Source organism: Pseudomyrmex gracilis, unplaced genomic scaffold, assembly GCF_002006095.1.
Source record: "Pseudomyrmex gracilis isolate BER0280 unplaced genomic scaffold, ASM200609v1 scaffold_56, whole genome shotgun sequence".
Taxonomy (NCBI): Eukaryota; Metazoa; Arthropoda; class Insecta; order Hymenoptera; family Formicidae; genus Pseudomyrmex; species Pseudomyrmex gracilis.
The window spans coordinates 528,853-600,941 of NW_018020640.1; the positions used below are offsets into that span (position 1 = coordinate 528,853).

At 35.3% G+C, this 72,089-nt stretch overlaps 4 protein-coding genes across 7 annotated transcripts in view; 2 read left to right on the top strand and 2 right to left on the bottom strand.

Moving 5' to 3' along the window:
- The first annotated feature begins 24,382 nt into the window (after positions 1-24,382).
- On the top strand, positions 24,383-51,872 carry LOC109853924 (poly(rC)-binding protein 3). Of its 4 annotated transcripts, none has more exons than XM_020426496.1 (8): positions 24,383-24,612; positions 29,846-30,098; positions 35,524-35,580; positions 35,814-36,212; positions 36,791-37,195; positions 44,109-44,205; positions 44,416-44,695; positions 48,074-50,029. In XM_020426496.1, exons 2-8 carry the CDS (start codon positions 30,018-30,020, stop codon positions 48,453-48,455), a joined length of 1,701 nt encoding a protein of 566 aa, XP_020282085.1. In that variant the 5' UTR covers positions 24,383-24,612; positions 29,846-30,017; the 3' UTR covers positions 48,456-50,029. The 4 variants fall into 4 exon arrangements, with proteins under 4 accessions (XP_020282085.1, XP_020282084.1, XP_020282086.1 ...); XM_020426495.1 differs by lacking the exon at positions 24,383-24,612 and adding an exon at positions 25,323-25,532; XM_020426497.1 differs by lacking the exon at positions 24,383-24,612 and adding an exon at positions 25,331-25,532 and having other exon boundaries at positions 36,791-36,913.
- A 16,595-nt stretch (positions 51,873-68,467) lies between these two features.
- On the bottom strand, positions 68,468-69,339 carry LOC109853921 (gem-associated protein 6-like; the record flags this gene model as incomplete). The annotated part of the gene is made up of 2 exons (XM_020426491.1): positions 68,993-69,339; positions 68,468-68,795 (listed from the first exon to the last, which is right to left on the bottom strand). Coding segments are annotated over exons 1-2 (495 nt in total), but the record flags the coding sequence as incomplete, so codon positions are not given.
- A 144-nt stretch (positions 69,340-69,483) lies between these two features.
- On the top strand, positions 69,484-70,383 carry LOC109853920 (trafficking protein particle complex subunit 4). Its single transcript, XM_020426490.1, has 2 exons — positions 69,484-69,724; positions 69,838-70,383. Exons 1-2 carry the CDS (start codon positions 69,550-69,552, stop codon positions 70,314-70,316), a joined length of 654 nt encoding a protein of 217 aa, XP_020282079.1. The 5' UTR covers positions 69,484-69,549; the 3' UTR covers positions 70,317-70,383.
- Positions 70,384-70,554: 171 nt separating this feature from the next.
- The window catches only part of LOC109853916 (xanthine dehydrogenase), an 8,355-nt gene continuing 6,820 nt past the window's right edge, over positions 70,555-72,089 (bottom strand). Inside the window, exons 21-25 of the mRNA XM_020426487.1 lie at positions 71,827-71,955; positions 71,483-71,725; positions 71,125-71,379; positions 70,884-71,051; positions 70,555-70,733 (exon numbers count right to left, since the gene is read on the bottom strand). Of these exons, the coding sequence (XP_020282076.1) occupies positions 70,689-70,733; positions 70,884-71,051; positions 71,125-71,379; positions 71,483-71,725; positions 71,827-71,955 (840 nt within the window). The 3' untranslated portion in view covers positions 70,555-70,688. The remainder of the gene's footprint in view (positions 70,734-70,883; positions 71,052-71,124; positions 71,380-71,482; positions 71,726-71,826; positions 71,956-72,089) is intronic.

Here is a 72,089-nt window from a genome sequence, read left to right on the forward strand (position 1 = left end):
GTCTGTGTGTGTGTGTGTGCGTAACAACCGGACAGTAATAAAAATTAAAATGACACAATCACGTGTAAAATATGTTGGAAAGTATTTCTTAGCTTTTATCTATTATTTTTCGCGATCTTTTCACAAGACTCTCTAAATAAAAGGCCGGTCATCTATTGACGATTTAAAGGTCACGTAAGTACAAAAAATCGCAATCTTTAATTTTTTGCACGAATTAAATATACAAAATGAAATCCATGATCGCAGAAAACTCGGAAGTTCGGTAACACTTGCTTTTTAAAAACAAGACAAATTGTTTGCAACAGTGTTTTTCTCCAAAAAACCATTGCATGTAAATCATGACTTTAATAGTCGAATGTCTATAGCGTACCAAGCGACGTGTAATAACCGACTCGGTTAAATCAAGGTATATTTATAAACCACGTAAACTCTCGACGGAATGCATTTGATAATTTATGCGTTATAACGGATTAAGTTACGCGCGCGCGTGCGCGCGCTGTGCGTGTTAAACAAGCTAAGTTATGACTCTCACACGCACATTTAAAACGACGCGACGACGCGTCGCTGATACATTCGAAATTTCGTTTTCTCACATCATTAATAACACGCATCATTAATAACGCAATTTGATCAATCCCGTCTTTCTCTCTTTCATTTCTGTAAGCGCTGCAAGAAATAATCTACGACGCTAAAGAGATTGTCGCGCCCCGTGTCGGAATTTATTTTTAACTCGATCCTTAAGAAGATTTGCGCCCGCTAAGCCAACTAAGCGTGTTACGCACTCCGTGTAATTACGAAAAGTTGTCTAAGTACAAATGTGCGATAACATTCTCGACGGTGTATTATATTACGTAATTAGCCGTCGTGAGCTAATTTGAAAATTATATCGAGAAGTTTTGAAACATTGAGACTCCCGAATGTGTGCGCACATGTACACTTAATACTCTCGTGTAACTTATCAACACGATCCTTGAATTTCAATTATATACCGCACGCGAGATACGATAATTCATCTCGCCGGTATTTGAAACGAACGAAAAAGCGTCGTTGAATTGTTTTTTTTTTTCGTAATAACGCGGGTTGCCAGATTGCGTTTTAAAATTCATCCCCTCGCAACCGAGCTTCGCAACCGTGCGAATATTCCAGCGTCGTCGCGAGAGAGAAGCGCAGCAGTTCACGCCCCGGTGTATTTATTCCGACAAATAGTATCACCAGCGAGAACTATTATTACATCTAGACAACAAGTGCGACGAAGTACCGTCGCTGCTTGAGGCGCGAATCCGTTAATAACTCACAGTTGACCGAAATAGAAGCGCGTTACACGAGGGGGTAAATATGCGCCGGAGTGCGGTGTACTTGGCCAGTTAGAGATCAGGTCACCGACTGCTCTCTCCCGCCGGACTTTCTCGTAACTGAAATACCTCAGATATCTTGGCGTTTAACGTACCGAGCACATCAACTCTCGGTGTTCACCGAGAGTTTGAGTCGTTGTCACAAAAGAAAAGTTTCCCCGCGCCTCTCATCCTTTCTCTCCAGTCGTACTGTCTCCCAAGTATTTTCTTTCTCGCGCGCGGATGGAAAAATGAGAAAATTTCACGGCGCGCGGAAGAGAAACTGATAGGAATAACGAGACTGCAAGAAATCCGTATGCGAAACGGACGGTAATAAGTTTTATGTATATTTTTCCTCAGAAGAGGCAAAAAGATGCGCGAGATATAAAAAGAATTGCTGATTGCGAGAAGCAAATATAGAAATTGGAAAACAACTTTGACTGCAAATCACCGTCTCTTCCAATGTGTCATTCAGCGTTTTGTCTTATCAAATATCACTGGCTACCGTTCTTCATCTGATCTCTCAAACTATGCGTCTCTTCTCGATTTTTCTTCCCAGTTCGCTCTCACATCGAGTCGCAATTAAGGCCTCGTACCTACCCTTTTGTATTCAAGTTTCCGAACGATAAGTACCGTTTTCTTGCTTTAAAGGAAGATTCGGACTTGTGAGTCTGCAGAGAAACTGGTTATTTTCGTGTTATCTTTGCTGCGGCGGCAGTTGACAGTGTGTGTCGAAACTTTTGTTCTAGTTAACATTAGTCTGGAGAAAGAGAGAAGCAGAGAGACGCGCGTCGGCAGAATGCATAGGCGAGAAACAGAAAGTGTCTGTCAAAAGAGGCGTCGTTACCACCGGGGGCGTATTTCCACTATCTTCGTCTGCTTGTTCGTTAGCGCGAGAGAAGAAAAACAGAGAGAGAAAGAGAGAGAAAGAGAGAGAGAATATACATACAAACGTACATATATGTATAAATATAGATATAGGGTAAAACTCGGGTATTTGCGCCGCGCCAGGTTTTACGTCACATAAATCAAAAACAATAGAATAAATTTACGCGCAATGTAACTTTGTTAGAGATTTGTGTTATAATTGTACCAGGATTGTATTAGAATTTCATCTTTTTATTGTTAATATCAACAAGATCATCGTCAGTTTAGTCAATTTGTCAGCATAATATGTGTAAACAATTTGCTACAGATACATAAAATGATTGCTATAAGGTTTAGTAAAAGATTTAATAGTTATTTGTTGCGATATATAAATGTAAAAAAATAGTAAAGGATAGAATAGAGCACGCTACCATCATTTAGCGTGTTCTTTATTCAGCTAGCTGTCTTATATATTCCGCTACTAGTTTGCGATATACGACAGTTTTAGCGTGTGGTATATGTGTCCCCCGTAACGTAGCATTCTCTCTATCTTAAGTACAAGTTGTGCTTGCGTTTGCGCAGACACATGCGCGGTTTCTACACTTTTGTTGTGTCCGGCGAGCTACAATCTAACTTCATTTTTCTCACAAATTTTTGTTACTCCTGCCTATTGTTTATTAATATTACATAATATTATGGAATATAAAATGCAAGAGTTTTTTAAGTGGTTTTTTTTTAAGGTGTAAAGATAAAGATTTTATTTATATTTTTTAAATAATAAGACAGTATAAAGTTTCTATTGATATGGTTCATTTGTTTTTAACATAGCAATAAATAATTAATTAAGTTTTTGATAGATGCAGCGCGCGCATATATCGAAGTTATTTTATAAGTACATGTACACATATAAAAGGCGACGTCAGAATAAACTCACGTATCTTCGCGCACTTGAAATTTCTGCACTGTCCACAAAATGCGCTGATAAATATCTTATCAAAAATCTCGCGCACGTCAAAGATGAACAAAGAAACGCGGTTGCTTGATCTTCGCGAAAGAAAGCGAGGTGAGCAAAGAGCGTGTCGGGATTACAAATCTTCCCTCCAAAGCAACAAGAAAATTAATTACCTTGGTTGTAACTTTTCCGAAATATGTACATCAATCTTCGAGATATTGAATTTCGATATTCGAATCTTTTCAATGTAAAGATTCAAATATCTACTGATAATTGTCGCGACAATTTGGTTTGTATTTTTGCGCGCTGCAAAAGACGCAAAAAACGAATCAGTTTTTGAAATCGTAGTTTGAAAAATGAAATACGTTTGCGAAGTGCGACGTATAACTCGGTCGGTTGCATATTTCTTCGTAATGGAATAATGGCGTCGAAATCTGTTCGTGACTCACGACCGTATATACGTACCTATACATATCGCTTTTGTCTCTGGTGTAAATTTTATCCCGTGACTCGGCTCAGGATAAAAGTACGAGTACGAAGTGCGAACGAATCAGGCATGAATGATGAGAGCTCTCAGTGACGGTAATCCACATTGACTTCAGATAGCACAATACCAATCAAATTGGAAGCGGATTACCGCTCGCGCATTTCATATCATGTCAAACGTTTCTACGAGCGAAAAAGTATTCGGGATTTTCATAAAGATTGTCTCACATTTGTTTTTTGTTTTTTTTTTTTGAGGGGGAGGAGTTTTTTCACATTTGACACATGTGTGACGAAAAGTCAGTATCAATAGTAAATGATATTTTAATCAATTAATATATTCTGTGATTTTCTGTTTTGAGAGTGAAAAAAAAAAAAGAAAAGAATTCTTAGCAATGAACGACGGGATTGAATTGATGGGAAAAACGTGAAATTTACGCTCCGCTTTGTTGGATCGGCCCGGAATGGGCTGGCAGAAAAATTGAATTGCGGCATGTTAGAGATCAAAGGAGCGCGACGAAGCGAGATACGTAATTTAATTTCTTTATTTCTAGCTGTTTTTTGCGAGTGCACCGCGCCTTAACGATTCACGTTTTGAATTTCAAACCTTCATCCGAAATGTCTTTTGATCGTTCCTTTCGTTCTTTCTCTCTGCGCTATACGTACAAGAATACATATATATATATATATATATATATATATATATATATATATATACATTTCTTACGTAACAATGAATTGAGTGAAATAAAGTGAAAAAAGAATTTTTTTTGAGAAATTCAAATAGCAACTCTTGCAAACTTTTCCACTCCACGATGTGAATCACTCTTGGTTTTCAATAAATCAAAAAAGTTATGTTAAAAGTTTGCTAAACGCGTAGAGTTATTTTACGAACAATCCGTTTTCGGTCTCGTAAAAAAAATATTACATTTTTTAATTGTTTTTATGCCTCAAAACATATAACGTATTTTTTTTTTAAACACCGTGTTCTGTATATCAGTTCAAAGTTGGCAGAACAAAAGAGACAATTAAAAAAAATAAAATTAATTTATAGCGTCACGGCCTTTCAATATAAATGTACCTTTACTTGCTTCCATTACCCTCAATTATATCCCGAAGAGAAAAGAGGTTCTTTCAAAATGTTTTTTTTTTTCGAAATGAACAAAAATTTGATTTAACGTGATTGAATTTTTCAAGACAGAGTTATCGCATAATCGATTTTGCATCTTCGAGGTTAGCAATCTTGCCAGAGAAAGAGAGAGAGAGAGAGAGAGAGAGAGAGACATATCTTCTCGATAAAAGAGTAAAAACAACTTGATTGCTAGCACAAGTGCGACACTATTCTGAAGATTATGTTCGCATTAGAAAGGAGATCGTCACAGACAGGAGAATCTTCCATCACGCTGCTGGATTGTTTTACGACAGGTTGCTCGGTCTGTGTAATTGTATCTTGCAAAAACAATTAATCCTTATTACACGATACATCGAATACGCATAACGCGTATTTCGCGATTCGACGAGATATAATTAAGCGTCCGATCAACATCACTCAATGATTTTGTGCACCAAACGCGAACAATAGGCAGATAATTCGATTAATTTTTCTGTTTATTAGTTTATTACACATTTCGCGACTACAAGATAAAATTGCGCTTTTTGTATTTATTGACAATTATCTTTTTTCTTAAAAAACACATGCGTGTGTATTTGCAGATGTTGTTTTTTATAAAAATAAATAAAAGTTAATTTCACATAAAACGTAGAACGTAATATAAATATTATCGCTGATGTTTCACAGTAAATTATAAATTCACTTTAAATCCATGGTGACTTAGAGACGAAAAATTAATATACTCGCTTTTACTGCCGCATATTTTTGGAGAAACAAAACAGAAATCATGAATATTCGAGCTTTATTAGATGTGAGAAACAATAGAACGAATGAAATGGAGAGAAAAATGAAATTTTCTTCCACATGATTTGTAGGTATTACATATGAAGAGTACATTGGTGCGGTAATGTCGCGAGGATAACCTACTTTCATGTCCATATGCGTTTTTATGTATGTGTGAATAATATGGGAAATAGGTCGAGGGTAGTTTCCGTCCTTTAGGTAGTTTCACTAAGTGAATATTGATGCGCGCGTCTGGTGCGGAATCGCTCCGACCCTTCTCATTTTCGTTTTGAATTTACTAATAATTTAAGAAATTTTTCTCGTAAAACAGCCGTGTGTGCAATTATTTATTCGTTTTTTCTAAAAGATTTTCAAATGAAATACACAGGTATAATCGATAAAATGTGAACTTATAAAAAGAAAAAAGTCGAGTTGCGCGGAGAAGAGCGCAACTACACAGATTCACTTTCTTCTGATCAAATCTTCTCTCATTTATCCGCATTTATTTCTCAGCGGAAAATGAGATCTCAAATCGGATTTCAAGCCTTCTCCGACAAGAGTGAGTACTTTTAATCGATTACACGCGGAATAAAATATTATTCGAGTAAATCCAATATATAACACATTGGATTTCCGCGGAAAAAAATTTTTTCTCGATAGCTTCTCCGCCGTATGAATTTATTTACAATGTGCAAATAAAAATAATGAAACATTTAAACAATAGACAATCGACAAATATATCAACTAGATGAATTATACAATTGTTGTGTACGCTATATGCGCATGAAATTTCATCATCAGAATGACGACTCTTGTTACATCCTTTTTTAATGACCTGTACGTTTTTTTTCTTCTCTTAAATTTCACGGAAGATCATATATAGATTACCGAAGCACTCAGGCAATATTTAATTTTCTCTCATAAATCTCTCCTGAATAGGGTAGCGCGTTTATCCTCGTCGTTATGTGGCCGTCGTCCTTCGAACATCTTCGGATGTGTTTGTTCAAGAAGGATAGCAACCTGTCTTCGGTAAACTGGTGTTGTTTCCAGATGCGTTAATCTTGCCGCTTTTCGTTCATGTCTGCTCGTAACCGTTTAGCAAACCGCAGTATAGGATATTTCGTTCACATAGTCAATTTACTCGGCGAAATGAGCAGCTTACCGCAAATGATGAATCTCGCGACAACGCGTTCTATTGGCTCCCGAAGAATAGATGACTAAAGTCACGTGACAAAGAAGAGAATAAAAAAGAAAATATTATACATATACATATATTATATATAATATACATATATTATAGATAATATTTTATATCTATATATAATACACATACATACACACACACATATACATATACATATATATATATATATATATATACCGTAATCACGTGATCGAGGTCAGTGACCCCGCCCAGGTCGCGCGACCGAGGTCAGTGACCTCGCCAAGGCCGTGCGGCCGAGGTCAGTGACCCTCCCCCACCAAGGCCGCGCGCCCGGGTCAGTGACCCTCCCCCGCCAAGCCGCGCGGCCGGGTCAGTGACCCCCTCAAGGCCGCGCGGCCGGGTCAGTGACCCCGCCAAGGCCGCGCGGCCGAGGTCAGTGACATTACTGTAGTATGTATATAATACATATAATACAATATAAAGTATAATATTATAAATATATAATAAATTATATGTATAATATGTATTATTTAATGTTATATATAATATAAATTACAATCACGTTATTTTCACCTGTTGTTTTTCTACTCTTTTCTGTCACGTAACTTTAGTTACGTTTTTAATTTTCTCTACATATACGACGACCTGTCTCAAAATCGCTTTTCATTATTTACTCTCTCGATCTTACCGATTCGATTCGACTCGATCAACCAATCGGCAACGCGGAATAGAGCCAACAATAGATGCGATACATTCGGCTCCAAAACGCGCACTTCGCGAAACACATGGATTTTTTTATATAGAGAAATGAGTAACATGAACGAAAAATTTAGATTAGCAAACAAAGAAATTATCATTTCAGTTTATCCGTGTCTCTTCAAAGAATTAATTAATCAATTATAACACCGACCAATGAACTTTCTCCAAATAAAGTCCCGCAAAAGTTAAATAACTAATAAATTTTCCGCCTGCCTGAATCTGCGATCTCTTTAAGCACGACGGAATTGCAATCATCTTCACGCAATTAAACTTATTAATTTATTACTGAAATCTAACAATATCCCAATTAAATATAAGCAGAAAAGATGCAGGTTACATTTGATCTTTTTTCAATATTAAAAATTGAACAGTAAAATATATCGGAGTCCGTGTGAAAGAGATCGAACGGTAGAAAATACTTAGAGAAAATTAGTGAAATAGCGAAATCAGGCTAAACACATCTGACCCTTCGTGTTTTTAAAATCAATTATTTTCGCAATTAATGGCCAGTCGCACTCGGAAGTTAGATATGTTATGAACTGGCAGAAAGTTCGACCATCAACGCGTCATAATGCAATTGGCTCACCATATATACATGTATGTACGTCGCTGATTGCGCAGCCTATACAAGTGATCAAACTTTTTGAAACGCTGCAAAGAGAAAGAGAGAAAGAGAGAGAGAGAGAGAACCGTTATTATTTGATTACAGTAAATCTTTTATCGTTAATTAACACAGAAGGAATTTTATAAAAGTAATTTTTTTCTAATTAACAATCTGTTGTTATATAATACAATAACGTTTTCACGAAGTTTCCTCCCTGTTTTTTTTGTTTAATCATCTTTGTCGGCAACTCGATAAAAACGATTTATCAGTACAGTTTTGAGAATTAAATTATTCTCAAGTCACGGAAAAACAATAAAATTGAGCAAATATGTGCAATCTTTACACATGTATTCGAATAAGAGCAAACTGTAATGTTTGCAATAGGAAGAATAATATTAATATAAAAGAAACTGAAATTGTTTGCTCGATGAATCGCAGGCACATTGCGGTATTGAGATTGAATATAATCAGATCAATATAATCAAAATTGAATATTGACGCAAATATTTTGTCAGAAGAGAAGAAAGAGAGAGAGAGAGTAGTCACGTGTCTTTAAAAACGTGACTAAAGTAAGTTCACGTGACAGGAAAGAGTGGAAAAACAACACGTAACTAAAGTCACGTGACTTTACTTTAAAATGGTGACATTAAACGAAGGACTCTGTCAACGATTTCCACCATTGTTCAAGGCTTTAAAGTTTTTTTTTTTTTATGGCCTTCAAATGTCGCGCTAAATTAATACCTAGTAGAGACACACTGGTTTAAAACTTTTGGGTGGATCTCGAAGACCTATATCTGGCACTGAAGGGTTAATCATCTTTTTTTGTTTGTCTCAAAATTGTCATTTATTTTTAAATTGTTTCTGTCCTGCAAAAAGAACGGTTTGCGTTGAAAAAAGAACTGTTTGCTCGACGCTTTGAGAAAGGTATTTGAGATATCTGTATGAATAGGTTTGTATCTTCGACAGCAACGCCATGTTTATAGATCGTACCGCAGAGGCTTCGTTCTTATTAGATGAAGCCGTAACAATGTCGCTACGTAATTATCAAATCCTTTTAATACTCGCTGTTCACCGAACGCGTGCGTTTTTATGCGATGGCCGTAACTCACGTCAGTGCTTTTTAATTTAAACTGATAAAAAACCAGTTTTATTTTTTCGTTTTGTTAAAGTATACTCTTTTTCGATCTCCAGATTTTTTAGAATAGTAGAAGAAAATTTCTCAGAGAAAAGAATCTTTTTATTTTCCGTTTAAAAATGTATGAAATTACAACCGTTTTTGGTTTTTTAAAAATATGATTTTTTTCTTTCTCATTTATATTGTTTTCGCAAAAATAAAGAGTCGTACGTATTTGATATTGACGTAAATTGAACGATCATGTGCGGCTCACGTCTTTCTCTCGCAATGAGCGATAAACGGGAAAATCCATTATATCAGTAGCGCGCGATGAAAGTATATCTCGCCTCGCGATAAATCGAGTATTAATTTCTCGCGAATCGCGCTTGTGAAATTTAATGTGATTATCGTTGACCGATGCATAGCGTTAAAATTCCCTTCATTTAACGGATCCGCGCGCATCCACACACTATACGGATAATGGTTTTTGCTCGCGGCACGAGCGCTGATGTACACGTGAGTCTACCGCAGAACAGGTTTCGCCTGATTATTAATTGCCAATGAATTCATCTACCAGCTAACCGGTCTTTAATTAAAATGTTCAATTTCTGAATTCAAATATTTATCGGGACGGTTAAATCCTCTTCATGCATTCACAGCCAAATTACATATTTTCTTGCCTTCCAAGCATATGGAATATGTACATATACATATATCTCATATCTTTCAAATATATGTCTGCGAATATGCATATTACAATTTCCGCCTCTGTGCCGCATAACAAAATATTCATTCCGGCGCCTTGGGCAAGTCATATAAAATTGGCCCGGCGCGTTAACATTGTAAGTACTATTTGATAAATTAAGTTTTTGATAAGTGGGCTACTGGCTCATATCTGGAGTTACCTTGTGATTCAGAAAAACTGCGCGATTTAATTATTAACACTGACACTTGGTATATATCTATATTAAAAAAAAAAAAAATATGTATTTTTCAATTTAGGCGAGAACGACGAGTGACGGTGTTTTGGTCGAATTTCACACGAGCTAAACTAACAAGCATATACACTGCTGCGCTTTCGTTGTATATTGTTGCGTCGTTTGTAACATTCCGGACTGTCGTGATATTGCTGAAATGAGCAGCCTTGACAACCGCTCTGGAGTTGCTAACGACTCATTCGATAACGAGATTTGTTAAGCCTTAATTAAAGTCAGTATGCATCATGTTGTACTTTATAAAAAAAATCGGAATTCGCAACCAGATGCACTACTAGATTGCATTTCGTTTATCGATTGAAGAAGCAAGAAACTCCACAATCGGCTGTTAAAGTGGCTTTATATTTATAGATGACGTTATTTGAACATTATTTTAACGTTATTTTTGCTTGAATAATTAATTGGTGCAAAATTAAAACGTATACACATATAATTATGCGTTAAAATAAGATTTATAGAATATTGATCAGATTTAATTGAACGCAACAGTCCTTTCTTTTCTGTCTTTTTTTTAAATTATATAACAATAGTACAATGTATATAATCGGATATTTTAATTTTAAAATTACAAGCGGTTGATAAATCGCAGTATGTAATTTCCGAATATAGGGTAACTCAGGGTTTTAGACCGCGCTGGATTTTACGCCGCATAGGTCAAAAAAAAAAAAAAAAAAAAAAAAAAAANANAATTAAAAAAAATAGAAAAAATAGAAATAGGGGTAATTTGCGTGCAACTATTTTAGTACAAACCTTAATTTTTTATGTTATATTAGTTATATACATATCGTAAATAGATTTAAACTTTCGTTAATTATATAATAAAAGCAACGGATTTGTATGCAAGTGAAAATAAATAGTTGCCAGGAGTTGACACGCAATTAGAGTTTCTAATCAACGTATCAATTAAGTAGTATTGCTGATTCTGCTTTTCCGTTATACACAGTTTTCTAATCAGTGTGCACGGTAAACTCATTATAGCGCTCCGCCTAGCGATAATTAATACGTCGTTTCGCAGTGATACTTAGGAAGAAAGCAAATGACTGCTTTATAACGATAACTACTCAAACATGACGACCAGTTGAACAGACTGAGTCTGATCCACACATTTTAAAATCGAATATCTCTGCGAAAAATCAATATTTTTCAATTCTTATTGTTTGGATCGAAAGCTTGAACAATTCTGCGTCGATAAAAAAAAACAAACAATTAAAAACAATCTCTAATAGTTTCGAAAATATAAGCGTTAAAAAAAAAAAATTAATTTTTACTAGAGACGTCAATGCTCAATCGTTGAGCGAATCTGAGAGACCCATGTCTGTCCACGAAGAGATACTTTCTCAGATATTGTCTATTTTTGAAAAAAAAAAAAAAAAAAAAAAAACTATTTGCAGAGATTTTATAAAACTTCTAGAGAGATTTATAGTTTTCTTTTTTTGAAGAAGAAAAACTTTCGTTGAAAATATCGTTTAAAGATTCATCGTGCGTGCAATCGGGAAAAAAATACTCTTTTCAATGATCCATCTTGCGTATGCACATATGGAATCTCGTCGTCAGCAGAGTTTATACAAAGCACGAAATGTTGAAGATCCCCGAATTCCACAAAAACCAAGATTATCCGGCGACGCATGAAGAAGTTCGGTCGCTTTTTGCTAGAAGAATACTCCTTCCGAATATCTTCGAAAACCAAAGAGAGGACGATAGCAGCTAGATTTATATAGCGACATTAATATGCAACGTCGCAACTTCAATAAGAGGGTAAGATCGTATAGAAAGAGGGAAAGAGAAAGAGAGAGAGAGAGAGAGAGAGAGAGAGGGAGAAAGAAAGAAATTGGAAGTATCGGAAAAGAGAAAGAAGAGAGAAAACAATAGAAAACGAGAGGAAAATAGGGGGAGGCATCTCAATGGCTTGAACTTGTCGATGATCAATATTTTTGTCTACATCGCGTGCTTGCTAATAGGACTGAATTGCACCTATAGGATAACTCTGATATATGAGCCGCATTATCATCATTTATTTTATCAAGTAGTAGTACTTATGTATAATGTTACATGAAACTGTATCACTTATAAAACTTTTATACCGTCTTTTACAAATACAAAATCTTTATTGTTTATATTTAAAAAATTTTTTAAAAAATTTGATTTTTAGATATTTCACTTTTTTTCTTTTATAAATTTTTTCACATCTTTTTCGATAAAACAATATTGAAATATCATATTTGAAGAAGTATTCTTCGAATACTCATTAAAGTAAATTTTCATCTACGGCAGATGATTTTAAGAAAATCAATATGAACTTCTTCTCTAATTTGCGTAGCATCTCCCGGTGTGGCTAATAAATCCTCGTACACATTAATCGGCTTTATTTGCTCGGGGTTGCCTGTAGGCTGACAGATAGCGACGGCTAACGTCCACTCGAAACTTCATACCGCTTCCGCATAGATTCTGGCTAATTGTTTATTAATATCGCGACGTGATACCGAGAGAGTATGTTTGCCAGTGACAGAATATGAATGTGGAACGCTGTTTATTATCCTCGACCTCAAATTGCTATTTAAGAGTCTACCATCCGACATTTCCGACCTTGTAATCTTTTCAGCAAATGAAACTGGTCCATCAGATCCTGAAACGTATCTATTCAATAATAAATATTTTAAACATTTTCTGTAAGTCACAAGAGAGAGAGAGAGAAAGAGAGAGAGAGAGAGATGCCGATGTTCGAAATATACATCAATACCATTCTATCTTGGCGTTTAATTTATTTCCGAATCGGTTTGATGGTAACGGTAATTAAAGTTTTGATTAAAAAGCGTTTCACATTGTTGCGCGTCGCTTTTCGTATGCGCGCCATGATCACCGAGGGAGGAGTGAGGAGGGACCACCTATGGTGGGGTTTTTTTTTTATCAGATTTCAATTTTTTTCGCATACACAGTTGCCGACAGAGCGAACCCCGTACATCTGCGGATTAGATAGGGTGAATTGAAGCCGAAGTAGAACGGACTAAAAGGGAGAGAGACGACGGGAACGCCATTATTGGCACATCGAAAATCGAAAACTGAAATGTATCGAACGATTGTACCACGTCGAGACGTACGCTCGCGTCTATCTCCATTAAAATCCTTATCCGTTCTTGTACATACCTCTGCAAATTCTTGAAATTAAATAAACGGAACAATTGAGTCAAATACGTTGAAATTAAATAAAGAATGTGAGATTTGTTATTTATCTCCGTTTGCCACTGCAAAGCTCATTTCACGAGGAATGTTTTTCCGATGTTTTTTAATACAAAAATTCTGTTTTCACTATTTAACACGCTCTCAATTGAGTTGTTCAAATTGTGTTTGAAAATAATCGGCTACACGAAGTGATCAGATAATGTTAATTCAGTGGATCTTGAATTCATGAAGATGAATTTTCGAGTTTACGTGGAAATCGGATAATACAACAAAGCAAAATGCGTTTTTTTTTTCTTTTAAACGCTCGTAGAAAGAATTATAGAAAGATCATGCCTCGAATAACAAACGAGACTGGACAAAAGCTGCGCAAAAGCGCTCGACGATTAAGAAACGAGTTCGGTATTATATCTGTGCGAAGTTAGTAAGGAAGCGAAATAAATCACCGTCTCTAAGACCCGAGCGAAAAGTAAAGCACCTCCAGCAATTTCCCGCTACTCACGTCAATTTCAACCCTCAACTTCTATTCCTCGCCTTCTTATCTATGTCGTTCTTAGCCCGGAGCCAAGTAGCTTCGAGAGATGAAGGAGGCGTGTTTGCGTACAGAACATACGCGCGCACATGCATTACAGTACCTACAACGTATGTATATATTATAGTGTATATAAAAGAAACTCGCCGCGAGTCAATACCACAGTCCGAGATTTTCATTTCTGTCGCGGCTGTACATTTTTTTTCGCTAGTAGAAAATTCCAAAAAGACTAATCCTTTATTGTTCTTCACTGAGTTTCGTGACGTCATTGTGTAAAGAAATAAAAGAAGGAAATAGAAATGATAAAATATCGATCAGTTCAAAAAAAAATTCGCCACGTTACAACATATAAATTTTCTTTCTTTCGAGTATATGTACAAACATTTAACGCAATTATTAATATAAGAGTGTTACGCATGTATTAATTGGAATTAAGCTCGCTCTCTGGTGTTTTCAATGTTATTATATTACAGAGAGAAATATCCGTAATTACGTAAAATATTATCGGCGCAATTTACGCGCAACGGAGGCGCGCGCTCTCTGACTCTCAACACTTGTTAGCGAGATTCAGTTTAGCGCGCGCGGAGGCACTTTGCATACAACACTCTCTAGACTATGTCATCTATAAAGTTTCAAACACATGCTTGTTGCAAGCGAGCGAGGACCGTGGAAAGTCAAGCATTAAGCCAACCACGTGTGTGTCACGCGAATTATGTTCCCTTACCACTCATTCTACGTAGAATGTAATCAATTTAATACCTTTAATTTCTTCTCCTGTGCGGCATCTTGTGTTCCGTGAGTAATTTACTGCTGACTCTCTCTCTCTCTATTCCGTCGGTTTTTTATCGGCTCAAGGTTTTGCAATGAATATATATTCTTAGAATAACAGCGCGGACACACAACGAGCGGATCGTGTTTAATCTTATTATCTTTAGCAAAGTTGTATTTTAATGATTACATATGCGCACACAAATTGGTTGTCACATACTTTAATAGTCTGGTAATTTATAGTCTTCAAGTATCATATATTCGTGTTCTTGATCACAAACTCTGACCAACATGCAGCGAAAAAATCGACCTGTACGGTGTCTGGAAATCGGTGACAAGAAAAATTTTAAACAAGAGCGAGATGGAATTTCAATTCCATTTTTTTTCTTCGTCGATGTTTGTAAAACGTGACGTTTAAATATTTTTAATCTTCGTTAAGTTTCTAAAATTAAGGTTCAAAAATTCATAAATGCACGAAATCAAACCAAACCTTAATGTGTTCTTTTGATATACATGGCGCCTGGTTGTATGCACTGTTTTGTAATTGATTTCGCGCGATAACATTGCTCAAAGAGATTCGATTTCAATGCGCATTCTTTCAATTTTTCACTCACGCTATGTCTTTACGCTCTTCTTTTGTCGCGCTACAACGTTCACAAACTCGTAAACGTGATATAACAAAATCGAAATTGACTCTGACCATTCCGAGTGTTGCTTCTTTTTGTAAAAAAAAAAAAAAAAAACAAAAAAAAAAAGAGAAAACAACTGTAAAGTACAAACAAATTTAAAATCATGAACTTTGCAGATTGTTTTACTTGGAATTGCGTTTGTTGCACAGATTTGAAAACGTCCCACGCTAAATCGAAGCAATGTTTCAACTTCGATCACCGGCGGTTGTCAAAAAGTATTCATCCAAATCCGGTCATTCATCCGGTGCTCTACGATACATACCAGAAATAAAAAAGAACACAAATCAGAAAATCTCCGTCGTTTTAATTCTCTGCGTGCGTGTGTGTGAAATACATATATGTATACATATCAATTGTAGATTTACGAAATAAAAAAAAAAAATTTTTTAATAGCGGAACGCAAAGATTATCTGTTATATACTGATACAGTATTTTTGAAAAGTATTTTGCCAAACGATGCACTGTAAATCGTGAGTGTTTGATTTAGCGAGAACGCTAAAGTTCTCTTCGAGAATGAAACGGTTACAAATCACCAGAAAAAGCCCGAAGCGCTACGAACTCTCTTCTTGATTTGTATTCAATTCCAGGACCTTTGTCAAATCCATCGATTTCTCTATTTTTCGACGTACATATAACACGACGCGTTTTGTTGATGCTAGAAAGATTTCGTCTGAGATTCCGGCGACAAATCTCACGCGCGATGCCCTTCGAGTTTCGCGAAGCGTACGTAAAATGCAAGCGAGATAATCGGCCGTCTGCTCGAATCTGTTTGACATTTTTATCTGATAGCAATGGCAGTGTGTTTCCGGTGAAACATACGAAGAGAACGTTCCAGAATGTTTTACGTGTAAACGCGTTCTAGAGTCGCACAAAAGGGATCCTCAAAATCGATTTTCACTGCACGATTCTCACAATATCGCACGTAACGATTACCTTCTTGCTCGTTCACTGTGACATCTTGTGTTGCGTTTTTCCTTTCGGATTTTTATTAAAAATGCAAAAGTGATTTAAACAGTTTCGTCATTGAAAAATTATTAAAGTCACCGAGAAACTGACAAGATAGAAAATAAAATGAAAAAATAGAGAGAGAGAGAGAGAGAGAGAGAGAGTGAAAGAATATTCCTCATTACACGCCGTAATATCTAAAGTTTGAAAAAAAAAAAACCGACCGCTTCCTGTATCTTTCACAAATAAATGCCGACTGCAAAGCTTTTTCACATTAGACATAGAATAGATCGCGAAGTTTCTTCCTTCTTTCTTTATTCGCTGCTAAGAATCTCACCGGATCCGGAAATGGGATGTCTCTTGTCGCGACGGCGTAAAAGTCGTGTGAAACTTTAAATTTGCAATTTACCTCCGGAAGAGATGTAAGACTTTCTCTCTCTCTCTCTCTCTCTCTTTTCCTCTCTTTTTCTCTCTCTATCTGTCTGTCTGCCCCTCTCCTCCCTCTCTCAGTCTACCTCCCCGGTTGCAAAGCGAATTTGAATTTGTACAAGAAAGATTTACCGAGTAAACAGAATTACCAACTCTGCACGCGCAGAGATTTCGATGACGCGACAAATTTTTCTCGTTCTTTGTCGTGCGTATCTCACATGGAAATTGCGCAGACACATTTGAAATTGTATCAATATTTTTTTTTTTAATACACAGGAGAATATAGAGCAAGACGCATATCACGAATTGTAACGACATTGAGTTTTTTCAAAAACGATGCAATTATAGAGGAAATTCGCAAGTGTTAGTTTGTATGCGCGTATATATTCTTAATAAAAAACGGTGAGTTAATTTAAGTTTATTAGTTACTGTTTTATGTATTTACTATATTTTTTTTTTTTTTTCATATATTTGCTGCTTTCATGTGTTATCGCAGATTAGCGCTTTGGTTTGAAACGGTTCCGCTTAACAACGACGAGACTAAAATTTAATTTCAAGATACGTGACTAAGTGGTACTATACGGTACTATATGTACATACCTACTGAAATGTCAGATGGAGAGAGATCATCGGTGGGAAGATCGGATACCGCAGCATCCGAACTCCCGAGAATTCCATTGCCTGATTGATATGTGTCAGGCCTGTCGCATGCACCATTGCCTCGCGGCCAATACCCGACGGATTGCATACGCCACGTTATAGTCATATCGCCCCCGTATCGTATCGCGAATCACATTAAAGCCTCGGCAATCAGATTCGTACGATGTGCGTGGCCGCGAAACGCAGGTCAAATGTACTAATCGGAATGGCAATCGCCAAAATCTAATGATTCAGCGAGATTTTCGACGTTACTGCTCGAAATTTGGAAATTCACGCGCGGCCCAAACAGTGTTTTTTTTGTGTTCCATATTTTGGATGTGTATGCAAAAGTTTTACTCTTTTACTTTATTTTTATATGTATTTTTATTTATTTTCTGTTTTGTTTTTTGTTTGAGCTTTATATCTATCGCAGTATTTAATTGCGTATTAATACAATGTAAAGGACTAGGTCATTGAAAAAATTTCCTACGGGAGTTTTAATCTCATCTTCTTTATTTTTTTCATTTGTTAGATATATATTCTTTATTTAACTGTTATTTTTTAATAATTTTATTTCATGATTTCATTTTCCAGAATTCATGGATTAAATCTTGAATTAAATCGTTCAGATTGCACTCCTCTTTCCGTGCGGAACCAGTAGTACTATCAATTACGGAAATAACTTTAATTAAGAATATTGTTACCGCTTTGGTTTAACTTCAGTTTAGATTACCAGGTTGTAACCGTTCATTTCCGTACTGTACTTTCGAGAGCGTTTAGAAAGTTTTAATGTGTGTGGCACGCCCTTCAGTTTTCCGCTTTTTTATCGAAACACACGTCACAACGCGCGATATTTTTTTTTGCAATTTTTTTAAATATAACATTTCTTTTCCTCCCCTCCTCTCCGTGAAATCAATAACAACGCGCAACGGTCGCACCCTTGCTCTTCTTCGATTTCCTTTTTTGATTTCCGAAACTTCTACTTTATACTGTTGCCGAAGCATCATAGGCGGCCAGAGGCATTTTCGATCACCGAATTTTCCGTTTCCAGCCGTTGCATCTGCTCGTCCTTCTATCCTTCGTACGGCTGAGACGAGAGATAAGTCCAAAGAGTCCTTGTCTCGATATCTATAAGTCAAAACTAGTCGAGAGTAAGTATATCTTCACGAGCTTTTTGTTTTTCTTCCTATATATTTTCTATTGTCCTTTCTCATCCGCTTCTTCTTCTTCTTCTTCTTCTTCTTCTTCTTCTTCTTCTTCTTCTTCTTCTTCTCTCTCTCTCTCTGTCTTTCTCTCGTCAAAACTGTGAATCCGTACTGAGAATTAAATAATTCTTGACATAGGAATAAGAGTTCGATACGATTCTGTGTGTGGATGTAGATAGATGATGCGTCGAGAACATACGTAAGGATACGAGATGATAATTTATGCAAGAACGAGCATTTTATGCGCGTATTTCTCCCGAATTTATCGGATTGGAATTCATCGGGAAGTGCTGCCGTTTTACAATTTTCTGCAAAAAAAATAGAAGTGAAATACAATCTCGCGTCATGTAGCACGCTGTATCGAAGCCGTGAAAGATGTAAACACATACGAACGTATTGTTCCCGCGTTGCGATTTTTACCACGTAATCTGATAGTTCTCTGTGTCTTGTTAATTAAATATTTTTTAACCGACTGTCGCGACGTTCAGTCCACCATTTTATTTCGTTTGGGCACAGCGAAGGACAAAAATTTAAATCTTCTAGTACTTTTGTACGAAGGTGCAAAACAATTGTGAGATTGCGGTATCTACTTGAAGTACTCGCACTTGACAATGAACTCAAAGACACTGGCGTCTCGCTTATAAATTTTCCATTGACATACATACACACACACACACACATAATTTTCCAAGTGATGTTGCGACAGACTCGATTGTCAACGGTGTTATTCAATCACATCGATTTAGCTCTCAGGCTTTTCGAGATTTGTGGCGGTAATAATGAGACAAGTATCAGTGAATAACGACGATTCTGTTACAATATCGTTCTAGCTATCAAATATCAGATCATTCTAGCTATCAATTAACCCGAGCGCCACATCATCTTCGCGACTTTAACGCGGCAAAATCTGTCTCTACATTTTTCCGAAAATGTTATTATCCATCGTGTAATGTCTCGCACGCATTCATCCAGATTAATATTTGTATTCGAATTTGTCGCGTTAAAAAAAAAGAAATATATCAATACAAAAGAAAGTTTCGCTCGTTATTGTAATTGGAAACTTTTCTTAATTAACCACACTTCGATAATTAAATAATTTTCAATTGGGAACTTCTTCTTTGTCGGGTTGACTTCTATTCTACATCTGTGTATAGCTCGCGAATTGCATTTCTTGATCGAATTTCAGGTTGGAGAAGCAGCAGACAACGCCTCGTATCGGTTAACTAAGAAAATTTGCAAATAAATGCAAGCACGCTTACAACGAGTTATTTCGCAAACTTTGGTCTTTTGAGACAAACTTTTGGCATTGTAAACACAACGATAACAGTCGATGCTAATCATCTTCTTGAGTAAAGCCAACAGAGAGATAGATACCGTTTTAAATTACTTTTGCGTGAAAAAACAAACACAAGTGCAAGCAAAAATCATATATGATCACATTTCGAAAGTGCAATGTAACGCGAACTGGAACGCTGCCAAAATATCTATTATTTATTTGTGTTTTTTAATGATTTTATTTGTAAACACACATCTCTTTCTCTTTAATGAGATTTGGTTACATTAAAATTCCGCTGAACTTGGAACGTATATGCATGCGGCTTAATGAGGAAAATTGAATTTCTAAGATTATTAAATTGTTGACAAACAACGACGGACAATTTTACGTCTCGTTTCTGACGCGAATGATGTTTAATTTCGCCCCAATCTTCTGATTGGCGAATTGCTGGAAACCTGATTAGTTCGGAATTTAGAGAATACATACCGCGAGTCAGTTTTGACTTTGTGAGAATTTTCTGTGTATATGCAATCATTTCATTTGACTAAAATATGCATTTTCTGTTATATATATAGTCGAATCCTCGAATTAACACGTGTGTGAAGTCGATGTAAAATAATTGCACTTAAAAAACAAAAAACAAAAAAAAACGCATCAACTCGTTAATAGCAGACGAAGCGATAAGAACACAACGCGCGATTGTTTTACGGCATTGTCATTGGCTTCCAGTAATGAATCAATTTCGGTGACCGCAATATTAATAATCGTCGGACCAGAACGCAGAATCCATCATATCTAGGGAATAGGTTTCGTCCAATTACGAGATCTACTCGCTCGTGCATGAGAGAATAACGGATCTCCAAAAGCAAAATGTCAGATTACCCGTTTCGAAATAATTCAAAAGGATTCAATGTGATAAGGCGCATATTTAAATATATATATATATCCACGTAACATAATTGCGGTTAACCGTAACTCGGTTATACAAAAGGCAAATCAAAATTGTTCAAAATTCGTGTAGAAGTATTCGCTGCGCGAGGGATGAGATCGCGAGATGGGAGAGCTTTATACCAACACACAAAGCTCGGTTAAAGCATGTAGCTCTGTAACTTTACTTGGTCAAGATACCAAAGGGCGAACTCGAAGTTAGCGCACATGTACATCTTGAACAAGAAAATAAGAGGTCGGGAAGTATCGGCAGAAACGGACAAAGCGGAATACGGAAGAGGGAGGATGGAACAAGAAAGATAAAAGAGCGTGGAACAATAGATCTAGATGAAAGAGAGAGATTTCGTAGCCTGTCTCTCTTGTCATTTCTCTGTACACGCTTTAACTATAATATCCACCGCACCCACAATTAATCGCACGAATACTACGGATAGGAAAAAAAAAAAACCAATGACTATCGTTTTTTGTTTTGTTCCCGTATGTCTTTTTTTTTAGACTTCTCATATGTATCGAGAATTGAGATTTGAAAGTCGGTTGTCGATTAAAGGGATAGATTTGTACGGTTAAAATTGTCTTTACGGTCTGTTCTCCTGGCTGAATTTGCGTCTAAGAAGTGTGCATAAAAAGATTCACGCGATAATCGCACAAGTTCATCACCGCATTCTTCCACTCTCTCTTGTATATATTTTACGAGAAAACACATTAGAGAACACGGAAGAAAAAGAGAATGAGAGAGAGAGACATTACGCGAGAACATTGAATACTTCATTGACGTTCTATTAAAAAATCTCAAGATCAATTGTAATCGCAAGTTCCGAGTAACAGATTGTGACGTGAAAATAGAAGAGACTCTGTTTCGTCCTAGATAACGAAACTTAAACCAATACTTCAAAAAATCAGAACGAGTTTAGAATCCTTCTTTCGAATGCGAACGCGATGCACAGCACTCGATTCGAAAGTTGGCTTATATTTTATGAAAATTCCCATGAGATACCAAATGTTTTAAGCATCCTATTGCCGTTGAGCGAATCTTTGAACAAAAAATTGAAAAAAAAAAAAATAAATAAATAAAAAACGTCGATCGACGATATTTTTATTCTTTGCTTATTTGAAATCTTCATTTAGACGTTTTATCACCCACGGCAACAATTTCTGACAGAAAACAAGCTTGCGCATGAAGTGCTTCAATAATCGAAAGAAGAGCAGAAATACAAACCCTGACGCAACAATAAGTATGCTATCGATTAATGCTCAGATCGCAAAGAGAGATTCGGAATCAAATAAGAACCGTTCTTTATAGCTTCCTTTTATACAGTCGATATTCGATTTGGTCTCCGCTCTTTTACGAATCGACGACAGCAAGACTCAACTTGGAACAGGACAAGCCAATATAGGACACAGTCTAACGACTCGCTTTTCATGATCAATCTCGTCTGTATCAACGCTACTCGAGTTTCTTTTTTTTTTTTCCCTTTTATGAAGCACTTGCATTTCCACTAACATTGTTGATTTGAATTGCTGCTGCTGCTGGTTATAAAATAAATTATTCATATCGCTTATACATTGGCCTCGATTCCTCGCCAATAACGTAAACGTACACAAAGAAAACTTTACCGATTTAAATCCCGTTCTTAGGAGGAAGGAGCTCTTATTATTGCATCGCTATGTTTCCGTCTTATGTTCGGCTTTTACTAATTAACAAAAAGAAATTGCGCACCGCGTCTGTGTACACACAAACAGTCTGCAGAATATATCGCTATATACCTTCGGCATTTATTTTCTCCATTTTTGCCAAAGAGATGGCACTTTGATCTATTAGTCTTTTTTTTTTTTTTGCGCGCGCGCGCGAATCAGTTTCAAAAGAGCGCTTTCAAAGAACTTGAGATTACACCCATAATTGGCCTAGATTGCTAACCATTCGACTTTCCGAGCTATTAAAGGCCGTTCTTTACATATTCATTATAGGCTATATATTGATTTATACATATTTATATATTAATATCTGCGCGCGCTTAAACGCACACACAGAATTAAACAATATTGATCTCTAAAAAAAAAAAAAAAAAAACACATAAATATGTATATTAACTTTTAGAAGACCGACGGATATAAACGAAACTTTTCTTTAGCGTTATATAGAGCTAACGATGTGTATGTGGAAAGTTTTATTTTACACGTATATATAACGTGTCCGAAAACTTGCACATTTGATTTTAAACAAAGCAAATAAACTATACTAAACGCATATAGAAAACGTGGTTTTTAGTTATAAGTAAAATCGTTTTGTTTGCAATATAGAATGAAAGCTTCAAAAAAAAAAAAACGTTTTACTTGCAGTAGTGGTACAAATAACAATTCGTTTGATCAAAATAAAAACAAAATTGCTTTTATCTACAGCAAAATTCTTTTTTTTTTTTTTTTATATGGAACTGTTATTGTCTGTGTGTATTTCGAGCAAAACTTTATAATTTATTTACAATAAAAAAAAATTGTTTCTTCACGTTAGTAGTTGTACTTTTAACGACGTGCAAAGAATGACGAAACAGATATTTTTCTTCTGAAGTTACAAATATAAATTTCCAAATAGGTACATATCATTGAAAACCTTCTGTTGTTTCCTGTTCATTGTACGTTGTTTCGGATGGTGTTGTTCTCTTTAACTTCGTTTCTTTTTTTTATTCTTTATTATTAAGTTAATTCGATAAAACGTTCACTTTTACGCCTTAAGCGAACGACCAGTTTAACTGACTGTCCTTCAAGTCCGGAGGAAAGTTGAATTACCAGAGAGAACGAGTTGGAAAACACGGTAATCGAGTTTTCGTTGGATGTCAGTTAGATTCATTCGCGAGTAATGTAGGGTGAGCATACGAAACAATTAGCGGGGCACACAATGCATCTGACCGAATTGTTAAGAGCACGCGAGATATGCTATTAGCGTAAGATGTAAATCATTCACTCACAAGTGTGATAAATAATGTTTTGATTAAACAGAAAGAGAGAATGGAAGAGAGTCAAATATTAAAATATATTAATGTATGATCTTTAATAATATATATATCTATCATTCTCAAAAGTTTTTCATTTTTACATACAGATAATTCCAATTAAAAAACGTTTTTATTGGAATATTAACATACATCATTCAATCTTATTAACAATCGAAGTTTTTGTTTAGAACACTATATTTTCTTATTTCTCTATATTAAAGACAAACCAATGAAGTTATTATCTTTTATTCTTTGTATTTTTTTCACATGTAAAACATGTAGTAACTACGTAATAAATATACGTATGTATTCTTTTCATTTCTGTAAAAAAAAAAAAAAAAACTCATATTAATCTCCATTCTAACAAAGTAATCTTAAAAACAGTCATTTTTTACAAAGTCTTACTATATACAAATATCGTCTTACTATAATACAAATCTTAAATAAAATAGCGTGCTATTTCTAAACGCGACGAATAGAACATAATTGTTTTTTGGACTGTTCGCAATTCATACGTCCCGCCACGTAGGGTACAAGGTTGGCTGTATGATCGGCGCGCGCAGCACGAAGTGAGTACATATGTTGTATACTTATGCGCGGCGCCACTTGTACGGACAACGTCGAAGCGGACGCGACGGCGCGCATGCAGCGCCGCGTATCGTCGGAAACGAGTGGGGCTGGCCGAGGTAGAAAGAACGAGGAGCGCATTCCGAGGTGGTGCAGTTTCGCAGTGTCGCGTAGAGTGTAGTGTTTTTCTTCCTCTCTTCATCCCTCCTCGTTTCCGCGCGTAAGAGTGCAGTGTGCATCGATGAGGCCGCCTGTAGTACCATCCCCCGATGACCGAGTAGTGCATTAGGTAAATTCGCATTTGCATACGAATAATATACTTGTACACACGTACACGACCGCGCCCCGCGCGCGCTGATCGTAAAGCAACTCTTGAACGAACATAACCACTACGCACTTATTGCGGTCTGCGATACGCGGGGACGCTCTTCGACGAGCCGAAGTCCGTTCCGTGCGCCATCATACCAGACACGCCGGCGTGGCCTCGACGTTGCTCGATGTTGGACGCGCGCGCGCGTGAATCGGATATATCTGTATTTTTGTCTAATTAATTTGGAAGCTGCAACGACTGTGATTATGTGCAAAAGAAAAAGACACGAATATAACGGAGAGGAAAGACAACTGTTCTTTCTCTCTCTCGCTCTCTCTCTCATGTGAACTGCTGCAGCGCTCTCTGTTTCTCTTCCTTTTTTTTCTTTCTTTTTCGTTCGCTGGGTCATTCTCGTATGGCGTCGGATTAAAGCGACAACGGCAACGCTGTACCGGCACGCGCCATGCGAGCGACTGAATAATGATATATCCACCCCTCTCGCCTCGCGCTAATCCGTTAGACTTTGTATTCGGTTGATTATCGAACGCTAAGGTAGTTCCTGTAGGTAATTTGTGCACCGTTTGTGCAATTGATAGGAGGTGGTACCGACTTGCGTCTTGGGAGCGTTCGAAACGCTTGTGGTCGGTCGAAACGAGTCGATACGAGCCGGCGGGAACGACAGAGACGCGCGCTGCCATCGAACGATCGGTTCCCGTTAAAGTTTAGGTGCACTTGGGTTGCACTAACTGTCCGGGTTTTGAATATGCCGTGTCGGTAGTGTTAACACGATATTGTTTTCTCTGTTCGCACGATCTTACTCGGATAAGGAAAATGGAATGGCCTGGCTTTAACTGGGTTTTCAACGTCGCCCCAACTGACATCTGTTCCTTGTCCGTCCGGTTGTTGCATTAACAAATTTCAAATAACTTTTTAGTTCATATATAGCGATTATTGTTTTGAACGCTTGTCTGTGGTATATATAGTGGATAAATTATTAAAGCGAACAACAATGTAACGCGTGTCGATGTAATTAGTACTTGAGCGCTCAATCGGGTTCAATTCAATCATGTCTGTCTCTATTTTCGTTCCTTTGATTTTTCCTTTCGCAAAAACCACACGTGGGGAAATTCTCAAAAGCGCATCGTCATGAGAAATCGAATTAATTTTCTCTCTCTAATAAGCGCGGAATTCCGCGCTTATTAGAGAGGGAAAATGAAAAATGCGGAATTTAGCGAGCGACATTGATGTAACCTGGTCACCGATAGAAACCGGTTATTTGATGAATTATTATCAAGAAGAGAAAGAGAGAGAATATGAGAGAGAAGACAGACATCAGAAATTAACTCTGCTTCAAGTTTTTTGCTGCAACTGTACTCTGCTGCTTTTAGTCCGACGATTCGCATGCATCCGAGTGTCTTTTTCCACGCGTTCAATACGCACTGCGTATTTCCTCTTACAGCGTATTGCGAACAATACGCGTTTTCTTGCTCACATTCTCCCTCGTATTTCAGAAGAAACTCGTCGAGACACTGGTTTTCAGTGTGACGAATTGTTTTTCACGTGACGTATAAATTTATATTTAGAATCCAAACGTTTGCAACAAAAAAAGTCGAGTTAGGAACGGAAGTCGTAAAATACGTTGATATATTTCGCGTTAAGTGTTTTTTTATATTATGGTAATACAACTTTGAGAGAGAGAGAGAGAGAGAAGTCTAAGTGAAGAGATATCTTCTCGGAGGGGAGTCCGACTCTGTACATAGACACTTGTCACGAAAGGAAACTGAACTCTGAACGGTGATAAGCGATGAGAGTATCTATCGAAGTGTTTGTACTTGCGATTATGCGACCATGACAAAATGGGTTCTTTCACGAGTTAAAATAAGAAAGTGTTTGTAACATACGGAAGGATTTTGTATTTAAAAATAGTTTATTAAATTTTCGCGCTATCTCATGCAAATAACTGTAAAGTTGAATTGTGTCATTTGTATTCATTGGTTTCGATCGAAGGTTCACCGAATTACTGGATGTTGATTCACTTTTATTTTATTTTATTAAAAAATCGGATCAGATTACAAATTTCGAGGTTTTCGCATTCGCGGACAATTATGCGCGATAAACTAGTGAACTATGTACAGAGCTCTTCACGATTATATAATCAATTAAACAACTGGCGCTATTATGCAAATTAAAGGCGTCGCTTGCTTTTTTTTTTTTTTTTTTGTTGTTTTTTTTACCATTTTATTTCAACGCAGAAATATCCGAGTGATTAGTATTTCGCGATAGAAATTAGAATCGAAACAGGAAAATCAAACGTTGAAATTTGAACTTCTGAGAATCGAGTAACACAATACGCGTGTCTTTGACAATTGAATGTAGAGATTAACGTATCAAAGAAAAGTGTCATATTGGTTGCACAGTTTTGTTTCTTTCCAACAACTAGTTGACGAGAAAACTAGATCGCGAGCCTTCATAAAGATTCGTTTATCATCTGAAATTACATCGGCGATATCTTGCGCATCCAGAAGTTCATCGATCGATTTCTCGCAACTCATTCCGCAAGTTTTTTTTAGCTATCGACTTTAATTCTATATGGTATATAAAATAAAACAAATTATATAAATTGATCTCTCTGTGCGCGATTCTCTATTCTCGAATTATTCGAAAAATTAAATATTCCATTCTAGAACTATTTTGCAATTGCGCGTGCAACGACTTCGTGCTTTGGACCGAGACCTATGAAGAGGATATTAATACGCAATTAAGAGAAGAGAACTGTCAGTGAGATAACAATAACTACCAGTTTGCGCGACAGATCTCTGAGTAAAACGCTTCGTAAAAAAAAATTCCATTTGTATTAAACGCACACGTGTGAATAAGTAATTCTGGAACACAGATTACGCTAAATTCCGCAGTCCAATTGCGAATTTCCGTAGAGCGGAACGATGGCGCGATATCGTCTGGAGCGATCGTTTAAGGAGAACAACAATATGCTCCGTTTCCTAAATGCGTTCGCGCTCATGCACGCACACACACTTACAACGTTTCCTGTCACTTTCTTTCGCCTGACAAACTCAATTTTTCTTAAACTCAATTGAGTTCTTTTTGCGTTATCTATAGTTCCGAGTTGTAAACATCGTTATACAGTCGCTATGAACAAAAGAAATACAGACGTAACGCGACAGCGTGTGTGTGTGTGCGTGTGTACGTGAAGAAGATAAAATTGCGAGATGGAACTTCTTGCGCGACAGCTGTGCAACAAACAGCTTTTCAAAATATACACGGAAAGCATAATGAGCATAAGTAGGACGAAAAGTAAATTTGTACATTTCTGCGCTCGCGCGAATGCAAAAGTAACGCGGCTACAAGTTTGCGCTGCGACTTTGAAAGTTGATGCACGGAACTAGGAGTGACCAAGTAACTTTTGCACAAAGCTGTCCGTGAAATGCGATAAACGTACGCAGCTTAGAATACACACGTCGTAACGCTCCGCGACGTTAAATCGTTTAGTTTTGTTTTTGCTTTGTACTGCCACGTTACATACTTCCATAATTCGTTTTCTATGAGATAGTCTACAAATAATAAATGGTCTACTAACTTTGATAGACGTGTGTCCACCGATCTTTTCACTGAAAATAAAATCAATAGATCCATAAAATTCCTTTAACTTTTGACATATATCTCGATGTAGATTGCGGAGTATTAAAAAAACACGTGGAAATATATTTTGTTTGAAATAGACATATCGCACACTTTTGATCGGTTTAAAACTCCAAAAATTGTATAAGGTAATTTCGTGATTTGAAGCGCGGATGTGCTAGAAACTTTGTTTCTGCGTTTGTTTTGTTGCAAACGTGTAACTTTTCCTATTAATTTTGTATTGCGAACGAAAAATTGCGACGCTGATAATTTTCATATGACGTACAAAGTTCCGATTCTTGTACACATACACGTATGTATGTCTGTGTGTGTGTGTGTACCAGAACCGCGCTCTGCAGTTCGTAACGGACCGACCGTACAAACCTGTCTCGTAGGAGCCCCTCTCATTGAAGAAAGGAGAGATATAGAGAGGTGCGGTTGCGAGCCTCCTTCCTTCACGGAGGGAACAGGAATATATCTCGGGAGAACTTCTCGCCAAGCTTTGCAGCGGCCTATCGATCGGCTCGACAGTAGCTGTAATTAAACGTTAGACGATAGAAAAATAATATCGCGCCGCGAGTGTGCCGCTTGATCGCCTCTTGCGAATATTCTCGTTTTTTTATTAACCGTGTCTCTCGCTTTTCAAACGATTATGCGATGTGAAGAGAATTGGCTTGAAAGATTCGTATGCGTTCTCGCGCGTGTCTGCATTTTCTTTTTTTCAAAACTTGACGATTTGAAATAAAATACACACACATTGCATATGTTTTGGAAATGTTTTTTTTTCTTTTCTATATTTGTCAAACACGCGAGAAATTGAAAAAAACTGCTGCACATTCCGTTTTTTTTTATTTTTTTTTTATTTTTTCAAAGAATCGCGCGAATGCTTTATTCTTCTTTTCTACCGAGTGAAAGTGTCTCAGCGCTCAAAGTGAGATTCACTATGAACCGGGAAATTGATGTTTATTTCTCTCGTATTCGCAAGAATTATGTGAATGACGTTATATTTTCTATACATTCCGCAATAAGAACGAGAAAATATTATAGTCGTGTACTTTATCTTCATATTTCGCTGAATAATCTCATTTATCAACTGTAAAGCGAAATATTTGCAATAAGCAAAATGAGCTCAAGACTACACGGTAAATTCAGCAGCTAAGCATCCGCTTAAGTAAGATTTAAAGAAAAACGCGACATTTAATGCGTAAAGCAATTCGATTTTTATTCGAGGAGAATCATCAACGTTTGCGAAATTTCGATCTATCAATAGTTTTAGAATTCTCGTCGCACTTTATTTTTTAATGTTGAAATTCGATTCTAAAAAAATGTTCAACTTCTTTCACTAATGAGCAATTTGTCAAAACTTTCATGTTACAACATAAACAAATTATAAATACGCACTCTTAATTAATAAATTTACTTTTAAACATTTATTGTTAAAATATAAACAAGAATGGCATTGTTTTTAATTAGAGTGTAAATTGATCTTGTCTATTTTTACATGTTTTTTTTACATATTCATATGTGTTTCTATTCTACTGTATTTTCATGAACCAATTACTTTTTTTGATTTTAGTACACGACCTGAGCATACCTGGGAACGCTTGAGAAGCACGTCCCCCGATACTCCCCCGATCAAAATCACTCGCCTAACCTTTCCCCTATCCTCCTCGCCCTCCTCCGCACCCCTCCCTTCCGCGAACGTCAAGAAGATCTCTCATCAAAACCACAGGACCCGTAACTACGCGATGGACGGCATGGACAACAAGCCGGTGTTGAATGATGATCCCTCGGTCACCCTGACCATCCGCTTGATCATGCAGGGCAAAGTAAGCCACACGTTCATAACAGCGCAGTAATAATTTCGTCGAGCTTTAACCGATTGCTCGTGTGTACGCTTGTTAGTTTTAATTTTATTCGTTTAACATGTATTGCATTTACGCAATTATTTCACAGTTAAATAACTACAATGCAATAAACAGAATGTGGTTTTGGATTAGCATTAACAAGATGATTACTTGTTATGATTCGCTATGTAATTAGAGAAATAGGACAGATTAAACACGTATACACGTATGTGCGTTGTGTATATGTTTGTTTGCAGGCACGTATGTAGAGATCTTGTTGTATAAACAGTCTTCTGCACGGAGTATCAGCTGTTATTGGTTTCTCAAAACGAGCATTAGCTCGTATTTCAGACACGTGTATTTAATGTTTTGAACATACTCAAAATTTTTGTTATTTATTTAACGTGCGTGAAAAACACATTGCACTGCTTAAAAAATATCTTACTTAGAACTTATTTAACATTAGATAAAGAACATCATTACCGGTTATCGTTTTTGGCTATATGACAATGTTAGAATTCTGAGAAAAGCTCATAATTATTTGGCTGACATTTACGACGACAATAAATCTCAAACGCAACGTTCGTGGATCATCTTCGTTACTTTGTAATGCTTCTTTTCTTTTTGTGAATTATTTACGTACGTACGTTTTCGACACATTGTGTGCTAGTCACAGTGTTCTGACGTGTGTGTGATATATACGTCTTCCGTTGAAATGAGAAAGCCAGGCCTATTTTATACCAGAGACATTCCTTGCGCGCACTCTTCAAATAATGAGAGTAAAAACTATTTAACGTGATTTTATCAAATTATTTATACCGACCGTGAGTCAATATATTTGAGATCACAGAGATGAAACTTAAATTGATATAAAAAAAAAAAAAACAAAGAAAACGAAAAATTGCAACATTGTATTGTCACAGTTGCACATTCTATGTTACATTAGAGAGTTCTTTTTAAAACAATTTTTTACATGTGTGATAGATTACGTCTTAGTAATTTAATAACAATGTCGTCACTTGTGTTAGTGAGATGTCACTATCAAAGCGACTTGCACAGTCACTCTCATCATTTATAAACCACGTATATACAAGTTGTGCGTTTTTCTCGCTGATCTCATATGAATTGTTTATTAATTTTTCGATTGAAGAACTTTGCACGCGCGTAATCGCAAAACATCTTTGACCGCGCATCTTTGACTAACAACGTATGTTCTGAAACGTACGAATGTTTGGTATTCTGCCAAGAATGCGAAATTATTGTTTTTGCGTAAATTACACACAATTTTTTTTTTTTCTTGTAAATTATCGATGAGATATCTGTCTATGAAGAAATCATATAAAATTCTTTGATTATCGATAAGAATATTTGAGAAAATGAAAAATCCATTTATATAAAATTTTAATTGAGGGTTTAAAGAAGGAGAAAAGATAATTATATCGGAAAAGAGTCTCGTGTGAAAGAGGAGAACGAGGTAAAATATCCTTTAGCGCGATTAGACAATCGGTTTAATTTCATGCTGACAAGAAAAAGAGCTATTGGTGATCATTGGCAATAATAATCCGCTAACATTGTTGCTGCGATTATCTGTGACATTTGAGATATCAAAAATTTAATCTTAGCGATTAGCAGCTGTTCCAAGCTTGCTAATCTTCGATTTGTAAAAAGTAATTATCTCTCATTGGTTTAGTATCACAATACGGAGAATCGCAAACGAATAAAACGTAAGGTAGAAAATAGAGATTGGATTTCTCGGTTTTCTCGTTCCGTGAATTCATTGTGCGTAGCACAGTACAACTCATTGTATGTAGTTAGGTATATAGAAACAGAGAGAGAGAGAGAGAGAGTAAAAGCAGCGCACGCATCATAATTCGATGCATTTATACGCGTATTAAGAATTACGTCACGCGCAAGATCATCGCTTGGTGCAAATTTTCAGAAAGGATTAATCCCCGGAAAACTGCAGGTTTTCCAAACGAGATGATACGAGCGTCAAAATATATATATGTATACAGCGCGTAGTAGGTGATACTCGAACTCTATTCTTGTTTCTAAGAACACACATCGCTCGCCACCGGTTTTACTTGTAATTAATTATCATTGCGCGAGGTTCAATATCGCTTCCGTCATAACACGAGTAATTTAATGTCCGTCGTCTCGCGATAATTAATTGCACTAGCTGCGCGCCTATGTTTCTTTCGATGTACTTTTCGCAATTGCGAAGCACCGCCAAGTTTTACAATTTGGTTGCTAATATCTCGCAGCGGTAGTTGATATCCATGCGGTTGCGATTGTGAGCGCACAGACATCGGAAATGGATAAAGATTTGAGAGAATTTTCAAAAGAGAGAGAGACAGGTTTTATTGGATATCAGAACGCGATGCTGCAATCGAAACGCGAATCCTTCACAACGGATCACAGCTCGATCTAAGCGCGTAGGATAAAGCGTGTTGCATGTAAAAGTTAATACGTGTGTTTTTTTTACGTGTGAGTTTGATGTTCGCACAATAAGCCGCGAAATAACGAGCTATCCCTTTTTGCCGCGACTCTCTCTCTCTCTTCTATCGTCGGGTAACACTTTCTTCGAGCGCGGGTTTCCCAGGCGATGTTATTAACTCTTGTTTAGAACCAACTCTCTTGCTCAATAAAAATTTAAATGATCTCTCCGGCGCAAAAAAATATCTTCACGATACTTTTTATTTATTTGTTTCTTGATCGCGACTATGTCTCCGAGGCTTATCTCTAAAGCTTCATTCCGCGATATTATTTTATTAAATAGATCAGATTAAAGATATATCTGTATATATGTATATATAAGTAACTTGTTACTCCGGATAAAAATGCGATAACACTTGGAGCAAATATTATACGAATATTATACACAACGTATCTTTCCGAGCAGAAAAGCGGATTGCAATGTATGTGATTCTGGTTTGTCTCCAAACGTTCTCATTGATGGCGGATATATAGTTCGAAATTATGGCATAAACGTCACGGATTTCACGGTCGTTTCTTAATTATACGTCTGTTCACCACCCGGCTTGCCAATACCGTGATGGCGGTGTTGCAAAATCTTTTTTTGGAAGCTTTGCAAGAAGCAGATAAACGGATAGAACGGGCGCGCAGCCTCTTTCGCGCGAAATAAATACGTCTGGCCGCATTTTTGGTGGCGGAGAAGCATTATGTCTGCTACACACACACACTAGCAGAGTATGCGCCGCGATCTTTTGGGACAGACTGGACATCGGCCAGGGCCAAAAGCCAATCTGCCGGTGCATCTCGCGGAATTATCATCGTGATTTCATTATCTGAAGGCGCATTATCCCTAGTCGTAACATCTTCCTCATAATGCGAATTTATTCCGTGAGTTAATTTGTTCAAAAATACGCGCTAAACCTAAATCTGCTATGATCACGAAGAAGAATGTATTTTTAATTACAACATTGCGAAGATATTTAGAAGAGAACTCAAGAATCGTTTTCTTTCGAAGCAATGTTCTTTTTTTTTTTTTTTTTTTTTTTTTTCTCAAAGACTGTGACCTGGAAATTATCGTGTGTCAATTCCATTTCAGTTAGTTTTCACATTTTTTGTCTTTAACATTGTTGTATTGTTCAACGGTATCACGGCTGTCATTCGTCTCTATCATTTTGTGATAGCGCTATGACGCAAATATTTGGCCCAAGTTCAAACTTCGGCTTATCTCACTCCAGCCGACTTATATATATATATATAGAACTGTTATCCCGATATTTTTTTATCTTGGCTACATCGCGTATCGACTTTTCCTCAGCACCGGTTAAATCCGAACGTTATGAGAAACGACAATAAATTAATTTTGTTTAATCGGGATACTATCTAGCTTTCTTTGTATGTCGCTCTGTCGTTACCTTCTCGAATTTTTCGACAAATCTCCGGACTCCGGGATTTGAACTGGAGCCAGAGTCACCGGACCAGCCAGTTGGTCACGATTTATCCGCGAGGATCTCAGAAATTTGTTTCTGTTCGCACAAATCGCGAGACATTTAGAAAACTCCAAGTTTTTTTACACCATTTTTTATATCTTCTTTCCAAAAGTAAAAACTCGCACACAACAGCTGTTGTATTGCAGTTACACGTGTAGTAATGCAATATTGTTTGCATCTCGCGCCACGTGCCCTCGCTTTGTATCTTTGTGTGACATGTTTCGTTGGCTTTGTTCTCAAATTGAAATTAACGTTTGAAATATCACTTGTGATAAATGCGCATCTACGGCCGGTACGCTATTATTTCAAATGTTTTCTGCATAGCTTTGTCTTTTGCACCGACAACGCCGAGGTATTTACAGAAGTAGGACAATATCGGAAAACTTTTAATCCTGTTTCATAAAAGTAGGCTGTGTGCACTCAAACTATTGACCGGTAACGTCGAGCTATACATAGGCACTTAAAAGCGTCATCTCCGTGAAGGAACCGCCATGATGTTCCTCTGTGTGTGTGATATCTCTCTCCCTTTCTCCTCCTCCTCTCTCTCTCTCTCTCTCTCTCTCTCTCTCTCTCTCTCTCTCTCTCTTTCTCTTCGTTGTCGGGTTGATAACACGGCTCGAAGCGATTTGTTCTCGAAGATTTGCAATTTCGCGAATTTTGTCGATCGTAGCTGACCCTCGTGGCTGGCACGTCGCCAAGTCTTCTCTCATCGTTTCACTGTCTTCTTCTTGTTCCGACTATATTTGCTACTAGCATACATCTAATTTGTTGACGATGATGCTCGATCTGATCGTGCGTTATCTCGTGCGCCTCAATGAGAAATCGTGACGACCGGTGTCGTCGTCGTCACCGACTTCGCTCGCAGAACGGAAGCATATAAACCTAATTAAGGTTGGCACTTGTCGTGATGTACTTAATGTAATTTTTGCGTCGAAACGTATTTCGAACGTTGTTCGACTTGGACGGAAAAATTTGTAAGACGAATTTTGACAAAACTCTGAAAAGCTGAGGACCGATAAATTTACGAGCAACTTATTCATTCCGAACAGCATTTTTTTCACGTGAAATCATCTAAGTTTAGATAAAAAAAAAAAAAAATAAAGGAATTCTTGCATAGAAGCTTAACGATAACGTTATCTTGAAGTAGATAACATTATGGAAGACGTGATGTCTAAATGAAAAAGCTATTTACACGAGCTATTTACAAATTTGACGTTAATTTTGAATTCCAATTTTAAGTTCCGATTTATTTTGCATTGTAATATATTCTTCTACACGCGACCGATATTAATTGATATATTAAATATAATATTAACATATTTTAGCGGAATTGTCGTCGTTAAATCTGCTAACGCAAATATAATAGAAATTGTTTATTATTTATTGATAGCCAATATGTATACATATGTAATCGTCTTCATCGTAACATATTTATTTTATTGCAGGAAGTTGGTAGCATTATTGGGAAAAAAGGAGAGATTGTCAAGAGATTCCGTGAAGAGGTAAGTGTTAATTATTGCGACCTGTGAGTGTCTTGTAACGAAAAATAAAGAGTCACGTAATGATCGCGTTGTGTCACGAAACGGTGAATTTTGCAAAATGGTAAATTTATGTTTTTGTTCGGATTGATCCATTCTATCGTTACATTTTGGCTGTCTTAAAATTTTTTTAACACCTTGTACGCGCGCGCGCACACACATATATAATCAGTGACTTTTCTGTTCGCACGATGCAGTCCGGTGCAAAAATCAATATTTCCGATGGTTCCTGCCCGGAGCGGATAGTGACTGTTACGGGACCGACAAACTCGATCTTCAAGGCGTTTACGCTAATATGCAAGAAATTCGAAGAATGGTGCTCTCAGTTCCACGACATCCAGGGCAGCGGTGCCGGAGGTGGTGGCGGTGTGTCGAGGCCACCTATCACACTTAGACTGATTGTACCCGCTTCGCAATGCGGTTCCTTGATCGGCAAGGGTGGTTCTAAAATCAAGGAGATTCGCGAGGTTACCGGTGCTTCAATCCAGGTCGCTTCCGAAATGTTGCCTAACTCAACGGAACGTGCAGTAACCATATCCGGTACCAGCGAGGCGATCACGCAATGCATATATCATATCTGCTGCGTTATGCTAGAGGTACGTATCCATGGCGTTAGAAATTGACCGTTCTAGAATCGTTATAGTTTATATTTTGGAGCTTTTAAAAAAATTGCATTTGTTGGTCGAAAATAACTTCAATTTTCAAAGAGAATTGTACAATATGGTATTTTATTTAAAAATATATCTAAAACTACATATATAACATTTATTGATTAACTCCTTTTCCATATAATAACAAGTCAAACTCGTGATGGCGATTACAGGTCAAAAAAAAAAAGAAAATAAAAATGGAAAAAAACCATTTTAGTCCGTTTCGCGAAAAACCTTCACCCTCCACCATGGGTTCATCCGCGTTTTGCCAAATGCATATGGAAAAAAGTTAATTGAGTAGCTATTGAAATGTTCCAATAAAAGTAAAACTCGGATACGATAATGTATAATTGATAAAATAATTGCTCAGACATTCACGTATAAAAATAATTTTTCTCTATTTTATAAAAATATAATATTATTGAACTATATAATGAGCTAGATGACACGGAGACGTTGTATTAAAACTGCAATGACTTCGACCAGTGTATTCGTATTTGTGCATGTGTTTCTTTTTGTTTCAGTCCCCTCCCAAAGGTGCCACGATCCCTTATCGCCCCAAACCCCAAGTCGGTGGGCCAGTGATCCTGGCTGGTGGGCAAGCCTACACCATCCAGGGTAATTACGCGGTGCCCGCCCACTCGGACGTAAGTACAGTATTACCATTGCCCGCGCCCGCTGCCGGGCCCACCCCGCCCTCGCTGAATACCCAAACTTTGACGACCTCGCCCTTCGCGGCCCACCCTTCGTCCTCGGCCTTCGCCGCTTCTCACGGGCACCCGCTCCTATCCACGGCCCATCTTACAACCCCACATCATCCTCTCCACCCGAGCCCCTTACACGCCAGCGTGGCAGGCCTCGCCGACCCCCTGCTGAAGAGTGGACACTTGCAGGCAGCCCTCCCGCCCGCACACCTCGTGGCAGACGCCGTAAGTCTTTTGTTTTTCGTGATCCACCCTTTCCCGTACCCTTTTCTCGACTTGCCTCTGATTTACCCATTTATCTCCCTCCATCGTTCTCTTTCCTCTCCCTAGATAATATATACGAATGGTTTTTCGTTTCACTTGTCTGAAAATCGATACACCTCTGTTCGATGTCTCCGTCACTATATACACGTTCCTTGATGTACCTGGCAAAATTTCAGTTCGGCAAAACTTGGCAGATGGTTCGAAATTGGAATGATTGCGAGAAAACAACCGATTTCGTGTGTTGTTAAGAAACTAGTATTATTGCGAAGAAATTGTGGTATATTTGTCATTTACTTGTATTTATTTCAATATTTACATTCAGTATGTTTTTCTTTATTTTTTTTTTTCATGTAATAATCGAGTAAGAGAAATCCACGCAGTAAGGCAGTGCCCATTTGCAATAATAATAGGATCGTTTCGCGGTTAAGTCGGGTTTGGTTGGCGATTTTGAGATAGAAAGTTCTATAGATTAACGAATAATCAAGTGTAATCACTCGTTCGTTGCAACAGCGGTTACAAACAGCAGTTTGAGTTACAAGTAAGTTATATAAAAAGTTCGTGCCGCGGCTTTGTTAATATTTATTCAATTTACGCGTTTGACTTTGGTTGTTTTTCTCTTTAACCGTCATGCGAATAAATAATTTATTAGTGTTAACTTATTGAACCGAATAAGGTGTAGATTATTTTGAGTTATAATAGAAAATTACTATAGAAATATACATAGTTGCAAAATAAAAAAACAAGAAAATAACGTTTATTTCGAAATATAATTTTAACTCCCTGTGTAATTTGTTTTTACCACATTCGCTGCCCATTTGAGAGGAACACACCACTCACCTGGAAGCCAATATACCTTCACAATAACCGCGTGATGGACCAACTGTACGGTTTCACATTCAGAGTCCGACTGGCTAGCTCACTGAACATAGATTCATCGCGCGTTGGTACGTGAACGGCTACTTGCGAAAGAGTCTCATCTCGCTCTGGCGTGTGATGGGCAGCGAACGTGTTAATTGAACATTACATATCAAAGTATAATTTCGATTGATTAGTATTACAGAAGAAAACATGATTGTTCGCGCACTAAGATTGAAACGAGGCAAAATCATTTTATTTTATAACCTCTGGCTAAACAAGATTCTCGAGTTCCGAGCGTTGGAGTAGAGCGATAGAGATGAACTCGGTGACAAAATAGATTGCAGACAGAATCACAGACAATCAAGCGATCACCACTATACGTGGCGCACATATCGGCATCGTTCTAATTTCCACCAAATGCCGTGACAACTGAAAATATATTTATCGATATGTCTCACTATTGTCTAGGCCACCCTTCCTTCCTCCTCTTGAAGCTCTTTGCTCTTGTCCTCTGTATCTTCTTCCCGCATATATACACCTTGGCATAATATCTTGGCTTTTTGCTCGATGTCCCCGTGCGGTTTTTTTATCCAGGAAACATTTTTCACGCTGCATCTCATCTCGCGAGTTATTTTTAACTCGCGATCAAATGCGCGCGAAAGTCTCTCTCCTATTGTATGTGCTTAAATCTAACCATACATATCGTTTTGTTTTCTTATTGCATGACTTTGATTAAACAAATCTAATGTGATCTGATAAACTTGTAGAATATCACTTCGAAGAGTAAGAAATCACTATTTGATCGTGATTTTTTTTTTTTTTTTGAAACTTTATTAAAAGTACAAAAATTATTCAAAATTTGATTTTTCAGTTATTTAAGAAAAAGATGTTCTTATAGATTAAACTCTTGCAATTGTAACTCAGCGCGAGCTGAATTCTAATTTACAAAAAAAAAGAAACTTTCCTAAAGTTACAGTTAAGTTCAAGTTCGAATTTTAAAGTCTTTGGCAAAGTCATGCGAAACTCATTAGCTTTGCTTTTTGTGCGATTCGCACATGTTCGTGCACGCTTTTCTTTCTGGATTATTTTTCTAAATTCTAAACGTTCACCGCGCGATGCTTCTACAAATTTTGACCTGAGCCTGTATACACGTCGTGTCTTCCTTCGTACGCTTGCGACTGGTAGTGGGTTGATTACTTTAAGAATTGCTTGATCCTTCACAGTGCATAGAAAAATTCGATTATGCATGTTATCTAAAAAAAAGAGTGCGATTGTACGACATGATGCAAGTTTTGATACCAAGTTGCAGCGATACCAGATAAAAAATGGATCTTCAAAATTTCGTATAATATCTTTTTATTTAATTTTATACTTTTACGGTGGGTGATTATTACCCAATTACGTCCGATTCGACCAACTTGATCTGAATTGGCAGTTGAAATATTCACGCGACATTATTTGTTCTTGTTAAATTATTTAAATTTTGACTTGATTTTTATTAATCGACTTAGCAAACATGTATCTTTTCTATTATTCACGTTTGAAAATTTTAAATATAAATCATTTGATCGCAACCTGGTATTTGACGTTATTATGCAGTCGATTACCGCATCTATTATACATCGTTTCATTGATGATCGTATTGACCATTTGTTTCACCGATTTCTACATAATCTATATTTCTTTACTTATATTTACTTACATTGTGTTTGTAATATAAATGATATTGTATTATAGGATTAAGAAAAATGCGATTTTCTTAATCGGTTTTTTCAACTTTTGTATATTTGATGCGTTTGTGAATTTTGCTGCATCGGAATAAATAATCTTGTCTCGTCGATACGGTCATCGTCCTAGAGCGGCGGTTTCAGTCACTCTTGGAGCGAATTTGGGAGCGTTGGCAATAAAAAAAAAAACAAAAAAAAACAAAAAAAAAAAATAACACGGATTTGTTCCGAATCTCGCGTCTATCGATCAAATCTGCTTAGCATGAATGCTTGCTCACACAATGGATTCGTCATAGCTTGTCGTTGGATTCGGTCAGAGAGAGAGAAAAAGAGAGAGAGAAAAAAGACACACACACATACACACACAGACATATGTATTTAGAAGATCTCAGATATTACCGCCACAAGTTTCCACAAAATGATTTGTGATCCAATTGAGAAAGCCAAAGTATGATACCACTAAGTAGTGAATATATATTATGATTTCGAGCTATACAGCGTAGTAGTGGTGATCTGAAAATCCACTTGTCCGGCCGGTCGATCGGCACATGCCATGAAACGTCATCCTAATAAATGCTCGTATAATCATTTGGATCGAAATATTGTTTTTGAAACAGAATGGGAAATTACGAAATCAATATTGGAACATTACATTCTCGTATCATTGTTCTGTTCTATCATTGTTGATTCGCGACAGCTTTAATTATTTCTAAATATTTTGCCGTGCATAGTATCGCGCATAATAATTATTAGCGTTATGCGATTATGTCGTTGATAATTCAATTTAATAAAAAATTTATTTGATCTTTATCAGACTACTAAACCGTCGTATCATCGGATTCAAATTTCTGCCGCAAGTAAAGAGAATTATAAAAAAGATCAATGCAGCTTAGTGAAAATTAAATTTTTTACATTGAATGAAAAAGTTTACGTTAAATTTCAAATCGAATAAAATAAATGTTGGAGTATTACTTTTTTTTCTCGTTTTCTTAAATTTTGTAATATTTTCCAAAAACAGTTTCTTCAACGGGAAAAATCAAAACTAAGAATTTTTTTCTATGACAGCCGGAGTTTTTCATCGAGGCGAAAAAATTTCGAAATCCATGCTGTACAAATGTTTTAACAAAGCATTATCAGGATAACGTGTCGTGTCTCACCTTCTCTTCTCTTTCCTATCTTCTCTTTCTGTGCGCTTTTCAACGACCGATGACCGACACGGAGCCCGACTTCCTTGAGTCCGATTTGCTACCCGAAAAAAAAAAAAATAAACTCTACGAGATATGTGATAAAATAGAGACTTATTTATATCACATAAAAAATCTTTGGATATATTTCTTACGGCTTGAATTGATCTTTTTTTTTTCTTATTCCTCTTTCCTCTTCGATCGATCTTTCTTTTATTGACCGTCAACTTCGAGAGACGTGGCTGAAGGGGTAGGCTGATCGGCCTGAGAAAAATAATAAACAATATGACAAAATCACAACGAACAGAGACATGCATGCGTGGCACGAAAAGAGGTATATATATATAGATTACCTAGGTATATTATTACTATTGCGCTTTATATCTACTTTCACGATACCCTCATCTTTTAATTTCTCAATTTCTCAATCTGCTTGAAAAAAACTCTACGGCTTATAGTACATAATTACTACTTCGCTTCTGTTCCTAGAACACTGTCTCTGATTTTGTGTTTCTGTTTTTCTCTATACACAGTCTTACAAGAAAAATCGTTCCTTACTTTCCTTCTTTTAAATTATAACTTTTCCTTCCCGACGACAACCGAACTTTCTTTGAAAAAAGAAAAAGATTATCTAAAGTCGAGAAAAAAATGCTATTCACGGTCATGTGTTCATGATTTTACTTAATTTCATTTATAATTTTTTTAATGTAATTTTCTTGAACACACGCATTTGTTTCTCGCTTCTAATAATATTCAAAAATTATAAAATTGTTACTTTTCTGATGATATATAGATAAAAAAATATATTTGCATAGAGTTTTTCTTATATAATTTTGTAAGCCTGTGTGTTTAAAAACCTTTTACTTCGTGAGAACTAAAAGTGAGATTAGATTTCTTTTTTTGTGCATACGTCAACATAAACGTATACATTTAATTTTGCTCTTGTCAGATTGTTATGCTACGTTTTTGTTCGTTTTTCCTTTTTATCCTCAGTTATTCACCATTTTTCCTTGGCATCCTTTAGAACAGCATGGCTTCCGGCACTCTTTTAGCTAAGAGTCAGCGACGAGATCGTGTAAGGGTGGGCTGCCCTGTACATTACGTTTCCACTATTTAAGCCACAGTAGAGATCACATGAAAACAAAAAAGGTTCTCCACGAGAAGAATATTTATAAATTCTTAAATCGCAAATCCTACATACAAATCCTATATACACACACATACATATCACACGCTTCTAACTTTCAGATAATTGATTATAATTTTAGACTGTTTATATTTCTTCTTTTCTAGAAGTTTTAGAGCTCTTGAAAAAAATACATATATGACTGTGTAACTCACGCAAGATATATATATTTAAACTTTTATATATATGTAAATGTATTAATTAATTTCAAGAAAACGAAGAGAGAATGAAAATTTCACAACAAAATTTAAGATTTTTGTATACTTATTATATAACACAAGCATATGTATATAAATTTTATATACATATATATATATATATATATATATCTTGTAATAAAACAAAATATCAAAATGAATATTATACGCATATATGTATACATGTGTGTATATATATGTATATATATTACAGCTGCTTGAAATATGTATATATATATATATATATATGTATATTTATATTATACATTAACATATATGTATATGTATATTAAAATCAAAGCTTAGTTTTCATACAGTGAAATACGCTGTATTAGGAATTTTGCACATAAGTTAGTTTAGATTATAACATTGATATAGAAAATGATGTACATGTACAAGAACACGATATACCTAAATACCTTTTCCTTCTGCTTCTTTTCTTTTTTATATTATTTTTTTTAAATCAAAGATAAAAATATCATCAGTAGTAATTAGCAGATATTGTTTCATTGCGCATTTATTAAGTTTTTCCAAAATATTATTTTTTTTTGTTCATGAAATAATTATTGCAGCAAGATGAAATAAGTTAAGACCATTCTGGTGTTTAAGACGTGTTTCAGAATATTTAATCTCGTCAATTTTTGACGGACAGTACATACAACGAAAATTTTTGCTAGTTTTAACACGATTTAAAGATTATATTTATATAATGAGAGTGCAAGGATATAATTGTCTCAACCTCGTTCGCTCTCTCTTTTTGTAATTTTAAGCGTCTTTTTCCCTTCCTTATTTTCTGTGTAATTTCTGCCACGATTTTCGAAGTAACGTGATTCAGGGAACTCACTAGTTTTTTTTATCAATCGCCGTTTTTTTATGTTATGTAAATTGACATTTTCATGATAAATTATATAAAATTATTGTTTGTTTGAAGCTCTCCTAGAAGAATTCTATTTCATTTATTATGATACGTTGATGTTATGAAAAACGAAAGTTTAATTGAACTATAAAAAAAGTAGCTTAATAACTACTTTTACAGATAATCATTACTTGTTACTGGAATCTTTGATATTTTTTAATTTGGTGTGATTTCATTCCATTTGAAACGATAAATTTCTTGTGGAATAATGGCAGCGGAAAGTTATTGGAAGAAAGACAGAAACTTGTACTCTAACAATCTAACAGATCATTTCAGTAACTACAAATGAAACGATCATCCTTAAAACTTTGTGTACCTGCCACGTTGAAATTTTTTGCTCCAAGCCAAAACAATTGGTAGCGATATTGTTCGAATGGTTATCGTAGAGTCTCTCAGCCGTCTGACCGGTCCTAGGAAGTCGGGAAGATCCCTTTCAATTATGTCCGTCGCAAAGGACACAAGACGACAACATCGAGAAATTTCACGCCGCCAACAAATAAACGACGGAACAAGTCTGGGATTGGTCGACGTATCGTCAACTGCGTGCGGAAGATGTCCTTTTCCCTTTCCTTTTCCACACATAGAACTGAATAAGACTTTCTCGAATGAGCCTGTCTTTGAGCTAAGAAGTTTTGCTCGAAATTGAGCGTGACGCGCAAAAAAGCAGACATGTTCAAAAAAATACACATACGTACACGCACACTTTTCGGTGTCATCGTAAATCCTCTCTTCTCGAGCACACTTCGTGCAATTTTTTACGCGCGATCCGTAGTTTTGAACAATATGTCTTTACATCGTTGTTGCAGATGGGCAAACTGGGTAGTAATCCTTTGGCTGGTCTCGCAGCCTTAGGCCTTGGAGGTCTCGCCACACCAGCGAATACGGGTGGTCTTAATCCAGCAGGTAAGTGAACAATTATATTATATCAATTAATTGTCCTTTTGCCAAACAATCTGTTGTTCTTGTCCTTAATCATAACAAGATTTGAATGAGTTATATTTCAGATTTTAATAATATTCTGTATTTATATTATTATACGACCTATGTGTATATTAAAGCTCGAGAAAGAGATTTGACACTTTTCTAATATTTGCGCAATATCAATGATCATAGCATTAGCCGCATTGGCCGGAAGCCAGCTGCGTACGAGTAACACTAACAGACAACAACCAGCGGCGAACAATCAGACACACGAGATGACTGTGCCAAATGAACTGATCGGTTGCATCATTGGGAAAGGCGGTACCAAGATCGCCGAGATCCGTCAGATCTCCGGCGCCATGATCAGAATCAGCAACTGCGAGGAAAGGGAAGGCGGAGCAACGGACCGCACGATCACTATAACTGGGAATCCAGACGCCGTGGCGTTGGCACAATATCTCATCAATATGAGGTAAGTAAACCACGTGGCCTGCACGTCGTTTCTTCGTACTGGTCAAATAACCAAAGGCCGACCTTCGGATCGACGGAGAAGTTTATTCTGTGAAGTTCGTCCAAGATTCGGTCTTTCGGTGTCACTAGTTTCATTTTCCACTAGAAAGCAGTCAGAAACTCGTCCCGGCTACGTTTTACGGTGAATCGCGATTGGCATTTCCTTTGGTTTCTTTTTTTTTATTTTTTTTTTTTTTTATTTCTTTGTCTCCCACCCTCGCATCTCTGCCGACACCGCTTATCGAATAATGTGTGTCGTCGGCGTAGAAAAAACTTCTTGTCAACTTTTCTTCTCCAACCCCAAATATATACAAAACTCGCCGATTCGCCTGTTTGTGTTATTCGTCTCTCACATAATCTGTGCTGTCACTTTAACTTTGTGTTTTAATGATAAGACTGCAAGGGATAGTCGAATCGGCATCTTCCGCAGAGCATCTCCCATCATCATATCGTTTACCATCCCCGCTCAAGGCAACTCGCGTATAGATGACTTATCCATTTGTTTTGTACAAGTAGGTTTGTGTACTGAATAAACTCGTATATACAATTTGTAAACTTTACAAGATTGTTAACGATAGAGAAGAGATTATTCTGTGTGAATTGGAAAATAATAGCTGATGTTACAAGAAAAGTCGTCTTTACTGCGTGTCGCCGCGAGATATATTATAGAAGAGGTGGTGTGTGTTACGAGAGAAAAATGTCGGATACCGCGCGCGCATAAATCTGTTGTGAGATAAATAGAGAATGATTTATTTACGATTGTTTAAAAATTTCTTGAATGAGAAAAATAGCAGATCGTCACGTAACACCATCTCAGTTTTATAAACGTAACAGGTTGTACGTAGTATTAAGGTAACGACACGAGGAAAAGATGTCACAACGGCCGAGGCACAACCAACGTTTGCATACGCAGATACTGGGAAGAACAGTCGTCATCGTCCGCAACGGACGGAAGAGGATCTTAATCCTTTATTTCCAGGTCCTGTTTTCCAGGTCCAGTAACCCTGAGTATCCTGAAGACACAACTCCGCTCAACATCTGTTTTCCTATTATCGCTGGCTGTCCTTTTAAGCAAAAATGAACTACCGACTGAAAGACATAATAATAAAAAAAACAAAAAAAAAAAAAAAGATGCACGAAGGACTGTCGCTCCGTTTAGTGACAATTAATCCCGAACAGTCCCAGACAAACGTATCACAATTCTTCCTTTCGATTCGGTTTTTAATGAATCGTTTTCTTTCTAATCCGATAGGCTCCCGGTAATGGACGATTAGCTTCTTACATTCACGCTTAATACTTACTCGTTTTATTGTTCATACATATAAATATCCGTAGAGTCACAAGAGAACATCTTTCTAATGTATAACAAATGTACATTACATAAACCGATGTATTTATTTGCGTGGTATAAAGAGTTTTTTCTTCGTCCTTACTAGGAACCTTCCATAGCATCTTTACATTTTAGTTATACGCTTCATCGCTGTTGTTACCATCGCTTTAATGTTCATTGGTCGGTGTTCAAAATCTGTTACTTTTTTTTCTTTTTTTTTTTTTTTNTTTTTTTTTTTTTTTTTTTTTTTTCTTTTTTTTTTTTCTTTTTTTTTGTTTTAATTACGCTATGGGACTAATCTACTTGCATCATAGCAATATTATAATGGTGAACGGTACTAACGGTAGTCGTCGATGAGAGTCGAGGACGACAAAATAAAAGTCAGCACGAGCTCGCGATATGTTGTAAGACTTCTTACCAGCCGAGTACAATTCGAATACGTGGGTCGTCACCTTTATCTCTCTCCACACACTTTTGCATTATAATTATAATCCATTTATATTTTATTCCAGATATCATTCACATTTTACTACTGCATATAAATAGCGAATTGTATTTTATATATTTATATTATCATTCATTATTTCTGTATTTTACCCTTTGCCATTGTTTATTACATGACGTATTATCCCAGCACTGCTGTTGGCCAAAATACATTCTGCCACATTTGTCTAATTCCGATCTCACTCTCTTATTCGGATTACGTGACGTACGAGGCAATTATCGACTGTTTACAACCGCGATTAATAGATATAAAATGTCTCTCTCTGTAAGATATAAATCGTAATCTCATTGTGATAATAACATTATGACGCGCGCGACACCGCGGTTCGCGACGTGGCAGAGTGCATGTGTTGTGCCTGGTTTACTTTGATTTCTGCCTTTTCTATAAGCCACGAAAGCTGTTTACTCGTTTTAACTGACATACCATGGAAATTGTTCTAGTCGTAACATAAGCTATGCATGATAAATTCATTGAAATGAAAAAAATGTCCTCTAATGATGATTTTTTGCCTGTATAACGAGCACGTTACATCTAGAAACAATCGCACCGTTCGCGAGTCTACTTGTTTATACTGGTAAACGTGATCTTTGTTTTGTGCAAAATGTTTATGTATGTATTTCAAAAGTAGACTCAGCGAACGTGTCGTTTTATCTTCATGGTGCATCTTCGCGTTTTTTTTCGCGATAAGACGCATTTTGACCGGTTCCAAATGTTCTCCTATTCCATATATGACTCTCTCTCTCTGATTATTGACCGATGCCCGTTATCACGCGCGCATGTCAGTCAAAACTCTTAACCTGTCCAAATATGAAACACGAACATTCGGTCCAAATGCGGCCTGACGCAAAAAAGATTTCCCCACGTAGCCGGTGTACGTGATAATCACGCTCCACAGAGCACTTCTTTAGCGTAACACTCTTTACCTTATGATATACCTATTTAGTTTATCTTTTTTTTTTTGTTTTATTTTTGTTTATACCATTTTATTTGACAATTCTCCGCGGCAGCTACTACTACCAGCTACTACTATTCTACTACTACCAGCTACTACTATTTTCTACCACTATTACTACTATTCTTCTATTCTATATATTGTTACTCTACTTTCACTATATTCTACTACTATTACTACTACTGTTTCTTACTATATACACTACTACTACTACTACTATTACTACTACTACTACTATTACTACTACTACTACTACTACTACTACTACTACTACTACTACTACTACTACTACTACTACTACTACTACTACTTCNTACTACTACTACTACTACTACTACTACTACTACTACTACTACTACTACTACTACTACTACTACTACTACTACTACTTCTACTTCTACTACAAAAACTACTGCCACTACTATCACTACTATTATAACTATTTTATTTTTCATCATTTTGTTTTTTTCTTTTTTTTTAAATCTCTGACACTGTGTGTTTTACTAGAAACGTTCCCGCCCTCACCTTTTTACATTTTGTGTCTTTTCCCCAGTGTCGAACTGCAGAAAGCTAACCTAGAGGCCCAAAATACCCAAACCCCTGGCAGCGGTACCACTCCCGGAGCATCCGGGGCCAGTGCTTCCCCCTCTACCACCACTACCACTGCCTCTCCCTTGGCCAGCGCCATCCCCTTGGCTCAGCTGCTAAGCAAGCCAGGCGCCCTCAACGCCCTATCTAGCCTCACCGCCCTCGGCGGACTCACGGAATTGCTAGGTGGCGCTGCTGGCGCGGCTGCATCCGCGCTACCGGTCCAGACTACCGGCGTACACCGGTCACACAAGACTTTTACACCGAGATTACGTAGTCCAGGCGCACCAGGTCCGACTGACAGCGGCAAGTTCAAGTCGGAACGTACTAAATACAATCCGTACTGAACGCACGGACGAACGATGGAATGCTATCGGAGAAATGCTACATACACGTACACACATCTTCTAGGAGAGACACTTGTGTAACACTCAAAGTAAAATGCGTACGGACGCCAGGGTAGCGAGTACGGATCAAGACTTGGCGAAGGATTACAAATTTTTATTTTGATTATGTAATTGTACTATTATATATATTTAAGTAGGATAGGGACAGTAAATATATAATTGTTTAAAAATAGATAAGCTGGAAATTTTGAAAAAAAAAAAAAATTCTAGAAAGAAATAGCTTAAAATTAAACTTGACGATTAATTTTTGCAAAACTTTTTTGAAAGTAAAGTACTTTTCGAAGGAAGATTATATCTTGTTTGTATATTTTTATTTATATATTTGTTTTTGAAGACTATTGTGCAAAACTATTTTCTAGAATTTTTTGTCAGTTCTCTATTTTCTTTGATAAGGAAAAATAAAAAGTAAATTTGGTGAAAACGTTTGGAGAGTATTTTGTGTTGCGTTAAATCGATTACTCTGATATGATCCGATGCTAAGTCTTAGAATTCACACATAACAATATCGTGGCACGTCCTCCGAGAGTAGGATAATCGAAGTTATATATATACTCTATATATATATATATACACACAAATATATATATATATTTATATATATATACATAGTATGAAGACTGTGAGAGCAAAGCGGTGAAAAACATTAATTGTTAACAATGTGATTCCTTATTCATCAATTTGATTCGGTATTAACGTTTTGTTCTGTATACAATCATGTTGCAGGCTCGGAGGACGCGATCGCTCATGCACCGTCGCAAGACACAATCTCTTTTTTATAAAAATATATAATTATTATAATTATTGTAAAATCACACATTACATAATATTGATATTATTATTATTATTTTATTATTATTATTCTTACTACTACTACTGTTTTGAAGCAAAAACTTTTAGTGTAACTGTTTCAATGTGATTTTTTCCTTGTGACAGTAGACAATAGAAATATAGGATTCCACTGATAGAGGAAAAAGTTTCGCGCGTGCGTGAATGAGTATGTGAGATAATAAAAACTTAGACAAAATGAAGGGAGCTATGTTAAAGAAATCGTCTCTTGAAAAAAAAAATCATGTTTATTATTCTTTACTGAATCGTGTTGCACTATGTCGTAATCATGTAATGTGCTTTGATGACTTGTATGATCTTTTTTCTTACAAAAAAAAGCAAACCGGTTTGCACAATTGTGTAATCGATCGGAAAGTTTATTTACAACACGAGAGAGAAAGAGAGAGCGAGAGAGAGAGGGAGAGAGAGAGAGAGAGAGAGAGAGAGAGAAAAAGAAGGGCGGAAGAGGAGTTAAACTCTGAAGGTTTAACTTTGCGAAACATTATATAACCAATCATCGCTATACGAAGTAAACAATCAAGCTATACATACATAGTCGTATTATTGTAACGATAATTATATTTAATCTTTATGCATCTCTATACGCGAAACAACCGATCTGCATGAGTTCGCGTGTACAAATTATGTTTTTGTGAAATCAAACTAATAAAAACAATACATACAGAAGACGTAATTAGATTTCTAATTTCACGTTTCTTTTAATACTTTGTTCCGTAGCAGAGAAACAATAGCTTTTTTCTAAGATAATTGGAGAAATGAAATTTCTAGTACGTATGCCAGAAATTTCTAGTGTTGTACGCCATATCTCTTTATATGATATACACATTTGAGTGTTTTATTGTTAAATTATAAACGAACAGGAAAACAAAAAAATAAAATTATTACCTTAAAATTGTTATAACTGAAATGAATTGTTATTCAGAGTTTGATGTACGTTTAAGAATTGCAAGAATGTTTTATTGATCAAGGACTTTCTGCGTACAAAGATATATATTTTAGATATATATTTTGTTTAACAATAACAACAATATGAGCTAGCTTTCTCATATTAACGCGATTCTCTGCTATTAATAATAGTTCCGTAATTTCAACTTGATGTTTATAAAATGTTTTCCTCAATATTTTTTTATTAACGCTAGCACATTTAACATATTATTGTCATGCTGATAGCATCGCGTACATATCACTTTTTATTGTATTCTTAGAACATTCAGCATTATATACATTTTTGTAGTCTCATGTCAATTGACAACAAATACGTTATTATTGTTATTAATGCTTAATGTATACAGAAGAATACAAATTGTTATGTACGTGCGATTCATCGTACACACACACACACATACACACACATAATATGTACGTAAGTGTAAGCGTAACCAAGATAGGAGAGAGAAAAAAAAGATGTAAAAAAGGAAGAGAGAGATAGAGAGAGAGAGAGAGAGAGAAAAGAGCGAAAGAGAAGATATATCCATCCAACCAACTGATCCAGGCTCCTGCCCGTTTTTGGTAAGCACCATCCGTTCCTTTGTAGTCCTGTTAATTGACTTATCCTATTCGACCGTTGGTTGCGAAGTTTTTTCTTTCACTTCGTTTTTTAAGTTTTACTTTTTTTTTTTACATTTAATCGCTGTGCGATCTGTTGTTTTTTTTATACCAGATATACGACTAACCATCCTAAAGAGAAACCTTTGTTTCGAGAGAAATTACGTAAAAAAATTTCTAAAATTGTAATATAATTGCCTTCGAAGTTGTAATTTTCTATCCTTACAGTAATAGCTTTATTTTGCAGGTTTAAAACAGAGTTGAATATCTATATAATGTAGCTCTCCGCTAATGGTTCGTACAAAGTTTATGTAGATCGGGCATGCAATTGAAACGCGAACTTTGTCTATGTACAAATACGTTTCAAGAGAATTCTCACTAGAGACTCGTGTTATAATTTTGTACTTCCGCGTCGCATGTTGCTATGTAATGTTTTATTCTCAGGATGAAAGGATCAGTCGTGATGCGCGTTGATCCTTTCCTCCAACGTTAATAATCGCATATCGCAAGATCTTTTATCAATATTATTTTCCATAAGTACGAGGGAAGTTCGTGAGACATAAAAATTTTATATTTCGGCAATGTATTAAACCGCGGATGTATATTGAAAACGATTTTTGATTGTATGTCTGTTACACGCTGATAGCGCGCTGACACTTTCCCTGTATTTATCGGTAAACATGATATCAACTCTAAATGAACGTTAATCTTTGTTCTAACAGACAAACCGAATGTGTTTCAGGATATCAATGGAGACATCGGGAGTGCCGGGAATTCCCGCGTATCATTTCATCCCACCAGACCACATTGTGAAATCGCCCATCCACTAAACGTGGAGTGTTAACGTGGTCGTTATCGTTGTCGAAAGAACGTGGGGCATCGCAGAGTGCGTGAAGTTATCAGTGGCATCTGGAGCTGGGCCACACTGTGTTCAACCAGCTTGCAAATTGATACACTTGCAAAAAAGAAACAAGATATATGATAGTGAGAAAGAAAAAGAGAGAGAGAAAGAAAGAGCGAGCGAGAGAGAGAGAAAGAGAGAGAGAGAGAGAAGGAGAGTATGTATGTGTGTGTGTATGTGTGAGAGGGAGAGAGAGAGAGAGAGAAAGAAAGAAAGAAAGAAACACATACACACAAGTATGTATTCACGTAGCACATTCGCACGTACTCGGTAAAAAGGAGTCTACTTGTGCGCGCTTTAAATAAGACACATGTGTACATCACAATTGAACACACATACTAAACACACGTTTGCAGACACACGTACAAAAAAAAAAAAAAATGCGATACATACATTGCATATATATACACGACGAACGGGATCACATACATAGAAACAAAAAAAAAACAAAAAAAAACAAAAAAAAAAACAAAAAAAAGATAAAGATACAGACGCGCGTACACAGGCACACTCGAGTGTACAAAACTGTACAAAAGTTATTTAAACAAAAGAAAAAAATAACGATGCACGCCGCAGCAAGCAAGCTGCCGCCGATTGGTAAAGGGAACAAGCCAAAGATATGTTAGTTTTCATTTTTATATTTAAACGAAAAAAACTGACGTGAGAGACGGGAGAGAGAAATACGAGAGAATTTATTATCATTGATTATTACTACGTACGCAATGATGCTAAATAATATTAGATCGGTTGTTAGCGTTTTTCTAATTACGAATACACGTTTGTCGAGTCGACGGTTTTTCGCGACCGTTTTGCGAACTTAGTTTACTTCACCCAAAAAAGAAAACAAAAAGAGAAGAAAATCGTGCAACGGAAGTGCGGTGTTGCGAGATTATCTTCTAGATAGATAGATGAAGAGTTCAAAGCAAATACTATTGTGTGTGTGTGTGTTTATATGTATATATAACGTGTATATATGTACATATTTTCACATATAAATTTCTTGGTTTTGCTTCAGACTCTTTTGCTAATTTATCCTTGAGATCCACATATTTTTATTTCTCTTTGAGACACTAAAATATCTTCTTTAAAACACTGAATCATTTTTACATTATGAACTTTTATAAATAAAATAATCTCTCGTGTTCTATCAGCGCATTCGCGGCCAATTTCGAGCTGTGAGGTTGGGAAAGCGCACCCGCCAGAGAATTAACCAAGATCGCGAGTCGCGACATCCTCGTGATCGCTGTCGCGCACGAAATATCGAGGAAAAAGTAAAAACGATTTAATCACGCGCAGTAATTACGTAGTTGCGTAGCTTTTGCATGCGAATCTTGGATTCCAAAACAAAATAAAAAAAATTGTCGACAAAATTTTTCTTTTTGAAAGAAAAAAACAAGTGACTGCGGACGTTTCGTGCCGTCGTTTGTTCAGCGCTTATCGATCCTTTGGAAATGCAATGAGACGAACCGGCACGCGTTCTAGTGCGTTCCCAACATTTATTTTCCACGTACACGTGGCGTCCTCGACATTGCTGTGTAGTTTAATTAATTATATATATAAACGTAGTTTATTAAATATACAGGTGTCGAGCACGATCAAATGTGTCGCGGAAGCAATTGCTGGACGCACATTTCTGTTAAAGGAACAAATGAAATTATTACGTGGAATATATATAAATAATGATATATATTATATATATATATATATATACAACATAATATATATATATATTTATTATACGATAAAGACAATTAGAAAAGATAAATAGCGATGAAAAAAAAGATGCGAACTCAAGCCCAGACTTGATCAAGAGGTGTCCTTTCCTTTCATCATCCACTTTCTAAATACAGATTTATTTTCTTTTTCTCTGATTTTAACCTTTCGCACTCTCAATTTGAACTCACGAATCACAAGAACCGCTCCCATAACGAGTATATAATTTTATTTGTTTTATCCCGACGACACGCGTCAATATGTTCTTTTTTCGTATCTATGTTTTTCTTCGTTACTATATCGTCTCCTTATTCTCGCGTGTAATTTATATAGTCGTTATATATAAACGCGTTGATATTTAATAAAATTATTAATATATATATGTACGGAAGTAAAAAATGCGCGCGCGCGGCATTGTGCAACGTCTTTCTGAGATTATTTTGTTTTAGCAAACGTTTTGTTAAAATATCGATCTTGTATATATAATTGCAAATAATTATTGTGTTTTTTGCAATTTGTGTTGGATATGTTTTATTACATTGGAAATATCTGTCGTATATTTTCTTAAGTTTTTCGAATCGGTTTATTAGAAGAAAAAGTATAAATTAAAAAACTTACGAAGAATTGCTAGTAATATATCGTAGCTGTGTAATAAGTTTGAATTTGTTGTAAATCTAGTTGATGCCAAGCCAATATAATTGGTTGATAGGTAGCGCGTAACAGTTTACATCTTGCGATATTATCCCAAGTAACTTCCAATTACGTGCCAAACATAAATTAAAAATGAAAAAAAAAAAAAAAAAAGATATTTGTTAGAGAACATTAGTCTGTGTGCTTCCGACATCAGCTCAATTAATTGATTATTATTGATGATATATTCACGCATTATATCATCACTTTTATACATTTTTATAATTAAGGTGTTTAGCTCGCCTACAAAAATTGTTCTTAATTTTAATGCGTCAAAAGAACATTTTAATGTTTTACTTTTTATATTTATATAATATTTATGAAGAGAGAATATCATACAAGTCGCTTTCGTGGTATTGTTTTATTTTTTATTGGAGATATATATATATATTTCGCGATGTACTCGCTTCTTTTCATACTTATATGTTGTAAATACGATTATGTTGTACATATTTATTACGCGTTCGGAGCATATGTTTATATACAATAAACTTTTAGTCAAAAAAAAAAAAAAAGATTTCTTAATACTTCATATGTAACAACATCTGCAATGTCACTTTATTTATTTTCATCTATGTGGCCCTTCATTTTTCAATCACGATGATTTTTTATTATTATTTTTTTTTTCGTTTGAATGAATGAGTTGCGCAAATGAGTTATTTTCTCTCCATGAAAAGCCGTATTATATTCACGCAAAGAAAAGAAGCGATTTTATATAATCTACGGATCCAATGCGTTTCAATTTTTTGGATCGATGTACACGAGCTTTAGAAACGTAATCAGTAATTATTTATATGCATTGTGGAAAACAGAATGATTCGTTAGTATACATCTGAGAAAATAGTAAAGTATTTCTCTCTTTTCTCATCATGGCAACGCAAGGCACTCCTCTCACATCTCCTCTTCTTCACCCTCACTTAATGTCCTTGCTCTTCCTGCTCTTCACCAAGTAGATAAACGGCGTACAGTAGAGTTTTATGTAATAAGGACAAAAAAAAAAGACACGAGATGAGCAACGGCATCGTTTGAGCGAAAAGTTAGTCTCTGCCGAAAAAGTCGAACAAAAAAAAATCACAGATGAAAATAACAATTAGTGAGAGACGCTGTATGATTGTGTATATCAACAATAAATAATTGCTGTGATTAGACTCGATTATTAGTAAGTAGTTAAGGATCAATTTTAAGGCTCTTACGGGGAGAGAGAGAGAGAGAGAGTGTGTGCGTGTGTGTGTGTTTTTGTGTTTGTGCGTGTGCGTGTAAAAAAAGAGGAGTACTTATTATTAAAATGTAATAGAAAAAGAAATGGGAGGAAAAGGAAGAAAGACTTCGAGCGCATAGGTGGTGGTTGTAAATATGACCGTTTAACGAGCGCGAGAGAGACAAAGAGAGGAGAGACGCGACAAGTAGGGGAGATTTAGAACGCTTTTATAGACAACTGAAGTATGTGTAAAATACGTGCGGCGCGTGCGTATATATCTCTGCCGAATCATTAACGATCACTGTGTTTATCTGAATTCGATTATTAGAAATACAGAAAGTTTTACATCGGAACAATTTCTTAATTTGCATGTGAAAATCTTGAAAAACAATTTTACGTAAAAGTGCGGAAAACGATTGTTTTTGTTTTTTATTGTCAATTTTGTGTTTTGTTTGGCGGCGTTAATTTTTTTTCGAGAAATCCCCTCGATTATCTTTATTGTTTTTTATATAACCTGATTAAACCTGATTAAACTTATAAGTTTTAAAATTTTTATTATAAATAAGTTATTATAAATAAATATGTATCGTTAAACTGTTGTGTTATTTGTTTCGTTTTTATGTTCTTACGTAACGATAATTTACTTGTTAATTTAAAGAATTGACAAAAAAAAGTTTCGACAAAAAGAGTTTACTATATATNGATTCTTTTCTTTTTGTTTTTTTTTGTGTTTTTTTGTTTGTTTGTTTTCTCTTCTATCTTCGCGCGGAGATAGAAAGAAAATCTCTCAATCCGTTATGTAAGATTGTATTGTACAATATATATATATATATATATATACCTATATCACAAGAGCGTGTCAACAACAAACATTTATGATAAATTAATGATATACAATGAAAAGCAGAAAATTTTTTAAAAAGAGAATTTGCAAGGCTTTTCATTCATAATATGTCTACGACACAATTCCACTGTAGCTTATGATTTTCTGATTATCTCGCTTCCAATTTTTTTCGTTTGTTCAGAGAAGATGTCTCTTTGTCGCGCCAATATATTTCCAAGATGCATATCCAGTAATACATATGACTAGGTTATACGAAATAATCAATATCTTTTGCTCCGATGTAAGCTCTATATTTATCTAGTCATCATCATCAATATCATCAGTCAGAAATCGATTAATTGAATAATTCGGAGCACTTATATAGGCTACTTCAATTCAATAGACTTTCCGTAGCTCTTAAATGATCATATTCAAAGTAATCGTCTATTTTGTGTAGCTCGTGTTCAGGAAGAAGTGGAAAAGAATGATATTTGTAAAAGTCATGTATGAACGCAAAATATCAACGAGGTTTAGAGAGAAAGAGGAGAAGGAGGGGAGAGAAAGAGAGAGAGAGAGAAAGAGAGAAAGAGAAAAAATATATTAGAATCTTTTCTCAAGATCTGTTGCACAAACATTAGTTAGCACTAACCGCTATTAACGATATCCGCTTTCTATATTGTAGATAGGAGCGTGTCCTGAACGAAACAAAAAAAAAGAAAAAAATAACGAGAAATATATCTAAAGTGTTAGCTAGCTACATGTGCTATATTGGCTAAAGTTAGTTTATACTTGTAATAGTAATAAGAAACTTTTTGTGTTTGTACAAACGTTTTAAAACAAAACAAAAAAAAAAAACTGAAACAACCGACGCTGACCAATATTTCAACGAAGACATAAATTATTTTTGCGCATATCAGAGTTTCGCGAACGTGGAAAACAGAAGAAAAGAATCTAACGCGACCGTTGAAAGATCTTAGGTACGTATGTACGCCCCTTCCTCTCGTTGTAAAAAAAAAATATATATATATATATATATACATACATATTACACGAGTTAAAACAAATGAAATAATACGTTCGGTAACAAAAGCGTGATCGATCGCAGAAAAAAATCGAGTTTAGAATCAACTCGTTTCTATACATTTAAGGAGAGGAATATAAGGAAAAAAAAAAGCGAAAAACTAATGTAGGTGAGTGTCATTAATCGCGATCATATCGTTGGCGTAGAGCAATCTGTTAGTGCAGGGGCCTTATCCTTATTGCGTGAGTCCCGGCGGGAATTGTTGCGGTCGCAAATTGCGTGTTCAGAGTATTAACAACACAGCGCAACAGTAATAATAATAATAATAAATAATAATAATGAGCCGTTTTTGTTGACAGAGGTGTAAACTAAATTTTGTAAAAACAAAGAAACACTTTAAAAGATGTAGATATTAGTAAAAATCAACGGACAAATATCTGCTTTTTTACAAAGATTTTCAAGATGTACGTACACGTATGTGATCTTTGTTACTCCTCAACTGCGCCGAATAAAACGGCTCATGTTTGTTAGTAGAAATGAAGACGAGAATCATCGTTAACCTGAGGGAAAGTAAGTTTAATAACGCGAGTCTGTCTCTGATCTTTGGAAAAAAAAAACAAGTTATTCAAGCGATTTTTGCAAAGCGAGCGCTCGGATCGAAGAGCAGCAAATCGTGTCAATTCCCGCCGAGGACCTTAAACCTTACCGTAACGCAAGGCAATCAGCTAAGAGATAAACTTAGTTTTTATAGAATATTAAATTGTCTCGCGCTCTTCTCCGCGGGAATCGAAAGGGTAAAAAAAATGCCTTTCTTCCTCGTATCGTAAAGGAAACAAACTCTAACGCGATCAGGTAATTGACGTAATTCTCTTTGACGCCGTGGTGGAAGGTTTTTGCATGGTGGTGAAAGGGCGAATCAGACGACAGACGCAGATAATTATTTCCCGATGTTGAATCGTGGTACTCGTTGAAAATATATCTTGCAACTCTCGGAACTTGCATCGTTATTATATTGTGTATGTTAATATACAAAGCAGAGGCGAGTGTGTGTTTATTAAGAGCAACAACAATATATATATTAACATGATAATCTTTTTGTGACATGTAGAATAGAAAAAAAAAAACAAAAAAAAAATATCTGACATGTGGTGTGATATACAATAGCTACGTGTGTATTTTATGGAATATTAATATTTCATCACATTCTAAATAGTAATAGCTCTCTAAACAAATAAACGACTTCTGAACTTTTACGGACTTCTAAAATCGTCGATTGTGCTATATATATATACATATATACGTATATATACATGTATATGATGTTTGTATGGGATTACCATTTCAAATCAGTACTTTCTATATAGTGTAATCAAAGAATCTTCAACTCTACAGAGAGTCGATCGACTCTTCGACGACAATCTGTCGTCTAATTAGCCCCCGATCGCGTTTCTTTCTCTGCAAGTTAAGTTGAAATTCAATTCCGCACGTAGGTAAGCCGATATGATAAGAAAGAAGACAGCAGCTGATAAGAGAAATTCAAAGGTTCGTCACACTTTGATGCGATTCAGATGCCAAATTCAATTGTGAGAAAAACTATACTCATCGTCGAACGGCTCAATTTTGTGCCAAGCTAATGTAATGTTTGTGAGAAGTGTCACACGTGCCAAATTGCTATTTTAATCGTATTGTTATTTCGAGCAGCAAAAATCCCCGTCTCCCCTGATGATTTTTTCAAACATTGACGCTCGTTCGCTTCGTTTTCCGAGTTTTTCTCGATGTGTAAAAAAATTTTCCATGTCACATAAGTAATAATTTTGTGAAATAAAAATGTTTTTTTTTTTTATAACTTTATTTGTTTTTACAATTGAGTGTTACGCGTTTTGATCGTTTCAAAACCACGAGAAAGTAAAGCATTTTCGACAGCTCGTCGAAATCGCGGGACGTCAGGAAGGGAATAATTAATCGAATTTTACATTTTCATGTGGCGCAGATCTCTCGAGAATGTGTGTAAAATAAAAACTAAATGTGCTCAGACGCGGCCAAAGATTGAAATTTGTAGAATACGATGTTACAACTTGTAGGATATTTCGAATTTTCGTTCGCGAAAATAATAACAATACATTTAAAAGAAAAGAATAAAAGGGTGATTTTTGTCTCACGGAGATTAGAGATGGGATCGTAACACTTTTTCGTTTTTTTTCTCTCATTATCGTAATTACTCTTTCCATCGTGTTTCTCTTCTTCTTCCACTAATCCCTTTCTTTTGCTCGAAGCAGATCAAACAATCCGTTTGATTCGATCTGCGATAGATTTGTTGGCAGAGAATAGAAATCTAATCATCAAAAGTGCAGAGGGATTCAACCTGCGAAAGCGTTATATAATGATAACATGAAAGTCATATCAGTTATCAATGAGAACAATAAAAATTAGATACTCTCTTTCTTGACGAGAGAAGTGTTCGTCGTAAAATATTTTCGTAGAGTCAGAATTTTTGACTGTACACAGAGAAAAAGTTACAGTCTCTTCAAGCTACATACGTCTCTTCGACTAATGTACGCTGAACTATATTAAACTTTATTAAACGAAATGTGAATTTTCTGACAACAATGGTATTTACTATGGCCATGTGAGAAAAAAAAAACCAAGTACGCTTATATAAAGTTTCTTTATCCAGTGTGACGACGCACTCTATTACGGATTGTTGCGACTTGATCCATTGTCAAAATATCTCAACATAAAAAAAAAAAAACTACATTTACGCTAGTTTTCCGTTGTCTTTTTCTGTTCGCTGTCGAGAAGCGTAAAAAAAAAAAAACAATAACAAAATACGTAACAAAAAAAAAGTAATAAAACAAACGAAAAGTCTTTCGTTCTCTCTTCTCCCCTTCAGACAGTCGCGTCTTCTCGACTACTCTTTGTCCCCTTCTCTATCTTGGATATCCAATTTCCTTTATCTTCCTCGGCCAGAATCGATTTATGTTAGAAAGCCTTTACGAAAACAGGGTCATAAATACTTACGTAATAATATGAATATTTTAAATTTTTAACGCGAAAGAAAAAAAAACTAAGAGAGAAAGGGTTAAAACAAAATGTAGTAGTGCAATGTAACAGAAAAAAGAATAAAATTTTTTACAAAAAAAAAAAAATTAATAATATGAAGTATATAAAAAGTTGCGTGTACGAATTGCGTCTTTCAATGCGTATCGTCGTCCTTTATAAATGTGTCGCTTCTCCTCCCCAGAGAACACAAGATGTGATTTCATACAGTCAAGTTCTGTAAAAACCCTTTGATCCTTCCAGCATCTATGTGTACGTTTCGTTCGTTTTTAAATTACACCTTCATTGATTCCACTGTTTTATTTGATATATTTTTGTACATCCGTAGTTTTTTAAAATTCAATTGTACAGCGAGATCGGGAAGAAGAAATTTGCGTAATACATACCTGTTGGAAGGATTGAGCAAAGAGAGAGAGAGAGAGAGAGAGAGAGCATGCTGTATGTTCAATTGCGATGCAGATGTGGATCGGTCGTCACAAATTCGCAATTAAACAATATCATGAAGTGACTCGTGAACGTTTGAGAATACCGCGAAATGATTGATCGCGAAGATACATGAGGCAGAGAAAGAGAGAGAGAGAGCGTACGTCGATCGTATACGTGCGCACGTGATAGAAATGAGAGAAAAAAACGCTGCGTCGAATATTGTCTACGAAAAATTTGAATCCATGACATGGTTTTTCGCGATCGGTCGCCTCGCACAACATTAAAGTACATTATTCCAGGGTAATGTTTTTGTAAAATCGTCTGGTACGCATATTTCATGTAAAAAATAAAAAAAAAAAAAAAAAAAACATTCTCTCAACGAGACACACAAAATAACCAACACACTGACACACGCTGAGCACGATGTAAGTGAGAGAGAAAGAGAGAGAAAGAAAGAAAGAGAGAGAGAGAGTGTGTGTGTGTGAGTGAGTAAAATGCAGAGAGAAATAAAGAAAAATAAAAGAACGTAAGATGTATAGAGAAGTTTTTGAAGGAAAAGAGACTTTTACTTTTGTGATGATCGTATCAGCGCAGTGAATTGAGAGACAAAAAAATTAGAACACCTGCTATAGGCCGGCGATACGTACATATTATGTATACGCATATATACATATTAGACGTATAACTTACACACAATTATCGTAAGTATATAAGAGATACTTATACTTTATATATATAACTGCATTCGTCGTCACTACGTATACAAGCTTACGAGCACCGACAGGTAATTTATCTTGGCAAGCATGTTGAGGAATTGTGTGAATGAGAGAACGTGTGCGAGAGAAAGAAAGAAAGAGAGAGAGAGAGAGAGAGAGAAACAAGAAATTTTGGAAAGAGAGTGCGAGAAGAAAGAAAGAAAAAGAGAGAGAGAGAGAGAGAAAGAGAGAGGGAGGAAAACTTTATCTTGTAGTCTTGTGCGTTATACATATCTTCGACTCATTTGTGTTCGCGATACGTCGTAACGTTCCAAATACTGACGTCGGCAAGTTGCAACTAATACGTTATGAGGAACGATAAAAACAAAAGTCATGGTGGCTGCATTTCGATTTTCGACTGCCAGTGATGAGAACATGACGTTTAAAAAGCAGTGCTGACGATGAGTTCCATTAATTTTCGCTTTCTGACGCTCTATAACGAAACGAGAGATTTACACTTTCTGCTGCAAAATTCTATTGCATCAGATGATTTTTCAGATGAAGAACTTTTCTCATCAGTATTTTTGAAGACCAATTGTTCAATAATCACGAGCGTATTGCAGAAATTACGTGGAATTGAATTGTTTCTGCGATGATGAATTAAAAAAAAGAAAACCATTTTCTCTCGGTAAATGAATAACATAAAAAATATAAACATAAAATTGTATATACATATATATATATATATATATATATATATATATATATTTGTAAAGAGTTTATAAATTACAAATAATAAAAATGATTAATCTGTAGAGCTTTTTGCGCGTCTATTAAACATATCTTCACATGTTCCACGGGCGCTGCCATTTTTCTGCGAATGCCTTATCTCGCAATAACTGCTTGTTAAACAAAAAGTGACAAAATCTATGACACAGTCACATGCTCTCGTCAGTACTGACAGTACAAATATCGCAATGCACCACCCATGGTGAAAGAGTCAGCAGTCCGTGTTCATATCACGTGTTTTAACGATAAGTGGCTGTTCGTTCTTCAATTTCGTCTCATATCTTTTGAAAAAAAAAAAAAAAAGAAAGAAAAGAGAAAAAAAATCTATAATGAATAATTCTCGCGATATTGTACAATATTCTGCGATATAACAGCAATCCATGCGAAAACTCGCTTATACGGACCAGTTGTAACAATGTTAATTTTAAACATCAAACGCGAGACGTAGGTTACGTTTGTTTTTTTTTTTTTTTTTTTTTATTTTATTTATATTACAATTAAGACTATGGAGCTAGAAAGGACCATGTTAAGAGTTATTTAATTAAAAATATAAAAAACACACATAGCATTGTTCTGATGGGTCCTACGAACGGCACTGATCACGAGTAAGTATCGTTTGTTACGGTTAGATAATAAATTTTTTTCATCCTTATGGTTGTGTAATCGCGAAGCCACTTTAGAAAATACACAAAACCAAATGCGAAAAAAACCATTCTGTCTTGTATAAAATCAACCACGTGTTTAACACCTACGTGTGTGCACGGGAAAATTCGGACGTATAAAACGTTAATAGAGATTCTTCAAAGGAGCACACACAAGTATAATTCTCGCCCCAATACTAATCTACATATCAGTATTTAGTTGTTTACATCAGTATTTTGAAATTAAAGTTTTCACATCGTCTGAGTTCTGAAGAGAAAAAATTCAATACCGTATATGTAACGAAGTCTTCGGATAATTACCGTCGTTGATGAAAACTTTTGTCACATCTTAAAAATGTACGCCCGAAAAGTTCCGGGGGGAAAAAAAAGAAAAATTTAGCTTTCCCACTCTCTTGGACCTCCGGGACTGTATCTCCCTCCTCCACCTCTTATCTTATTACCACCCGACTTTCTCCCATAACGCATCCGAGGTTTAGAGAGAATATTTGTCTTGTCAGTTATTACATGCACGTTATATTAACAATTAGTAACTTATTCTACTACAACCTTATAACTATAAATGATTCTTCTAATTATTATTAAGTAACTGCTATATTGTTATATCACCTCTTCATAGAACACAAAATGCAACATGCCCCCCGTTGTTGTTGTTGGATTGATTAAATAACGCGCGTCACAAGAAAACCAACCGAATTCCTTCGTAAGAAGAAGAGATCGTTTGCTGCGTGAGTGTTTTCATTTCGTTTTTCGAGATTTCTCAGTTTTGTATACACAAAACGTACTCCATAAATGCGTTAATGTCTTTCGGAAACGGAAGTTTCTTCGAAGCGCGTTGCAGAAAGAAAATTGTGCCTCTAAGTCTTCTTCCGCGAGAGACATTTGACGCACCGCGACACGTACGACACACAATTGTTATTACAAAATATAGCTTATACCTACATACACGTAAACACACAAATACACACACACACATTAATACACTCACGATTTATTATTACTTCCATACTGTTGCATTGTAGTCATTTTCGGCGCTCGATTACATACGCACTGAGAGAAAAAAAGTTTTAATTATGCTGAAGTTGCCTTAATTAAGAGATAAATGAATAATTTGCAATTAGTTCGAATGTGAGGAACATTCTGCTGTAGAAGAGTGACAATCGTGCTCGTTATCACAATATCGATTGTTCTCGTATATATGCAAAAATATTTAATAATATAAACTATTAGCTGTGCCAAGTAGTGTTTTTTGTAAAAAAAAAAAATAAAAAAATAAAACAAAACAAGAAGAAATAAAGATTATTGCTGCAAAATGAAAGTATAATCCATTTTTAATAAAATTCTTACCTTTGTCAAGAATTATTGCCATTACAAAAAGACACGGATCAATAGCCAATTTGATGAAAAGATCGAAATATATTTGCCTTATGAGAAGATAAAAATGCGTGCACGTTTCTTTTTATCGCGATCTGATATGATGTATGTCAAAAAGTGCAATCGATTTATGATTTTCTCTCAGTGACATACTCTTTTTGTAGAAGAGCATAAATTGAAAGAGAGACGCGTATAGCAAAAAAGACACCTTTGTAGAGAAGATTGTAAAAATACGTAAACAAATCACGCGATCACATCGTCGATGCTGTCAACTTCGAGGATATTACAACAATTTCGATAGTTATATAACTTTTGTTATTTTCATTTTCGTCATTTTATTATCGTCGTCATGCATCTTCAACGCGCATTCGAGTACATTTTTTCATCGCATCGTCACATCTGTCACACAAATGTGTCGCATTCGTCGTTTGTTTATATATATAAAATTATTTGTGCTAGCGTTTATATATATATTTATTTAATGAACAATGAGGCACACTCTCCTCTTTTATCGTTTAGTTGTGTATATAAATTTGTTCAAAAAAAAAAAAGAAAAAAATATTCTCTATATCTAACAATCTAAGGTGTCTGAAAAAAGAGAGCATAAAGTAATATAATCATGAGGTTGATGAAAAGGAGCACTTAAAGTAAAATTAATAAGATTCTAAGGGGACCATATATCATAAACTTAAATCCATATTCACACAAACGTATAAGGTAAACGTACGAATTTTAACTATTTTTGTAGAAGAGAGCAAAAATAGAAAAGCAGACATTAGGTTTGTACTTGCGTGCAATGTATAGTGTCAAATTCGAATTGTCTGACATTTCGGTATTTATTGCTTTTGTAAAGACGTTGAAACTGGATGTTTATGCGTGCGATGACGAAGGGGATAATAAAATAATCACGTGAACACGTGCGACAAATCTTAAAGGAGTATAAATCACATGTACCGTATGTTTTTTCCTCTTGATACTTTAACACGTTGAAGGTCACATATCATCTATCTTTGGATGACGGATAAGTTTTTCATTAATCATCCCTTTGTAAAAAAAAACGATTTATCTAAGTGAAACAAATCTTACGGAAAATTTAGTACGTGCTAGATTATTTAACGCTAACAATTTAATATATGTTGCATAAAACTGGTAATTTGGAATTGCGTAAAAAACATTCGATTTTTGCTAGGTGTTCAACGTGTTAACGAAGTCATTTAGTATTTTTATTTAATATTTTAATATTTCAAATGTATATATATATATCGTAATTAATATATACCGTTCCTGAATTTTAGTGTTTTACGCTCTCTTTTTAAGCACCCTAGAACAAATTGTTTTTCAATAACGCAAATTACTGAACGAACTACATTGAGAAGAAAGAACCTTGATCTTCAAAACTTTGGGTATTTGAGAATAACGTCATGTCTTTTTTATATTGCTATGTAATATATTGTTTATAATATATTGTTTATGCAAAAATAATTCGAAATCGGACACTGAGGAATAAAGAATAATGCTGTATACTACTCAATCAGTTTCTCTGTGCAATCTGACAGAATATAAGTGTAAAGATGAAATACACAGGAGTATATTATGTGAACATGATATCTCGAGAAAATATTTTGTACGTTATTCAAGAGAGAGAGAGAGAGAGAGAAAAAAAAGAGAGAGAGAGAGAGAGAGAGAGAAAGAGTTAATATAAAAATAGCTATAATATGTAAAATATTTCGTTTTTAGATTACTCATTTTATCAATTTATATAAACAAAAACTGCTCAGCTGAAATACAGATTAGACTTTATTCAACTTTTAAGTGGTGTGTATCTCATACTAATCTTGTGAATACAATATGTTTTTAGTAATTAAGAGATTAAGATCAAACGCGAGAAAAACAGTTTGAGAAGAAAAATATAAGAGAAAAGAGAAGAAAGCAAAGAGAGAGAGAGAGAGAGAGAGAGAGAGAGAGAGAGAGAGAGAGAGAGAGAGAGAGAGAGAATGAATGAACAAAAGAGAGAATGATAAAGGAATCGCGAATATATATTGTCGTTTTAAGATATATATTTTGTATTAAGATTTTTTGTATTAAGATTAAAAATTCGTAATTACTAAATTGTTATTTACAAATACGGCAATTTTGCAATTTTTTGATTATTAGTATAATATTAGGCACAAAAAATTTAAGCGAAAGTATTTTTCTGTAACTTTTTGCTTGTGTCAGTTCCATCAGTAGAGGAAATTAAAGAATGGAATTTTAAGAATGGCAGAGAGATTTAAAAAGAAAAAAATTCGATTGTTGTCTGGTTAAATATACACTTGATATTATGTGACAATTTGGCAGTTGCGATTTTCCTTAACGTTTGTAAAGGCAATAAGACATTGTACATTTTCCGAATATATTTGTATTTGCATATATACGTTGCATAAAAAGACAGATTTTTTAGATATATTACACTGTATTTATTATTCTAAGATAACAAGATATGATAGGTTCGCAGATCGATTGCGCTCTCAAAGTTATAGCGATTCGGATTACTATGCAGGACAAGTATAATAGGCTCTCATTGTTTTTTTTTTTTTTTTTTTAATCTATGTAGGTGGTTTGATAAGTTTTGGCAAATTTCTAGTAGAAATTTATTAAACTTATTAAACCACGTACAAAAGTATGCGTGAGTGCGATCAGTTGGGTGCCAAACATCATGTGAATTAATAAAATTATAAATAAGAAAAAGAGAAGCAAACCAAACGCACTGTTCTTTCGTATAAGAAAAGAAGCGAGGTTTTTAGTGTTTTCACTACGATGAAAAATAATTCTATTATTATATTAATAACAATAATATCACAATAACAATATTATTATATTGTAATGTTTGTTTTTGGTTATTAAAGTGTGTATATAGCAATATATTCTAAATTCTCTTCTGTAGTTTTTTTATTACACTCTCCTCTTGCGATTCTCTTTGTGTTGTTATTTTTTTTTCAGTCTTTGTCAATTTTTTATTTGTACAAGTTCAATTCGGCATTTCTACCAAGGCATGTGTACCAAGTAGAAAAACAACACGTGAAAATAACGTGACTGTAATTTATATTATATATAACATTAAATAATACGTATTTTACATATATAATTAATTATATATTTATAATATTATACTTTATATTGTATTATATGTATTATATACATACTACAGTAATGTCACTGACCTCCGCCGCGCGACTTTGGCGGGGTCACTGACCTCGGTCGCGCGACTGCGGTGAAGTCACTGACCTCGGCGGTGTTACTGACTTCGGTCACGTGATTACGGTATATATATATACATATATGCGTATGTGTGTGTATTATATATAGATATAGAATATTACATATAATATATGTAATATTCTCTTTTTTACTCTTTTCCTTGTTACGTGACTTTAGTCACGTGTTGTTTTTCCACTTCTCTCTCTCACTATTTTTTGAGTTTAATTTTCATGCGTTATTTCTGACATTTCTCATATGTGTATTATATGGTTTATAAGACGTATATACTATCTGTCATTGCGGTGACAGGTTGTGTTCCGACATTCTGACAACACGTTAAATAAAAATAACAATAGCGTGCGCGTAGCGCGCGCCTGTGTTGCGCATTTTTCCTCCTGGAAAGCACCCTCACACCAAAGTCATTGGCTGTCAGCGAGTGTCCCGCCAATTCCGCACGCAACGCTATTCCTACTTTTCCCGCTTTTCTTCCTTTATATGTGCAACAGGATTCTTTTCTCAATTTGAACTCAGTGTATGTACATATTATGTATATACATGATCAAATAATATAACAAAGTGTAAGAAAAACAAGATTTATAGAAAACATATACGTATATTTTTTTACCGTCGTATATTTAAAAGAAAAAAATTGATATAGACAAATGGACAAATTTATGATAGAGAATCAAAAACTTTATTATATTAAATATTTGTTGTATATGTAATGTACAATTGTCTTTTTAATTTTACTAGTTGCATGTTGTATTACTAAGATTTAAATAAATCATATATTCGTCATTTAAAATTGTTGAATTTTAAATGTCCTTAAAAATATACTGTTATATTTCATTTGGAAATTGATCATTATTTCATTTAGGAATTAATCATTATTTAATTTTAATTATTTCTTTATATATATATATATACATATATATATATATATACTAATTAATAATACTATAAAGTAATATTCCTTAAAATATTCTGTATTCTACTAAGAACAATGCTATTGTTACATTTACAATTTTCAGGATAATATGGAGGTTCTATTACCATGATATCTTCAATTAATAGGGTGTTATTTTTTTCTGAAACTGGAAATCGACTGTCTGATAATACTTTCACAACAATATCTTTTCTCTTAGCAATTAGTTCTTGTGAAAGTTCTTTGCATGGCAAGTTCTGCAGAAATAACTCTGGTATGATTGTTGTTGTTTCTGCTATTACATTTATATTTTTGACAGCATGACCAAATATAATTTTCAAGCTATATTTTGTGGATTTTGTCGTATGCAAGAGCACAATACTGCAAAATAATAGCATTATATATGTATATATATAGTGTTATATATATATACTATATTATAAATAGTTTGTGTATATATAATTAATGTTAAAACATGTATTAAAAGTGTATTGTTTTGATAGAATATGTTGAATAGTCATTTGTTTATAATCGATTAACTAGAATAAAATTGTTTTTTTTTTTTTTTCAATACACACCTGTCCGATACTGGGTCGATTGTGTATACAATGCCAGAGTGAATATTTTCATCTTTCGTGATTATCTTGACCTCCTTTCCAACATAATTAACAAATAGGATTGGGTCATTCTTGTACACATTATGCAGAAACTCTGTGTTCTCTTCTTGCGTGTCCTTTTCCTGCATTTTTTTAAGTATTGATCAGTTCAGTGCTATTACCTATGTACACGCGAGATTAAAGCCAACTATTGCTTGCTATCGATGCAAAATTCAAAAAATGACCATTTTTGATAAAACTCAATAAAACACTTCAGTATCAAACAGCGTCAAACTGTCAAATGTTGAAGCGTGTGCAAGCGTGGGTAGGTTCCATTTGACGCTCGCACAGCAATCGTGATTTTAGGTTGAGTCTACAATATTCTATCGCATTGGGCGATTTATCAAATTGATCACTGCAATTGGATGTTGTAAACACGGCATACGTTCGTTGCGAAACCGCCACCAAGTAGAATATACCATAAGTATCTCCGGCTGGTCAATGTGTGTACTGCAAGAGAGGTTGTAAAAAAGACAACAATGGTGATATATGGTGTTTACATTGTATCAAAATCTGGTGGTTTAATTTTTAATCACGATCACAATGTTCCAAAAATTGAAATCGAAAAGTCTTTTAACTTTCCACTCGATATTAAATTAAGTTATGAAAACAAGAAAGTGGTGGTAGCTTTTGGACAAAGAGATGGAATAAATGGTAAAAACACATGTTATACGTTTTGTGTAATTGCGTTGTGTATGTGTGTGTGTGTATATGTAATTTTAATGAAAATCTTAAAAAAGATCGAAGAAAATATTTTAAATTTCTAGTGGGACATGTATTGACATCTGTAAATGGAGTTGCAGTCACTGGACGTGAACTTGAGAATGGGAAAGATGTTTTGGAAATGTTGGAGCAATCAGGAAATTTTCCTCTAACATTGAAATTCAGTCGAGCAAAAATGACAACAAATGAAAAGATATTCCTAGCTTCGATGTTTTATCCATTATTTGCCATAGCGAGCCAATTAAGTCCAGAACCACGAAGTTCTGGAATTGAAGTTCTTGAAGCTGATACATTTCGTTTATATTGTTTCCAAACGTTAACAGGCATTAAGTTTATGATAGTAGCAGAGCCGTCGCAACAAGGCATGGAAATCTTATTAAAGAGAGTATATGATTTGTATGCAGATTATGCATTAAAAAATCCATTTTATGCATTGGAAATGCCTATTCGATGTGAATTATTTGAAACTAATCTACAAACATTGTTGGAAACAGTTGAAAAATCTGGAATAAGCAATGTTTAATGTATAATATATACAAGTGGGTGTGTGTGTGTGTGTGTGTATATATATGAATGTTAACAAATTTAAAATATAAGACTAAAAAATAATAAAATAGCAATGTTTCCACTGTTCTTATTGTTTTATATATAAATTTTATTATCTCATAATTATACAATTCAGATTTTCTACCTAAAAGATTTGATTCATATTTTTTTCTTCGTATAATTTGTACTTTTCAGTTTTTTTCTATACTCAAAAATGAATTAAATGAGTATTTTTATTGAGGACACTAAGATGTATATTAATTATAAAATAGATTATTTTCTTGAATATAACTTGAATAGAAAAATTATGAAAAAGAAAATAACTGTATCATATTAAAAATTTGATATATTATGGTACCATATTCCATTGTTGTTGTAAATCAGGTTCTCTGATCTGCAAAGATAAAAATAATGTTTTAATCGGGAAGCTAGTTACAGAGGATGTAAAATCCATAAAGAATCTGTTTGATACAGGTTTCTTATTTTTTAAAAAGTATAAATGTCACCTAAAGTTTTGTATATATATACAAAATATATAAGTTACCTTCATTGTTATATTATCTACGCATGCCGTACGTATACGTGCAGCAGTTGCGGGAGCATCAAGTCTAAAATAGCCATGAATATTCATATCTTTGCGCGCAGCTCTAATTGCCTCTTTAATAGCGAAGAATACAGATGACGCTAAAAATAGCGGTGGTTCCCCAACAGCCTATAAAATTTAATAAAAGTATATAACAAAGATATTTTTCTATAAATATCGAAAGGTAAGGTTTTGCCATTACCTTGGAAGAGTATACAGCTCGTGGATTGGAAGCTCCTTTTAAAAGCGAAACATTAAATTCTTGAGGTATGTCGGTAAAACCTGGTAACTTGTATGTCCCGGGTCCTCTACTAAATAAAGTTCCCGTTGGCGAGTAAATCATTTCCTCCAATGTAAACAAACCGTATCCTTGAATGAAGGCACCTTCGATCTGACCTATATCGATGGCTGGATTTAAACTTTCTCCCAAGTCCATAACAATATCCGTACGTAAAACCTGTATTAGTTTCAAAACACTTGATCTTCCTTTACACTCGTCACATACTGTACGTATTTCGATAAATCTTCACTTGTGCAAAATATAGAAAGACATATATTACCTTATGATCACCAGTAAGACAATCAATTTCAACTTCCGTACAGGCAACACCGTAAGTAAAGTAATTAAACGCTTTTCCCGTATTAGTTTCAAAAGAATATCCGATATCGGGAGTTTTGTAAAAACCCGTGGCGGACAGACTTATCCTTTCTGAATATGCCGTTTTTATCCAATTTTCCCAAGTGTCTTCCGGATTGCTATCTATTATCGGTTGCAATCTTTTCATTATTTCTTCGCATGCATTCTGCAAAATTAACATCGTAACTTTTTGATTTTTGTACGCGTAGAAGTTTTGTGCACATATGATGTTATTTAACACGTTATATATTATTTTATTATTATTACCATAACAGCCATGCCATTGAGATCAGATCCGGAACTTGCTGCGGTAGCGGATGTATTTGGGACTTTATCGGTAGCTGTCTCAACGATATGTATCTTGTCCGGATTTACTTTTAATACTCTGCTAGCAACCTGTAATACACGAAATATATACATATAATGTATAAAGAAAGGTGATGGGCTGCGTTCAGGAAGCGCATATAAAACAAAGATAGAATGACGCAATAGACTTCTAATGAACGTTATGGAATTATGTATTTTGCATA

Coding starts and splice junctions, on each gene's coding strand:
- LOC109853920 (XM_020426490.1), top strand. CDS start 69,550: ATGGTGATATATGGTGTTTACATTGTATCAAAATCTGGTGGTTTAATT. Junction 69,725..69,837: donor ACAAAGAGATGGAATAAATG/GTAAAAACACAT, acceptor TTAAATTTCTAG/TGGGACATGTATTGACATCT.
- LOC109853924 (XM_020426495.1), top strand. CDS start 25,465: ATGGAATGGCCTGGCTTTAACTGGGTTTTCAACGTCGCCCCAACTGAC. Junction 37,196..44,108: donor CACACCTCGTGGCAGACGCC/GTAAGTCTTTTG, acceptor TCGTTGTTGCAG/ATGGGCAAACTGGGTAGTAA. Junction 44,696..48,073: donor CAATATCTCATCAATATGAG/GTAAGTAAACCA, acceptor TCTTTTCCCCAG/TGTCGAACTGCAGAAAGCTA.